General features: G+C 38.3%; 1 long non-coding RNA gene across 2 annotated transcripts; it reads right to left on the bottom strand.

Moving 5' to 3' along the window:
• Window positions 1-16,688: 16,688 nt before the first annotated feature.
• Window positions 16,689-62,013, bottom strand: LOC130579775 (uncharacterized). 2 transcript variants are annotated; one of them, XR_008966052.1, is made up of 5 exons: window positions 61,922-62,013; window positions 54,120-54,175; window positions 24,343-24,566; window positions 20,504-20,602; window positions 16,689-19,688 (listed from the first exon to the last, which is right to left on the bottom strand). It is a non-coding gene; the product is annotated as an uncharacterized LOC130579775 (long non-coding RNA). The 2 variants fall into 2 exon arrangements; XR_008966053.1 differs by having other exon boundaries at window positions 20,537-20,602.
• Between the last annotated feature and the right edge of the window lie 10,076 nt (window positions 62,014-72,089).

Here is a 72,089-nt window from a genome sequence, read left to right as displayed (position 1 = left end):
GAAGTTAGAAAATGGCCCTGWTAATAAATTCTGTCAGCAGTATGGTTTTCGTCCTGTATTCTTGTCACAAAAATCCAACTTTATTCTGTGAGATGAAAAGGCSCTTTTACTTTCTTGTTCTTACTAAGTAATAATCATAAAAATCATTGTCAGCAGGTCTCAAAAGCTGAGAATTTTTATTCTTTGTGTTTRGCTTGATGGTAAAAGCCCAGCTCCCACTGCTGCTGCAGTGATACAGGGAGCAGTCGGAGTGAGAGGAGGAGCTGTGCCAGAATGGCTGCACAATGAATCGATTCTGAAGGTTCTGGGGCACAGCAGTCTTTTCTATGGCAGCGTGCAGGTGGCCTTCAAACAGAGCACTTTAATGGGGCACTGGGAAAAGCTCAATCCTGCAGTCATCCTAGCAGTGCTGTGGATACTCTTCAGTGATTCTAGCAGGAGTGCTAAGCTCCAGCTGGGTGACATTCAGTCCGTGGGCAATGCACAGCGTTCAGGGTTGAATACAGTATAACCAACAGTAAGTCTCAGAAGTGAATTTCAGCCACTGATGGAAGGTAAATACTGGGGAGTGTTCACAAAAGCAAGTGTGATCTTTTTAAGGCTAACCTCTGCAGGCTGCTTCTGAAGTTAAAGTCCTCCGAAGAGATTCAGAGTAGCTAAGTGGATCTTCAGTTCTGAATGGCTCTCTGAGAAGCCTTTATCTCTTTACCTAGAGAAAGCAATTGAGGCATTAACCTACAGGGGATGATGTTAACCCTTGTGAATGCCTTGCCCAACTTCCCCATCCCTTCAATATTGTATGTTATATTCCTGTCCACTCAAGTCTTGTTTGATCTTGATTTACACATGATAGAGTTCCCAGGGACTTGTTCAAAATTATAAGAACCTTTTTGAATGAAATAAAAACTGCTTTTTTATGTAATATAATTAGTTGAATCTTTTTTCCTTTTGCAGCAGGTTCAGGACCCTTGGTGGTAGTGTGAGGAAGGCTTGTAGTTTATTACAAAATGTATTGCCAGGTTATAATTAGTTCTGTTTACAAATTTTTTAAAAAGGGTATGTACCGAAGAAGAAAAAATAAGATTCTACTACTGCATCTTTTCAGAATATGAATTTGGTTTCCTTTATCTCTTGAAATGTTTGTGGCAAGAAGATTTTGAAGTGTTTGGAATGCATACAAATAGRCACTAATAAAAGGGCCAGGTGCAGGTGCTTCTGTTTGCTACTACGAAGAAAATCCTGAGGTAATGAGTGGGAACTGTCTATCCCTCACTGCTGAGAAATACACAGATGTGGTGTGTAAGAACTCTACCAACCTTGGAGGCTTTTAATCATTTTAATGGAGAGAATTGCTCTTTGATTTTGAACAATAGATAAATTTGTTTACAGACCTTGAAAGTAGGTCTCACTCTTCATCTGGTGAGAGTGAGATCACTGTCCACAGTCTTTTGACTGCTCATAATATTTGGCAAGAAATCTGGAATYGTCTGGCCATTAAATGACTGGACTTGTCCCTGTGGAATTCTGTCTCAAAGGTAAAGTGTGAACTGAGAAGTGCAGGATGGTTATCTTCAGACTTGGCCGTGATAAAAATCCATTGCTCTCTGATTARAAAGTTGGAAAGGGAGTGGGGAATATTCTTTGTCTTATCTATTGAGTCATAAGGTCATTTTGCAATTCCAGGCTCATAGGAAAAGCCACAAGATTTAAGTAAATGTCTGCTATCAAACAACTTAAAAATTCATCTAAAGGGCTCTGGGCTATTTGTAAGACAGTAAATGTGAAAATAGATGAAGCATATCTACATCTAGGGAAAACTTGCTAGGGATGATCATAAATAGCTTGGTGTTAATATTGATGCATGCTTCTTATGCTTTAAAAGCATCAGGCATGACTTTGAACTGCTTTTCACATCTGCATTTTGCATAGTAGTTTGTAATACTTTTGATTGCATGCTGGCTTTGCCAAAGTGCTGTTAATTTTTATTATGGACCAAACTTAGTGCTATGATTTTTCTAGAGTTTAGAAATAGAAATGCTGCTTCTGCCCCAAGCTGGGCTTGTGCAGTTCTTAAATAAATATCCATGTGTATGTGACTGACCCATGCAGTGCTCATAACTCCTCCCTTGAGGAAGGGATTTTAAAGASCATCTGGTTTCAACCCCCCTGCCATGGGCAGAGATACTTTCCTCAAGGCCAAACTGCTCTCAGCCATTTTTTAAATTAAATTTTTTATGTTAAAATTGCAAACAAAAAGGCAATGCTGGATGTAGGTAATAGATGATGTTTATGGCAGTAGCTTTTTAAACCGTGGGCGGGAGAAGAAATAAACAACGCTGTAATAAAATGCTGTCAGGCAATTCACGTTGCTTGAAAAATTAACATCTTTAAATTCATTTTTGCRTTGACATTTCCAGGTAGTACAGACCCATTAATTTGTGACAGGGTTCTGTTCTATTGCTATTGAATAGTACACAAATAATACTGGCTAAGAATGAGAGCAGCCAGGGATCCTTACCAGCAGCACAAATGGTGAAGGTTTGTACAAGCACTCAATGTCAGTGAAGCACCACCCRTGCAGAGCTTATTAGTACATGAACAAGGGCATGATATGTCTTGCCAGCTGTTCTGTAGCTGGTGAGATCCATTATAGGTGACAGTAATAATCAAATGGTCCTATTATTTATGTCAGGTTCATTTAATTCCCTCTTCCTGACTAAATGCTGTTCCAGATGTGTGTAGCACAAAGTGAGTGTGTTCTCAGGTCAGGTACTCATCATTCTTATTTCATGACTGTTTTGGACAGCTCCAACTCCCTCCAAGAGAGATCTGTTCCAAAGTCAGGAACAGATCAGTTGCAGGACAGTCAGTTCCATGGGGCCTCACATCCACAAATCTCTTAYTTAAAAGCTGGTCTGAAGTTTATGCATTTCATTTGTATTTGTCATCCTGTGGCCATGGAAATTTAGGGTGGAGATCTTCCATGGATTTTCAGCCCTTAGGTTCAGGGATTTCTGGAGATTTAAATGCCATATATAAATAACTGCAAATGACAGGAAAGCAATTTTAACCATGTGCTTCTGTGAATTAGACTTAAATTTCTTTTGCCCTACTGACATGCCAGAGGAACTTAATAATACCAGAAAATTCTGCAGACATGAAAAATATTAAGGGGGAGTAAAAAAAAAAAAAGAGGATGTAAAAAGAGAGCACATCAGTACACAGCCTGATGAAACCCAACATTCCGTTTCAGTGTTGCAGTTCTCTCACAATTTTAATTGGTAACCACTGCCCTGTTGTTATTCCATTGCCCTGATTCCAGACATTTCCAGTTACMAACTGAAGAGACAACTTGTCTCTGAGCATCTCTAGAGAAACATCCTGCTTTCAATTCTGGTCATTCAGGGCAGTTATCTGTCAGATATCAATTACATTTCACTCGGACACCTGATGTCTTTTRTCATTGCAGTAGTGTAGACTATTTTATCTCTAAATTATTAAAGTAATGCAGTKTACACTGGGAATGTCCTTGCACCTGAGGAAGCATAGCCAGTACATAAAGTGTACCCTGTTATAAAAATAGTTAAAATTATCAGGTATTTTTAGTTCTCTAAAATGAAATTGAAAGAAAACCTGTCACTTTACCACTTTATCCTGAAAGTGGCAGCTATCAAAGTARAGTGTGCATTCTTCTTCTTCTCATTGGGTCTTCAATGCTAATTTTACTTTTAGTTTGAACAGTGATATCACCTGGAAAATGAAGCCTATTAAATCTCTGCTATGAGATGCTTGCATTGATTGATGCCTTCAAATTAGAATGGCAAGGAAAGGCTATAACAGCCTCCAGTGTTCATCACAAAACTAAGATRTTTGTTTGCCTGGTTAGTGGAAGTTATTTGAATGATACCATTGACAGTTTTTTTCTGAAGATTTGACAATTGGTGATGCTTAATACAAAAAAAAAAATTCCTTCTTATTAGTGCTCAAAATACTAGTTTTAGTAATGCGTCCCTGGCATGCATGAGGGATATCACTTGTCCACAGTATTGCAATTCATGTTCTAGAGTAAAAGCTAAAGTGAGACAAATAATTACTTCCATAAGTTAGTGACGGTGGACTGAAACATCAAATCTGTAAAAGAAAAAAAAAACAAAGAGCCATGAACTGTGAGGCGGCAAATAAGTAGTTATAATATCAATAATATGTATGATCAACTATTTGAGTTCATGTGAACTTTCTAGTATTAAAAAGTGAAAGACTCATGGATGGGGAAAATCTGAAACCAAAATGCACTGACTGCTTCATTGGTTTGCCAGAGGAAGTGTCAGCACCACTGTATTTGATTTCATGCAGAAACCTCTGTACAAAGGATTTAAATTTCTTTAAAAGAGTAATWCTTCAACTATTTTTGTTGTTAACTTGCATTATATACATTCTACATATGTAGAATTTCCACAGGGATCTAAAATTGTTCTGGAAATTTTTTAGGGGTCCAAAGCTGAAAAAGGCTGGTTTCAGCCTTTCAAAAAAATTGATCTGGTTTAACTACTTGTCCTGTGGTATTTAAAGACTAAGGCAAGAATAAGTCTAACTGTGCTAGAAAGTGTTTCTGCAAATGTGGTCCTTTAAAATCTACAGCCAGGCTCTGAAATTTTTGTAGACCAGTGTTTTACTACACTTATATTTAGAAAGTTTTAAACTAACTCCATTTCAATTTGTGACAATTAGGCCTGCTCCTTCTTCYTCTTTTCCCAGCCTATATCTTGGACAACTTATGGGACCAATGCCTGCAGCTGTCTGTTTCTACAGACACAGGAGAAGCCTGCTCGATAAGTTTACCCTAAGTGAACTGCCAGCTCAGCTAAGATGGATTCCAGTCAGGGAGGCTCTTATGGAAAACAAGCATGAACCAGCACAGATGGAGGAGATGATGCTTCCTGTTCCCTACAGATCATTGGTTTCATGAGCTTGCCAGCTACCCACAGTAGTGCTGGTCATAAACTTAGGCAGCTTAAGAAACTGTTTGGAACGAAGCTAAAAAAACTCTGTATATTGTGCTTTAATTAAACTGTCAGAGTTATTCAGGCAATAAATGAATTTAAAATCTTATAAATAACTCTGTCAATTTAATTAATTTCTTGTATCCCACATTTAAAGATGGTAATCATTCTTCCCTTAGGTAATTTTTTTGCTTAGATAGTGCTGCCATTCTCAAACTTTATCACAGTTTGTGCTGACTTGGGAGGGAGCCACAAGGATCATCAAGTCCAATTCTTGGCCCTGCAGAGGGCAGCCCCAAGAGTCACACCATGTGCCTGATAGTTTTGTCTAAACACTTCTTGAACTTTGTCAGGCTTGGTGCTGTCACCACTTCCCTGRTGACCCTGTTTAAGTGCCCAATGCTTTTTTTTCCCCTTAGAATTCTTTTCCTATCTACTTTTTAATATTTTTTTTCTATTAGATGTGCTAGCATATTAATATAGGTAGCTATAAAAWATCTCCTCTACACCAAATACAGGTTCACCAGAAAAAAACAAACAAGTGACATGCAGAACACAGGCTCCAGTATTCCGGAAAGATAATATATCAGTCTGTACAACTCAAACATGAAATTAATTTTGTCTAGTTTTTTATATGGTCCATATGGCTTCAGTAGAACTAAATTTGTGCAAAAGATTGACAGCTGGAGGGATGTTGTTTGAGCTAGGAAACCCAGTGCTGTTGTGCCTTATTTTTCTCTGTAGTTTTCTCTTAGTTTGTAACTTTTTGGTCTGTTTATCTTTTCCTTTCCTTTTCTTTTTTTTTTTTTTTTTTTTTTTTTTTTTTTTTTTTTTTTTTTTTTTTTTTTTTTCTTCTGGAATAGTTCTTAAAGCATGCTTCATTTTTTTTTTTTTTCCTTCTGGAATAGTTCTTAAAGCATGCTTCATTCCCATTATCCTACAAATCCACCATACATTACTTCCTTGCTCAGTACAGCCAGCTCTCATGTGGATTGGTGAGAAAGACAATAAACTGAGCATAAAAAATTATTTTGGGCATTTAAAGTAATCCTAACTGCAGCAAGAGACTATAAAAATTGTGATTTACTCAATTAAGGAGCACAGGATTTTTGTATTGATGAAGGCTGTGGAAAAAAAAAAAAAACAAACAAAAAACCTTCTCAAGCACTGAGGGGCTTCTCTTGGACAGTTGTACAGAACTGTTCTCTTCTGATGAGGGAGGGAACCCCTCATGAATGTTTTTGATTGCAAGCAGGGGATGGGCTGGGTGAAATGACTTGGTCTAGAAAAAAAAAAAAAAAAGACGTGAAGGTACAGCAGGGGACTGATCATCCTGGTGTCTTCGTATCTTGAAATGGGATMCAGGTGTGTGTGTCAGCTCCTGGCATTTATGGTACTGTAGCCCTACCCCCATCCACTGCCTTTTCTCCTGCTAAACAGCATCTCCATCTACTCATTGTTGAGCAAATGTTGGCTTTTCTTGAATAAAGGGAGCAGAATTTGACAGATTGGCACCATCCCACCCCAAACACAATGCAAATCTGCTTTCCCTTCAGAAATGTGGAATCTAATGTAAGGTTTGTGTTGTTGGAGGGTACAGCCCATGCATTTCATCCAGTGTGTGCCTTGCAGGGGTGCACGAATTGCTGGATTCTTACTGTGTCTGATCTTGCCACTTTGCAATGCACTTATGCTATTGTTAAACAAAACACTTGGCAAATCTCTGTGGTTTATTGAATTGCAGTGTTCCTGTTATTAGTGGATTGTGGAGAGTAACCTGTATTAACCTTCAGCTTTGTGGCTGACTCACTCAGAGAGTGGCTGATTTGTTCCAGAAAACTCTCTAGCAATTAAGCTGCCTGCCACTAAGGAATGCTAACTTAACATTTTAATCGAATTTACAGGCAAGTGAATTGATACACAAGTCTTTTCTTTAGTTATGGCTGCTTTCCATCTGCTGCCCTTGGAATACCTGCCCTTGTCCCATGAATAAACCAAAGTGGTTTTCTTTCTTGTCCGTTTCCTTCAAGGGCTGAACTGAGCTGCAGACACTTTTTTTTCCTAGATATGAGAGCTAGATTAGTTTGGAAAAATGTCTATTGCCAGTAGTGGAAGCCCCAGAAAGTTTTTTTCTCAGATAATATAGTTCCAAAAAGGAGCTAATAATATCAAGCAGGAGAGCCAGCAATGCTGGAACTATCGATGTAGGCTGTACACAGGTGAGAAACCAAGCAGAACAGTGTATGTATGAACCCAATACAAATTGCTTTTCTGGTGCAGGATGTACATCAGCCAATGAGACAACAGGAATTTTCAGGAATTTTCAGGGAGCTCTTCCTGTTGGCTCATACATTTTTAGGGTAAGATTTGTGAGCAGTCTTGGTGTTGATCACGGGATTTTTTTCATCAGGAAAAGCAGAAAATTGATGGAATGGAGAGACTTTTTCCTTAAAATCTCAGGTGTGTGGGGGAGGGGATAAAATCACCCCACAGAATGAAAAACTTCAAAAACTGGTGTGTCTGCTCTCTTGTGTATGGAAGGCACAAAGTGTCATTTCAAGGTGGAAAGTAGTTGAGAAAGAACTTCTTTTATTCCTTTGAAAATATTAGGATTTATTTATACAGATCTATGACTCCAGAAGGGGATGAAATTCCATTTGCTATGTTCTTAAGAGAAAGCAAGGCAAAAGAATTTAATAAATCAAATTTTATTGTTTCATTAATGCTCCTTTCTGAATACAGTATTTCATACAGCAGAGGGCAGGTGAGAGTTTAAAGGGAAGCTTCATAATGTAGCTTTCTGTGAAGGAAATTGCCTTTTATGGCTATAAACCCAGCACACATCTGCTTCATTTGTCTCTCAAAAACATAAATTGTACATTTTGGCACTGTGTAAAATAACGATTCTAAGCAAGACAGCCATACCAAGGAGAAAAAAAAGTGTCTATTTAAGGACCAAGAAAGCTTTCTGATGCAGTATTATTAGTTAGAGCTGCCTGGGAAATTTGATTTCTATTTAAAAATCCAGAATAAATTATTGTCTACAGAAATTAGTGCCTGAAGTTGTTAAAAGTGGAGGRTTCATAACTGACTCTTGCTAGCAGAAGCATTAACCACTGAAAAGAATTTTCTTAAAACTGTGGAAAGAGCTCTGACAGCACYCATGCAGACGAGGTGGCATAATTATTTGACCAAGGCCTCATCTTGTGTGGCTGCTTTGTGAGATTTTGGGGAATGTGAAACACATCCTTTTTCCCTACATTTATTTTTWWAAAAAAATATATTTAAAAYACAAAGACACTAAGTAAACTAATGAAAAAGAAAACAGCCTTCTTCTGTTATAGTCTTGATCATCTGCTGCACCTAGTGGAGCAGTTCTTTCTTTCCAGACAACTCAATGGTATTTTGAGTAAGAGAATTCTCTGCTCCAACCTTCTGGTCTCAGGGAAGCTTTTTACCTCTTTCTGGGGTAGGCATCTTCCTCTCCCTCACTGCAGTTTCCCAGCTCCTGCTTCTCCCATCCCAGAGCACCTCCTTTCACCCAAGCAGCTTCCTGGGAAGGCGCAAGCTTCCCCTCCTAGGTTACAGTGTTTAAAGGAACATGGAATCCATCTGGAAAGACATAGTTGTGATGGATATCATCAGCAATACCACTGAAAGAAGTGAAAACAAARTGCCTTTGTAGTTGAGTGTCAGATSACTTATGGTGTGGAAAAGTGAGCATGCTGATGCTGGAGGTCTCTGTCACTGTAGTACAGAATGTGGCAGTAAAAAGGGAAGCTGATCCTTTCCCCCATTCCTGAATGAGTGATCAAACCAACACACAACTGATGAAGATGTAGAAGGTACCTATTGACATCTGTCCTCAGATGACATCTGACCCTTATTTGCAGCTGCTGTAAATGTTTGGCTGATTTATTTAATGCTTTCCTGTAACCCAGTCAGAGTGAGTTTGTTTCTGTCTGAATTTCCATTCAATTTAAAGATGACTAACTTATCCGAATCCCTTCCCTATGCAGCAAATCAAATAGACATATGTGAGGGAAATTATTTCCATCTTCAAGACTATCTCCTGCAAGCAGAAATGGGTTGCAKAAGCAGTTCCAGTTCTGGTATTCCCTACTTTGATTTTGCTATGGTAAACTCAACTACATATACATGTATATATATGTATATATATATAKASWMWMWCYMYRYRSAKRWRAWWTYYYSTGTGWRWRYRSCKYYWMWMTYTYWSAGAKAWRAWRTGTKKKKTTTTTTTGGAGAACAAACTCATGGAGATGAAACCTTAAAATCTGCATCCAGTTCTTAAAGTTTCAGAAGTTTGCTTGAGGCTTAGTTTTCACCAGTACAATTTTGTCTGTCCTGTGTTTTTGTGCAGTTTGATAYACATCTGCTCTTGTCCATCATTAAAGAAGGAGTTGTTCTGTCCCTGTGGTATGCATGGAAGGATGTACCTTATGTATTCTTGGGGAGCTGSTATTTCTGACTATTGCTTTTAATGTCCAGTTCCTACCCCATAAACTTTTATGCTTTACTCAGACAATCAATCCCTTAATGAAGTGGAATTTTATTTGTGATTTAGGGTTGCATGCATCATAAAATTTATTGGGTCCCTGAGGTCCCTGGGGCCATCAGTCCCTGCCCTGTGACGCCACAGCAAGGCTGGTCTCCAGCTCCCTACGGCCCTGCCCAGCCATGGCCATCACTGCTCTCTGACAAAATCCCCTCAGGTCTGAGTCTGCTCCACAGGCTGACACTTTGGTAAAATATTATTGAAAAAATAATAATATTTTAATTAGTTTACACTGGTACAGGGTTCTATTGACTTGACTTAATTCTTAGGCCTGCCTGCAGATTTGTAATATTACTTATTACGGCTAAGGGCTTTAAGTTAATACACCTTTCTAATTTCTAGTGTAGCACTACAGTAATTCTGAATGTTGCACAGTGATTGTTTCATTTTAAATATAGTTCAGTTAATTTCATGATGATTTTTAGTCTGTGGAGAAAGTACCACAATTAATTATGAAGCCACATTCAAGTAAATTTTTCATGCTGGGTCTAGTTTTTTAATTAGCATTTCAATCATTTATAGATCTTTCTTTCAAAACGATCCAGCATTTGACATATATTCTTTTTACTTATTTTTAGTTTTTCAGTGTCTTTAATATTTTTGAAGTGTGTCCAAAACAGTAAAGCAGGGCGAAGAGAACCTGTGTTTAGTTTTAGGGTCTGTGAAGTCCTGATAACCTTCCACAAGGAAGTGACTGGATTGGTAGATGAGGAAAGAACAGTGGATACTGTCTAACCTGATTTTAGCAAGCTTCTTTATATTATTGTGTGTGAGATCCAAATAGAGGAGCTGATGATGTAGGGGCTGGATGAACCCATGGGATAAAAACTGGCTGAATAGCCCAGTCCAGGGGTGGAGACCAATGACTGAGGCTGTGCCCCAGGGATCCATTTTGGATCCAGTCCTGTTTAACATCYTCATTAATGATCTGTATGACAGGATGATCCTCAGCCRTGTTGCAGACAGACCAAACWGGGAGGAGTGGCTGACCGTGCCCAGTGGGTTGTGCTGCCATCCAGAAAGTCCTCAGCAGGCTGGAGAAATGAGTTGATAGGAAACTATTAGAAGTGCAAAGATTTTTTGGAAAGCAAGAGCACAGACAGTCTCACCCACACCCCAGAACACCAGCAGATCTGTCCCAAACCAGCTGCTCTACCTTTACTCATGGCTGACACAAGGGCTGCAATGTCTGGAACACAGAGCTGATCATGAAAAGCACCACGTATTTCCTGTAGCAACCTAATTCTATGATKAGAAGGAATACAAGGAATCATTCTCACATTTTGATTTTTCTGTTCTTCATGTTATGGCCTGGAGCAAGGAAATYATTACCAATTCATGCCTGAGTAGTAGTCACCAAGAGAAAGCAGAGGCTCCCATTTTCTGCAGTCTGGTTTGATGCACTGCTTCTGAGATGGGGGATGTTTCTTGATCACCATAGCTAAATATGATTCATCACACAATTGGGTTTTATGCTGCACACAGTCTGTTTGGTAATAAACTAGAAAAATAACATCACACTGGTTTAATTTTCTTTGGAAAGAAAGTGATTTAATCATAGAACAATTCAGCCACATACCTACTTTTCTTTTTGTGCTGGGATATTTGTAGGAGCAGCACTCTGACCATCTGGTATATTCTACACTCAAGAAAGAAAAAGGAATGCAAATCTGGTTAGAGGGAAATGCAGGTTAGAGGTCAAAMCATATTCAGAGAAATTTTCTCTGCTTTCTTTTAGTAGCTCTGAAGCTTCTAAAATCAACAGCTGAAATTCCCAACCATATGCTCCCCAAGCCATTTCTTGTCCTCTGCTACAGTCCAAGGTCTYGGGAAATGTCACATTTTTATTTCTATGTCACTCATACTAACTTTTATTCTTTTGGGCTACATAAGTGTCTCCACACACTGTTTTTATCCTTTGCTGCACCTGAACTGGACAATCTTCAATGTAACAACCAAGACATGTGTTATATTAAAATATTTACCTGAAATTTTGCTATCTTATTAGGTTTTAGTCCCTCAAATGACTCATGTCAGTGGTGTCCATTTTCTTTTCTCTTTTTGTTTGTTGTGAATTTGTTCCTAGAATTAATTAAGTGGTTTTGAACAGGAATATCATCACATCCTCCTGTCTATGGTTACTATTTCTTCCCTCCTTGCAAAAGGGAGGAATCAAATTTCTGATTTTCTATCCTGTATACCAAACACCGGTGCTGATTCTATGGAGCTGTGATATCTGGTTTTCTATGTTTGGAATTTTTCCGTCTTCATAATGACATTCCTGCAGGTAAGAACTCATTTATGTCATGTTTCCAACCGTGTCTCTTTCCACACCACTCCTCCTCATACAGCCCCTCCATCTCTGTGCCTCCCAGAGCCCAATGCCTTTTTTTTCATCACATGTGACAGGTGCACCATGTGCTTCTCCAATAGCTGCAGTTTTAGGTCAGGACAGGTTTCTCACAGCAGTTTTGGAGCTGCCTATGAGGGGCCGTGACCAGCCCAAGGCTCTCCTTGGTCATTTCCTACAAAGACCCTGCTGCAGCCTCCTGCTGCCAAAACCTTCCCAGCTATGTCCACGCACCATCCTGTCAGATATTAATCATTTTAATTAAAAATCTACACTACTTCAGTTATTGGCTGGGATAGAACTCCCATGGTCTTCAGCATCATTTCATGTTTTAAGTGGCACCATGGAAAGGGAAGATGCCTGGCAAATGGGAAAGCAGAATCTGTGGCACTGACCTCCAGTGTACACAGGATCTGTGTATTCCCATCCACTATCTGAGGGCCCAAACAAAATAGGAAGGTTTTTTTTTGATCCAAGGTCCTGTGTTAGGTTTTATAGGTATTTATAGATGTTTTATTTTATGCTCATGGGCTTTGGCTGAGTGTTTCCTGTGCTTGTGTCTTGGCTTGACATGTCTTGTCAAGGACAGGTTGGAGAGCACTGAAGATGTTTCTAGGTACTCTACAGATAACCCTGGAACACTCCAGCTTGCTAATACCTATTCCGTTTTACCAGATTTTTAGTAAAACACTTGGAAAGTGCAAACCAGCTATCTGAATGAGTTTCTGAAAAGTGCTTGTGTATAGGTCCCAAAAGCTATCCAAAATATTATGACCTTCTTGGATTCTGCTTTTTTGAGGAGTTCYATTTATATATGGGGGTGCTTTAATTTTTTAAGTATATTGAGAGAGAAGTGAGCAGTGAATGAATGAAAGAGAAAATTTTTTGCACTATTTTTGAAAGAAYATGATCTAAAGAATATAAATTTTGTGTCATTGAAAAAGAGTTGTAGGGAGGATTGACACACAGACAGTTTATATTCACATATAATATTAGAAAATCAYTAAAATTATAAAAATGTCACTGCTRGGCTTTACCACAGAAATTAAACAYRAGATAGATCAGCTGAATMTCCCAGAAGGATGACACAAGAAAAYRAAAATRTTCCTTGAARAGAGCAATTCATATTAYAGTTATTGAAGAACAGATGAAGAGGAGAGTTAGTTACTCGATTGGCTGACCCTGAAAAATCATTCATAGCTTCTCATTCCTCCGTCATCAGCTCTTCTTCCTCCTATTTTCTCTGTTGGTCCTGCTCCTGCATCCCATKCCCTCACTGACCTACCCTGGCCATCCTGCCACCCTTGCTGTCCGTTCCCTCCGTCCATCATTTCTTCTTCCTTTTCTTTCCTGAGGTACCAGGCAGAGGAGTGGAACAACTCAGAGAGCTGCTGTAGGAGGAGTCTGAGGCTGAGGTATTTTTCCGGGTCTGCAGGGAATGTGGAGTAGCTCTGGATCATATCCTCTCTTGAATTGAACAATATAAGAAAATCTGTGAGGTGTTGCTAGCTGAGTAGGTTCYGTGATGTAACTGTGCTGAGGACAGGAAAAGTGATGTTTTAGAGATGTCTGGAGAAATTGTGACATCCTCTGCAACGGCCTCCTTGGAACACCTTTGCAGTGATGTATGTTAATATAAATATTTCCAAAAATATCTGAAAGGTGAAAAATATCTGTGCCTATTAAAAAATATGTTCATTAACTATGAATCAGAGGWCATCTGGAGGTCAGAAATGGAAAAATATTTGCTTAAAGAAGAAAAAGCAGATTAAATGCAAGAGACAAAGTRAGTGGGTACTTTAAAACACAATAGGAAAAGTGCTTTGAGATCAATAGGCAGTAATGGGGTACATAATCGCCATCTTATATTTAGCCATAAAACACACCTTTTCGAACAAGCTGTCAGAGCTGTCATGTTACCAATGATTGTTCTTGCATTACTTACTTCTATGAGGATAAAATAGTCAGAGTTTAGTTCCTCTTAATATTAATTGACATAAATCTTAAAATAAGAAGTCAGAGTCTGTTTATGACACCACTTACTATTCAGCATGAAGACTGAAGTTCAAGCAGTTACAAATGAGAACTGCAAAATGCTTAAGATATGGAGGAAAAAAAGTGAATGGTGATTTACACAGTCTGGCTTCAAAACAATCAGTCATAAGTAAAACAAAATTAACATATAAGTGAACGGAATAAAATCCAGCTACTAAAAGATCACTCAGCATTGAAGTGTCAGACCTAGGATCCCATTTGCTTGTTCAGGGGAGTTGTCTTCTATAGATTCMACAAATTACCAGTTTCAATCTTCTGCAAGTGTTGGAGAAATTTTACAGACTTTGTGTTTTTACCTAGCCTCATATTAGATACCCTGAGAGAGATGACTTAAATAATCTATTTCAGGAGATTTCCATGGACATATAAATGTTTATAAACAATTATTTTAATTTCTTTTCTGCAGTCATTTCTAGTGATTCAGAATTATTGTTGTCACTATTTCTTCTTCAATTCTTTCTGGGTTTTTTTTTTGTATTGTGACACTGATCCATGAGGTTCAGATTCAGATCTCAGACTTGGACAGCTAGATCTCTCTTAACTAGAGAATGATTTTATTGTACAATACAAGAATTCCTACCGCACTAATTTCATTATTTATCATTTTGCCTCATTCTCCAAAGCATTTCCACACCCACATCCTACCACCTACCTTTTGTTAGCTGCCAATACATGAAGAATGGAATTTTAAAACTAATTTTCTTTATTTATATTATGCAAAAAAAAAGTAGAAAAAAAAAAAAAAAAAAAAAAAAAAAAAAAAAAAAGAAATCTTCATAGCTATTGGTCCAAAAATGCACAGAAGTTAGTAAAGCTTTTCTTTTCATACATTCATCTTAATACATCAAATGTAGTTATCTTACAAGACATTTTTCTTTGTAGCTAATAGAATATTTCTGTCAATACTTAGCCTGCTTCATTTTATCATTTATTTTATCATTTTACTGACTGTGGGTTTTTCTGAGGGATCTGAGAGCTGATAACCTTTCCACAGTTCAAAGATCCTGGTTCTGCCAGCAGGAATGGTACGGAGTGCCAGTGTCTGGCTGCCAAAGGCAGCAGGTGCTTTGACTCACTCATCTGTCCTGACTCAAACCACAAGATATTACGCTGCACATTACACACTGGGAGCTCAACTCAGACCTAAGAGTATCCTGTGCCGAGTTCACTTAGATACCAATGAAAAATTGCTAATATGAGAGCCCGGAATTCAGCTTTGCAAAGCCTGGAAGGAGGCTTTACAGCTAAGTGCCTACAGCAGTAAGTCATACCAGTGAAGGATGGTGTACTTTACCCACCTCTTTCCAGTTACCCAGATTTACCACAGCTTCCTGACATGCTTTGAGCTTGCAGAAGCCTGTGGATTGTGTCTACTGACACTACTTAGGTCACTTTTAAGAAGAATTTAACCACTTTCTGAGCTCTATGGACTATATGAATTCTGTATCTAGGAGTATGGGAGACCTTTTGCATCTTGAAACCTGATGAAATACCTGATAACACCCCAAATGATGCCAGATACCTATGCTTTAGCAACTAAATTCTGCCCCAGATCTCTACTGCTGATAGTATACGCTCACAYGTAGACACTACCCTGACTCTGTGGRTATCCACCTTTAGTTACTCCAATGTACCAGAAAAAGGTATTAAGGAAGGTGGAACATGAAAACCCCTTGTATCTATTGCCAGAGCTCAGGGCTATATGAACRTAGATCTTATTTTTAGAAAAATTCTGTCAATATTCAGTACATTCAAACCCAAACCATCAAAAATCAGAGATATTTTCAGAAAAGAAGACAGATGTCACTGATTTCAAGACTGTATTTGTGTCAAAATACTGTCCAGGTTGATGCCATTTGCAAGATTATGTAACTGTAGGAGGAATCAGCATAGTGAATTGCTATTATCTCTTTAATTTATAATAAAGCAAGTAAAATTACTGTTTATTCTCTAAAAGCACATTTCAAGCACAAGTTCATGATTGAAATGCTCATTAAATTCCACYATTTTATTCTCTGTACATATGTGTAGGAAAATAACAGAAAGGTGTACACTTGTGAAATGCACACCTGTCTTTTAGTGTTTTTTCTCATCTGGGATAACCTTACTAATTGAGTAAATTATTTCCTATATGTTCCAGGTAATTGGAGTAAAAATATTTTGTCAGATATGAATGAATAATTCACAGTGTCTCATCACTGAGGGTAAGATTCCCTCTTCCCTGACTTTAGTCATCTACAACACATAATATCTGAATTATTTTCCCTAGATCACCTCTGTCAGTGGAGAAAAGATCAACACTYATGGCAGTGCATTTTCATTTTCCTTAATTATAGAAGGATTTTGTAGTGGTTAGTTCAGACAGGGTCTTCTGCATGATAATCACCTAAGATTTTTGTTGCCAGCCAGGCATGTTCCCACCAGGACTAGGATGAGAAGTGTTTAAGGAAATCTTGTCAATTTGGAAGAAARTGTGATCTGTCAATAACTCAGTCAACACACACACGATTTCCTGATATAAATAAAATAAATTAGTTTTAAAATTCCATTCTTCATGTATTGGCAWCTAACAAAAGGTAGGTGKTAGGATGTGGGYGCRGAAATGCTTTGGAGAATGAGGCAAAATGATAAATAATGAAATTAGTGCSGTAGRAATTCTTGTTGTTTCAGGACTGAGRYRCTTTTMTGTCAAGCCAAAAGGTCATTTCTTTTAGCTGTGATACACAGCAGGTGCTCCTGAATTACCATCAGTCTGTAGATGTAAATTGTACACTTGGTGGTTCTGAATTGCTGGCTGGTGATGCAGCTTTGAGAGCATGTCAGGGAAGAGACTGAGCTTTACTACATTTATTGACATGRAGGTCAATCAGATTTTCTTTTGCCTCCAGTACAGTTTTCCATAGTGATGGCTAACCCAAATTATCTATTTCAAAAGCAGAGTGTGTTTYTCTCTACCAATGACACGCATTAAATATAAGGTAACAGCTATTATGTACTCAGGCAAGTTTTATGCATTAATAATGTGCTTACCATTACCAGACAGCACATGCACTCTCTCAGGCCTGCATCAGTGATCTGACTACACTAATAGCTGCTTTGTGGTGACAAAAAAAACCTCATGATTTTTAAATTATTGAATATTTTTCAATAAAATTACTTTTATGGTTAATGTGCTTCTGATGTTGGCATCCATTATTTTCTGTAAACACAGAATGAAACCATGGAGGAGGATCCTAGTCCTCCTTTTACTTTCATATATGTYAACATAAAATAGCTGCAACAGTGTAAAATAGGAGCAACATAAAGAGGCCAGAGATGTCTAGCTCAATACAAACTTGATTTCTGTATCTCTTATGTGTTCTCTGCCATGAAGAAATTAGTAAATGCAACATAGTCATTCCATACTTGGAAAAAACTCACCTGTTTTCTATGGTGTAGCAAAACAGTATTACTTTCAAGGTTATTTTCAATATCAGGAATTTAATGGGAAAAGAGTCACRTTTCTTTTAAGAAAATAATGATAAGACAATCTTTCTGTTGGATGCAGATTTCTCTCTGTATAAGTAGAAGAAATTCACACACTATGCCTAAGAAATGRAAATGTTACCAGAAAACTTTAATATATATCATTCTATCATTCATAATTTTTTTTCCTGGCTCATTGTTTGACTCAAGYTGACTATGTATTTAAAACAAAACCTTTCACTAATGTTGAGGGACAAAKCTGAAGGATGCCCAATAGTAACAATATACTAAAAACTTCTCCAGCCACCACAAGCTCTGCAGCAATGGCAGATGATTCTGGGGGATTTTTATGGAAAGGACATGCTTTAGGTTGTATTATGAAAATCACAGTTCACTCATGACCAAGAGAAACTGATTTTAATAGTTAAGTCTCCAAGGTATTGATCCTCTAGCCTCATCACCTGCAGCCTGACYCAGGCCTTCCTGCTGTCACCCTTGAAATGTGATACCGTCTTTGGCTTTCCCATAATGTGCACTAGGAGTTCTGGGAAAGTCATTTCACCTAAAATTTTTATGGAAAACTAAAAATTGTGTGTTTCTCATTTTCTCTGTATTGTAATGTGAGACACTAAGCTCTGATTCTCAGATAGACTAAGCCAATGACAATTGCAAATGAAGTCATGTCACATGGATAATATGTTGCACAAGCTTGTGAACTCTGAAAAATGAGCTTCTATTTCCAAATCATCATTCAAAATTACTGAAAACACTGCATCTCATCTTAGTTCCAGAGCCATAAAACTGAGGTTAATATCCCCTCCTACTGCTCTGAAGTTTCAAAATGTATTGTATCAGGGCATGGAGCTATCTATACAACAATACAAAGAAAATAAGCATAACTACTCATCAGTTTGAAAATAGTAACTATTCACTGCTATGCGAGAAATAAAGCATGGTGACCTTTCAATAACATGCAGTTATTGAAAGTTATACTTACAGACAGAATTGTTAAAAAGACAATTCTGGCTGTCTTCATTCTGCCACTTCCCTGCTTTTGAATACTCAGCTTTGTGATTCTAATCTTGTTCTTTTGAAGTGGGGGTTGGGTTTTTTTTTTTKTTGTTCTGCAGTTTCAGCTGCTAAGACAATAGGATCTACTTAGCATGAAGCCTCTGTTTTCCTATAACGACATGCTGGAATTTTATGTCCTCTAAGGACACAGTTTTAATAAGAGACAAAGGAGAAAGGGCTCTTTAGCACCCATGCAGACTGGATGACCTCCTCTTTATTGTCTAAATAAGTGGGCAGCTCTTTGGGGGAAGGTAATTCTTACCTCACAGGCCTAACGCCATGGAGGTTCAAGGAAGTTCAAGGTGGTTGTATTGGGTTCGCTTGATTGGTCTCTATTTTCTTTCTGCTCTTAGTTCAAGCACCTGTACAAACTTGTGAGAAAGGAAATTATCACTCATTCTCTATTTTATGAATAATGTGATTATTAAAACAAAATTCAGTGCTTTTGTCTCCCAGGTGAATGCTCAAACCATTAGGATGCAACTCAAGCTACCTTTCATTTATTTTGAAGTTCAAAAGGACAATTTTGAATTTATTAACCAAATTATGATTTCAACTCATGTCTCCCAGTGTTTGGGTCAGAGCTGTTGTATAAATGATGAGGTCTGTATCTTCCATCAGTCTTAGTATAAATGAGAATCCATTGTCATTTTCTCTGMAGACCTTGGTTCTGCCCATTCATGCAAAAAAATCTTTAGAAAGCATCTGGATTAGCCATTATAAAAMCAGAGAGGATTTTCTTTGAAAGTGAACTAGGGCTGAATTGCTAAGATAAGACAGCTCAGAACAGACCTGCAGCCTCACAGGCACAGTGAAACAGAGSGCAGATACCTCTAGCCTTCAGCTGTGACACATAATTAAGATGTRCATAAGGTATTAGTTGAACATGAGTAAATTCATTCCAAGTATTCTCTGTCCATCTATTTTTTTTGTTTATTGTCCTCTATTCTTTGTCAAGAATTTGGCAAAGTATTGCAGGTGAGTAAAATTTCCCAGACTTGCCAGATRTAGATCAGGTGGGCTGAAGACAAAGCAGAGATCTTCAAGCAACTCTGCTGACTCTATTGAGTCCACTGACTTAGGCAAGTTGGAGAATGCTCTGTGAATCTTGGAGCCAGGAGTGTTTGCAGAGTGGACATGGAATCCAGGAGCCAGGGGTGCTTGTCACAACCTGTAAGCAAAGCATGCTATCTTTGTGTCAACATAATTCGTGTTGATTGGTCCCATCTAGCTTAAATCACTACAGTTTACAGAGGAAGGCACAGCTGTCTAAACCCAGCAGTGTAATAATTTAGGCTACCTACTCTTTAAAGTATTTTTCTTCACTGCTTTAGAGTGATCTTTAGCAAACAGCACATTGGCAAGATAGGTTCATCTTTAAATCTTACTGGGTCTGTCTGGACTGCCCGCAGCTCTGACACATTGTTTCACATGGGAAAGTGATGGTTTTGGCCCATCCTTCACATATGCCATGTAAAATTCTACACTTGCAGGATGGATTTAGAAGGGTCCATTGTAGCTACCTGGAATGAATGTGTATACCCACACAAATTATTAACTGAATTTTGTTCAGGAAAGTGAGTACTTTCAATCAGAAATAGTCAGGACGTACCGGTATCCTAGATACAAAAGGGGCTTAATGATGCCAATCACAGTTTGTATTCAGTCCTTCCATATAAAACCCACACAAACAGGAAACAAAAATCCTATATTTTCCAGGCCAATTTCTGACAGCAAATAGTGATATAATSGCACTCTGATAACATGTTCTAGAAAAAAAACTGCCAAAGACATAATTTCTTCAAATTAGTGGCATTCAACTTTGTTCCTTGTGGGGAACTTTAGATTTTACTCTTAGATAAGTCATTGTACTAAAATTTGAGGTCATGGAAAAACCGTTGCTTTTATATGTGTTAGCTTCAGTCCCACACATGAACCCCATCAGCCTCAGTTGTTTGTTAGGTATAATTAATTTTGAAAATGTACCGTGCTGAATAAATCGTATGATGCTTTACGCACTTTGCAGTTATTTGTATCCATGTTCCATTTACTCCTTTTTTTTGAATAGCAACACGTTAATCCATCCTGAGCAAAGAAGAAAAGGTAAAAAAAAAATCCCACGAGTGACTGCAAAATGAAATTACTTTGTTAAAATATAAGGGAGCCACAAGCTTCTGGCAGTAATCTGAGATATTTTATGGCAAAGCCTGAAAGGCAGAGGTCCAGGCATTTGAGAAYAGGCCAATGAGTGAAAAAAGGGAGCCTTGAAGGAAGCTATTACTGAATGTATGCTGAGAGAAGTTGCCCCTAAGAAGTCAGTATCCTGCTTATATGAAAGGATGGGCTTGCACAACGGTCCCTGTTAATTTTAAAAACACAATTTTTAAACTTTTAAGCTTAATCCCTTTAACGCCTTTGCCAAATTTGTCTCATAACCCAAAGGGCATCAAATCCAGATCCTCCCAAAAATTGATAGGTGCACACAGTTAATATTCTAACTCACATTCAGACCAAATTTGCCCTCAACCGATAAAAATAGCTTCTGGGTATTTCTCTCAAATGAGCACCATATGAAAAGCTGCACTTCCATATGATTCTGGGTCAAGAAACAAATTATTTGCAATCACGAACGCTGGTTTGCCAGGTCAGCAAGCTATGAAAAGYGTGTGACAGATCTATAACCATCCAGCTGCTCTGCCATTACATGACCAGACCCTGCAGCAAGTGGTGTCAGCAGGGATAAGGGAACTAAAACCCCTGTATATCCCAAAGATAATGGAACCTGACTCTACAAGCATATTGGGAGTAACACTTCTACCTGTCCTTTACAGCTCCCCCCTCCACAAAACTATCCCTYATTCTTAAAAGAGCTTTCAAAAATTTGTGACTCATAGAAATTAACTGGTTTTAATTAATAAACAGTCTTTTCACAAAGCTGAAATTTAAAGAGACTCAAGAATGCAGATTTTTGTGTATCTTTATACCACTGTGCATTCCACTGAAACTGAGATTAAATGCTGTGTGAATAGTTAATCACATGTATAATGYCTTTGTTATGTCAAAATCTTGTTTATTTTTTCACAATATTCTCTTTTAAAGAAGTAAGATGTGCAGATTTAAACAAGGATTTTAAATGGATTTGAAAGAGTCATAGGTGACGCCAAGTTTTACTTTGAAATTTTGAAGATTGTAGGATTCCTGTATACGTATCCATACAGCTGGAAATATGATGATGTTTTCTTCTAGATCTATCCTGTACACAGAAACTCCAGAGCTTTGTGGATCTTGGATGAGGTCTTTATTCCTTGTTTTAAGTAGGCTAAAGTTGATCTTTTCTCTATTTTTGTATAAAAGGATTAAAGAAGTGGTATCAATTTGCAGTATCTATTTAGCTGGGGACAAGGACTGACAGACGGTATAGGAAACACCTCTAAGAGAACCCTTCAAACCTCTTATTTGTGGYTTACAGTGTCCTGGAGACACAGACTGGATGGACAAGAGAGGCATTTTGGAGAGAAAATGCCAGGCCATGCATGAAGGAAGCTGCTRTCATTTCTAAATTACATAAATACARGTTGTCTGACCTTCTGTTAGACTTCACATTTTTCCTTAAAATGTCATATCCGCACAGGCAAAGATCTCTAGCTGGAGCTGGCTTACAGATCAACTGCAAGGTTTGATTTCCAACCTCTAGGCAGCAATCACTGCAGCAGTGGCATTAACTCATGCAGCGCTGGCCACAGTCTGGCTGTTCACCAGTGGACCAGTCAGAACTGGAGCAGGTTTTCCCAACTCCCTTTTATCCCAGGTTTCTCGGTGCAGAGGTTCAGACATAGCTAAGCAGCCAGTGCCTACCAGTTGCACTCCTCTCCTCAGGTCCTCCTGAGCTTCCTGCCATTCTCCTTGTGCTTGCACTCAGTGAGAATTCCTGCAAATAGCACAGCTAAAGAGTGGTGAATCACAGCTCTGCCAGAACATTGCAGGCTCTTTATTGTCTGGGTTTTTTCCCCTTCTGTGAATTTKTTTTCTTACAGCATCTGATATGTATTTGCACAAAGTTAACCCCTCTGTTTCCTGACAATCTTTATTGTTCATATATCAACCCTCTGCTTCTGCAGAGGAGATCTGCTGGCAGATAGAAGAGGGCAGAGAACTGTCACTACCAAAAAACCTTCCTGCACTTGGAAAGGTTCTCATTCACAGTCAAAATGTGTGGATGCTAGTAGAAAAATGTGAAGCTTAATAGATTAATGTAGAGTTGGTGTGGATAAATCCATACAGGACATTACTCCCAGCTAAACAGAATCATTAAGAAGTGGGATTGAGGGTCAAAGACTGCTCTGGGGCATTTAGAGCTGAGGTTTAATAGGATGTGACTCAGAAGCTACATCGACCCCCCCTCCACGGTGGCACTTCACTACAAGTTGTAATGTGGCTCATATTCCAAGACCTCTACTCTGACATATTCTGATATCCATGTGTTTGTCCGCTTCCTTCCTTCTTTTAAAGGTCAAAGTTATTTGGTTTCACTCCAAGGGGAAGACGTGAATGGCTAAAAAAAMCAGGCAGAAATATCAAACTGAAATTACTTTCCTCTATGATAATATTAAAAAACATCCAAAAAGATCTGCTCTAGGAAAGGAACAGCTTTCCTCACATAAATGTTTGAATCATTTAATACATTTTCAGGATCATGGTGCACTTTGTTAATGTCCCTATTGAACAAAAGAATTATCTGCAAAGCAAGCTGTACATAAGCAATGACCATAAGGTGCCTAAAATGCATTGGAAAATAATAAAACTATTTAAGTTGCTGCTACTAGAGTTACAGCTACTAGTTTGGGCAGTAGTTTTGGGGGGTGATTCTATTCTCAGGATAAGAAATTTAAACCATCTGAGGAAGGTTTTTTCTTCCCACATAAGGATGTGGCATTAAAGGCAGAGAGAAACAAATGGTCAGCACCTTCAGTGTATATTCTGAATGCAGAAGTAACAGAGAGGACTGGTTTGGGATGATTTTTGTTGTCAGTAAAATGCTGCACAGGTAATAAAAATCAAAAATTTGACAGCTGTGTTGAGGTAATATCTCTGCTTGCATAGTTTCCCAAGGAAAAAAAAAGAAAGTTCTGCTCGTCTTATTAATCTGAATTCAATTCTTGTTTTCMGAGGGAAATGTGCAGTCTTTTCAGCCACTGCTGATGTGAGTCAGTCACTGGTCTCTAGAGATTCCTTCTGCCTCATAATCCCACTGCAGYCCTGCTCAGGAACAGAGATCTTTCTATAAGAGTTGCAGCACAGCTTTTCTTCCATATATATTGATGACTTCTGGAAAAGCAATGAAATAAGGTCTTTACAGTTCCTATATGATCCACCCTATTTTACCTCAATGCAAAATCATATCTGGTTTCCTTACATTTAAGGGGACTTTTTCTCAGGAGTAGGTATGGGTACCTGATCTGAGATGGGATTCCGGACTCATCTGTTATTGTACTTCTGGTGTTCCTAACATGAAGCCAGRTGCATGTATATGAAATAAGTGAACAGATTTTAATAATAAATAATAATTTTCTCATGCATGGAAAAGCATCCTGTTCCTGACATTGCATAGAAAAATCAAAGAAGTTACACAACATTCTGTGTTCAGCTGTCACCTGTGACAATTGACTGGCCTGTCCCTGTCATATCACTCACCCACCAGGAAATCAAGTTTGCATAAGTGCTACCAGCACTAATTTTTGGACACTACACAAAGCCCTCTAGTAGCTCTCCTATCCTTTTCCCCCAAAGTACAATCCATTCAACTGATTGCATCGTTTGTCCCTCACCTTTGAAGATGGTCATTTGTCTTTCTTCTTTCATCACAAGTGTTTGGGGCTCAGACTTCCCCAGAGTCAGACCAGCCTTCATCATTCAGACACCGAATTCTGAGGTGTGGTGGCCGTCGTGCAGAACAAGAGCCAATTCAGTGTTGCTGAGGGCGTTTACAATCTTCAATCACGTTTGTTGCTTTATTGGTCTCAGTAAAAGCACACAGGAGCCAAATGCAGTGCTGAATCAGAGCCACAGGTAGTAAGTCAACTAAATGAAAAATTAAATGCTTTACAAAAAGTATTTAATTACATATTGCCCGAGAGATGTACATCTTTGCCAGTCCACTCTTTCTTCTCACCATTTGCTGGCTGTCCTATTTAAAGTTCACTATTCTAGCAGCTGGAGCTAGGCAAAGTGTCAGGAAAACCTAACTCAGAACAGCAGCCATAATTTGCCCTCTTTCTCAATAGCTGTTTTTAATATTCTATATGAAAGTGGAACCCTAATTCTGGTCTTGATTTCTGAGCTCATTCTAGTTTCTCTTGCTYTTTTCCTGCAAAGAAGAATGGTATGGAGAGAGACATGACCTTGAAAGATTAAGATTATGAGTACTTCTGGGTTTTGAAAAAAGAAATTATTCTGAACATTTGATTTTTTTCCCCCTGGAAAATCAGTGTTTCAAAATTTTGATTTGTCAAAAATATTTTTCACCTAGAACAGAAAATTCATGAATCCACTCCATATGAATAAATTATAACAGTTACATCAGCTAAAGATTTAGAAAGACCATGCATCTTCTCAGCTTTTCTCAGAATTTGAATTTCCTTCAAACAACCATACTCTGCTATTCTGTGGCTGTAATATTTTTCATGATGCTTCTTTCAGTGCACCTTTAGCTCTGACATGTCTGCTTTTCACTTTGCATCTTTGATTTCTTGAGGAGTACTGGAATGGGCATCAGGACCCTGACAGTGCCCARGACTTTAGTTTCCATGGTCCCTGTAAAGAGCAAACAGTGAAGTAGGAGATGAGGRAGGTGTAAATGAGTGGCTCAATGAGAATTAACAGCAGAAGCAGCATCTAGTTTAAGACAAAAAAAATGGAGAACCGATGTATGAAAAAGAAGGGAGAAATGTAGGAATGAATTGGAAAAGGGATAAGACAGAAGGAAGCGTAGGCAGAGGTTGAGCTGGCTGCCGAGCTGCTGCTTGGAGGTCGGAGCCACATAACTTTTTATTCAGCTGCACATCCAAATATTGATCCAAAGTCAAATGTMCACATCCACCGTGTTTATTGATGTGTAAAGGCTTTAGACACTATATCAGCAGGCTTCCAAGAAATCCCTAATAGAGAATGATAGATAGCCTGGCTCAATTCTGCTCTCTCTTTTGCTCAAGACTGGTCAAGTATCCAGAGAGAAAATGTAATACCTGTTTTGATATTATCTCTYCCCATACATAACATAAGTGCATAACATACACTTAAACACCAGGACAAAATACTCTAAAATATAAAAGCTATAGATACATGAATAAAGGTTGGATTGCTTTCTAGTTTAATTTTAGATGACCTTGTTTTTATTGTATATATATATATATATATATATATATATATATATATGGAGTACTCAAAAAGGAAATATCACAAACCAGTGATATATTACTTTATTTCTTAGTTACTATCTTCTCCCCCAGTAATTGAAAAAAAATCATTGGAAAAGAGATATTTGCCTTGAAATGTCAAATTTAAATGTTAAGGATGAATTTATGTCTACAATGCATGAAATATATTTGGGAATTCAGCTGAAATGCTCTTACAGTGCCATCTGCTGAAAAACAGCTGAGGCTACAAAGTATTTGGCAATTAATTCTGGCTGAGATATCTGCAGATTCTTGGTCCTGGGTAACTTCAGTTTTTTATGCCCTACATTATCACAGCACCAAATCTGCAGGGCAGGCATGAGGGAAACGATGAATGCTGCATTTGCCGACATGGGTCAGTGTATAGYACCACTGGAAGGGAAGCAGGTACTCAACTGTCTCAAAAAAGAGGATTAAAGCATGCTTAGGGTTTAAATTGGTTTCTGTACATGCACAGCTCAAAGGCTTGATGTCAGCATCAATTTTTCTACCCTCTGTCAGGCTGCCTCTCATAAAGCAGCCTAAATTTAATAAGCTCTAATAAGTTCAAGAAAGAAAAAAGCTGGTATGCATTGGTTAATAMATTTTTTAACTCACTTCAGCTCTCTTCTAGAAATGCTTGTCAAGTATGTGACTAATTCTTTTCAAATGAAGAAGATAGACTGCAGGGATTAAGGYAAGCTTTTGTCAGAGCCTGAACTTGGTCCATGTGATAACAGCCCACTTGTCTGAASCCAAAGATGATTCTTTATCCTTTTTTAATCAGAGTTTCAAATTGGTTCTTAATTAGAGCTGAATATTTTTGTCCTGCTTGTCGTGTTAAGCATACTCATCCTTAACTATTTTTATATCACAACAGAAATTCTTTGACTTCTCAGTCCACAGTCAAATTTTCAACTCACTTAAGATCTGGTTAATAAGCTGTGTGTATATATCTCCATGGGAAATGCAGAGGTTTTTGGTGCACATACAGATGTAAGGCATCTTTCAGTGAAAATCAGATTCTTTCTTCCCCCCCAACAGACTAAAGCAACGTTTGAAAATGCAGCTTGAAATGCAGGTTATTCGGTATTACCTTACTGCTTGAAAAGWTTTCAATGGTCATTTCAAGAAGAACAAAAGATATTCCAGCAATTAATCACAAGCTGCACCCTGTCAGAGTGGACGTTTCATAAATAACTAGGAGGCTGGAGTTCTTTTTCACATGTTCTGTCATGAATAATTTAGACTTGTAAAAGCAAAGTCAATCAGTAACTCGCTGAAAGAGAAGAAGACTGAATTTCAATTAACTCTGCCAACCAGCATGACTAATTCTGCCCACAGTTCAATGGATGTAGGACAGGCACAAGTTTGCTCCTAAATACTGAGCAGAGTATCAGTGTCTGTTAAGTGACAATGTTCAAAGGAGTTTGTATGATTTATTGCTGCTAAGTGATATTGGTGTGAATTGCCTAAGCTAAGCAAAAATGTGTTTAAGCTTGTGTCTTCCATCTTTGTATTTTGRGGGTTTAAAYTCGTGTGTAACTGATTCAGAGACCTGAGCTAATCTCCCTAAATTCCTCCTATGGTTTCCATAGTAAGATGTTCTTACTCCAGAGGGTAAATCTTAACAATTGAATTTTAACTCCATTKTTGACCTGTGCTCTGGCTCTTTCCCTTTTCTCTCTTTGCTATTTTTTTAGTTTTGAAGAAATGTAGGCAGATTAGCTTCTGGAGTCTCTGTGAATGTTCATTCAAACTTTTCCTTTTTTTACCTTTGCCTTTCTTTGTCAAAAGCTCTGCTGAACACCATAATGATAAACCAGTATTTTAAAAAGTACAAAGAAGGTCTGGAGTATATGATTCTTATTTATCTCATTACAGATTTAGCTTCTGTAGCTAAAAATTTTCATGTTAAAAAAAAAATCACAACCCTCCCATATTCTTGGGGCAAGCTATTCAAAATATGGGCATAAGTATCTGAAAGGTTTTGTAAAATTTGACATGTGTCTGWGGGTGCCTTACTAGTCTGAAATTATAATTCAATTTTCACAAAATTGTATTTCAGTCAAGAAAGAACACTGTGCAATTTGCTAAACACGGCACTGTCTTGGGTGAAATTCATCTGTTTCCTGACGATGGTGGCTATAGAAAGAGTTTTAGTAATTAATTTAAAGTTTTTAATCAGTCCACCCTGTTTATGAACCATACCCTAAAATAAGACTGACTTCTATGAAAGAATCAGTAGATAACTGCTGCATATTCTTGGAGTATTCTGAATTGTCTTCATGGTTGCAGCCAGCCTGCTCCTCTTATCTTTTTCTGCTTGCACAAATGGATTATTTCCAGCAGACTTTGTTTTGAAAAATGCCCTAATTTTTGTATTGTTGCTACAATAATAGTAACAAGAGTAAGCTTAGCTGCTTATTTTGGCTCACAGAAACAACAGACTCAAAAATGTAACTGATGGAAGAAATTGTGATATCTCCCAGAATGCTGCAGTATTTAAAGAACAAAATAAATAAAAAATGCAGATACTTCCCAAGTGTWACCATTGCTTAGCATGGTGGCAGAGCCTCACCATTTGTTTCCCTTTAGATTCAGTAACTTTTATACAATTATAGGGCAAGATCCAAAGATCACTATAATTCATGGACCAGCTCATCAATACTCTACAATGATTAAAGAGATCAGTACTTGGCTGCAGCCTACAWCTACAGAACAATTGGAAATTTTTATTTTGGTCTCCTCAGGTACTGGAAGGCTTCAATAAGGTCTACTTGGACTCTTCTTTTCTGAAGGGTGAACAACCCCACTCTCTTAGCCTGTTTTCACAGGTGCTCCAGGCCTCTGATCACCTTTGKGCTCCTCCTCTGAACTTGCTTTASTAGGTCTGTGTCTTTTTTMTGTTGAGKGTCCCAGAGCTGGATGCAATGTTCCAGGTGGGGTCTCAGAGKGGAGYAGAGRGGCAGAATCCCCTCCCTCACCCTGYTGKCCACACAGCTTTGGATGTAGACCAGGATATGKTGGCTTTCTGGGCTGKGAGCACAAACTGCCTGGTCATGTTGAGCTTTTCATCCCTCAGCAACCCCAAGTCCTTCTTGGCAGGGCTGGTCTTTTCTCCATTATTCTCCATTCCGTACTGATATGCCCCATACAAGTGGGAACCTCACAAGGATCCCATTGGGTCCCTTTAGGGCATCATTTGGCATCACTGGGATCCCCCGGCATCCCTGGTCTCAAATGTTCTTTAACAGACAACAGCCACACAACTGCACTTCTACGTATTGACACAACCTAATCTACAAGTAGGGAGCAAAAATGCCTTTCATTTTAAATTACACTAGAATTTACTGCTTTATAAATAAATCATTCTAGAGGCATTCTTTCAAAATGTGCCACAGAAATACTCTCCCTGCATTTTACAGGCCCCGACAGGTTTGCTTCTGTAGGGTACAAGTTTYCTGAATAAACAAACGATTGCTTCATTATTTTTGGAAGTCTACACAGTGCTGCTCTGCACTGCACCAGAGCCGAAACATTGTTTATGTGCACTCTGCCAGCTATCTTCAAGATGCTTAATGTTCTTATGCTCTTCTGCCAGCTCCTGTCCTAAATTACATATTTGTGACACAAACGGCTCCAGGGAAATGAAAACTATGAGCTGAAACCTCCCCTACCACTTTTCAAAGAGGCTGCTTTAATCCCCACCTTGGAATTTCAGACCTTTGCACCCCATCCAGCAGTTTTACAAAAAACACTCAGGACATGTTGAACAAAATATCATCCTCGAAGTGTTTTGGAGGGAAGGGAAACAAAGTGCTTAAAAAGAAAAAATCACTTGATCATTCCCCAGATTACACTCCTCATTAAATACTGAAGAAATTAGAACTCCATTACTCTTCTAAATATCACTGTCACTGAGATTTCCTAGGGCTGTGTAGAAGAATTTGAGTTAAAAGAAAGTGGAAGATAGTCCTGCCTGTCAGGGTGTGTCAGGGCATTGCCTGCTGTGCCACAGGCTATGCAGCAGTCCAGACAGAGAGAAAAAGCAGAGAAAAAATGTACTCTTAATTTCTGCATGAAGGTATGGCATACACTCTTTTGAATAAAAAAAAAAAAATCCTGTTTTGAGTAAAACGTATTCAGAAAAATACTAGCTAAAGCAAGGACATTGAGTACATGTGTAATGTCTATAATCATCCCCTCAAAGCATCTTTGCCCCATCCTTCACAATTCTTGCTCCTACATGTCTTGCTAGACAGCCTTTACCAATATTTGCCCTGGGTAAGGTGCAGCAGGAGCTGAAATCTCTTTCTAAAGCTTAACACAAAAAGAAGAAAAGTCAAGTTCTCAGTCATGTAGGCCCTTCCTTGACTATGTGCCCAAAAGTCTGTGTTTCCTTCTGCTATCTGGAGGGGTTTGTTTAAAGATCTGTATCTCAAGCTTGTAAGAGGATGGATGTGAATGCAGAAGCAGATGAAATGGAAGTTTTTGCAACCTGGTTTAAGAATAATTTGCATTCTTTTTTGTTAATATGGATCATATTTGTTAAATTTCTTAGTCAATAGGGATTTATATCAAGCAGCTAAACAGGAGGCAGAACTTTGGGCCTCAGAACCTTGGGCCTTCACTCTGACATTTTTTCTGGGGATRTCACTGGCCTGTAATTCAGCTGGGCTTTGGGAAACTCATGGCTCCTCATCACACAAAGCCTGACAATACTACAGACCTATGACTGGAAAGGCTAAGAGGAGCATTCAGTCTGTGTTTTTGCTGTGAATTTTTATAAACCTAAATCACCCCGAAGTCCCAAGTCCTCTCATTCCAGTACAATTTAATGGTATTCCATTGCTGACCAAACACTTAAGTATTACGCAAAAGCAAGATATAAATTTCTGTTGCCAAATCTGTATTTAGTGACAACAAAGGTACAATCCATCCTAAGGATATGTAGGCTCAATTTAGCTATGCAGTTTTAGCTGTAAAAAAGAAAGGGGGTTGGTRAGTGGAGGGGAATGTGTTTGTTAAAACAGCACAGATACTGTCTAGTTCCAGTCCCTAAACAGGGAATCTGTGTTTGCATGACAAATTTCAAGGTAAAACATATTAGTAAAATCAGTGCTTTCCAGTCTTCATGGGCATATAAGGCAAATTCTGCATTTTGCACTGTGCTTTACTCTGTATTCACCTTAAGAGATTAAAATTGACAGAGAGCAAAAGGTCATTATTAGCCCAGGAGATTAAATTAGAATGGTGGGTGTATACAGGAAGCTTTAACCACTTGTTGCCAAACATCTGTTTTAATGAAGGYAATAGAAAAGAACCCTAATGCATGTTTCTAAAGCTTTTGGAAATGGTATTTTCCAGGGTTTTGGTGGGTTTTTTCTTTTGGATTATTTTTGTTGTTTTTTGTTTTTTTGGGGGTTTTTTTGGGTGGGGTTTTTTTTTGGTTTTTTTGTTTGTTTGGTTTGTTTTTGGGTTTTTTTGTGGTTTTTTTGTTTGTTTTTTTTTTTTTTTCCCAGAACTCTATTTCAGTGTATTCTCCAGATCCTCATACATTTTCAAAATAGCAATACTTAGCACTGCCATAGCAGCTTGTATGTTCCTGGCTGCATGCAAACAATTAGTGATGTACATTCAYATTGGCACAAATTAAGCCCACGTGTAGCTTTGTCACACACAAACAATTTCTCTGTCATTTAATCATGTAAATGACAACTTTGGAATTCTCTGCCTCTGTAGATCTTCATTTCTCATTGAAGCTAAATGGATCTCCAATGTATAAATAACTACAYCAGCCCTGAATACTGCTTTCAATTAGAGTTTGCTACTGCTCACATGACATTCAWGCTGGTCTTTCATGCTGCTTGCATTAGAAAGCCTCTTCTTTCTAAAACAACCTCCTGCATTCACAATTAACAACTCAATCYAAGGTTGAATTTTTTAAGCTTCTTCTCTGTCTTTTTTTAAATGTACAGCTGGTGGCTACAGCTCACCCATTGCTCTTTTAAACTAGACTTCATTTGGAGTCACAAAGGTTAGAACTTGTTTTGAACAAAAGTAGTGGGTCTGTTTCAATGAATGCAAACTGAATTTCAGTTCAGAATTAGAGTGACAATAATAACATCTTATCACAAACAGACCATGCATTTCATAGGTGCCCACTGAGAAAGGGTCAGGCTGTGAAAGGATTGTTTCAGRCAGCTGCTGCTCCCCATGGGTAGCAAAACTGGATTTACTGATTTTTGCCTAAAATGCTGTTGCAGAGTGGTCCTGCCCAGGGATCTTGGATGAATTTTATGTTTTCTTTCTGGCAGTAGCAGCAGCCTTAGKGTTGTCTCCAGGCAAACTGCAAGGAAATCGGTGATGATCGTGGCATAGTACACAAGGAAAAGGGATCTCACCACCATGGGCTGCATGTTAGACCCCGCTGCTGGGCAAGGAGACTCTGTCTACCCCCTCTGGGCTAACAAAGTGTTCTGGGCAGTTAACACCCGTGATTATGGGGGGAAAGTGGTGCCTAACAGCCCCYCACTGTTAACTGATGCCACAACACATGAGGTTCAGACTTGCAATAAGTTCAGCTTGCTCACGGGGCAGCATAAATGTGCAGAYCCTACTCTTCCCTGTGGCCTGCATTTCAGGCCATTAGCAACAGCCTGAACATCCTTCTTGGGTAAAAAAAAATGAAGTGCTCTTTAATATGAATATTAAATTCGCAATTCAGATCTTAATAGGGAGCAAAGGAAGATAAGATCAAGATTGGACACACTCAGAGGCTTTTGTCAGCTCACATGAGCATAGGCAGTTCTACTGAGGAACACAGACATGCTGCAAACGACTATGAGGACCTGTCTGGATGMCCAGATATATGTTTAGTATCTGATAAAGGCCTGCAAAGTTCATTAAGAACTGACCARCTCTAGAGAATAAAAGCCTCCGGGCAATACAGGAATCAATAGTAAGTGAACTGCCCAGATACTCAACATATTGCAAGGGCTACCTGCAAAGAAAATGGGTATTTTACTTCAAAAGCAGGGAATTATTCCGAAACCATATTGAAATTAAGAAAGAACGCACTCACTGGAAGGCATTATAGGAAGCAAAGGTGCAACTGGAGTGAAACACAGAGACTTTAAAGATTTAAGTCCTTTAAAGGTTGTAAACATTTAAAGGTATGTTTTTTAAACACAGGTTTTCCAAGGTTTCTTTCCTCTATTCYTTTATTCCCTCATGCCTCATTTGTGCACAGATTTCTTTCTTGTTAGAGGTCCATGGTGATCCATGGTGGCCCAGGCAAACAAAGACACTTGGACTTTAGAGTAGAAAAATAATAATTAAGACCCTATTGTGGCTGAAAGACACTGCAAAAGAGACCTTTGAGCTCTGTTCACTTTTCAGTTCTRGTTTTTCTGGGCAAGGATTTCAGAGTTGCTGTTAAAAGGCATGCCTTGACTTATCAATGGGGAGAGATATGCACAGACCCATGTACTACCCATGTCTCACTTCATGTATTTTCCAGCAACATCAGTGGGTCCCAGACCTGCCACTGGCCTTTCTGCATCTCAGTGAAATTCTGGGCAAAGATGGGGAGGCATGACCCAACCAAAAAAAAAAAAAAAATTCTTTTTACTCTAAACTGAAAACAAAAACAAGTAAATCTGTTATGAGAAGAATGCTTCTCAAGGCGCCGTTCYCATAATAATCTATAAACAACCATCCAATTTCAGCCAAGTGTGCTATGTGTCTACTAAAAATATTTAAAAGACACCCTTGCTGTTATGGTAATTAGACAACCATGAGATGGAAAGTAACAACAAACACACAAAAATAGCCATGGTTGCCGAGATGAGTTATAAGCACAATAATAGAAGAGTTAAATTTAATAAATAAAACAGAAGAGTGTGGCAAGAACATAAAATCCACAGAAAATAATGTGCTGCACTAAAGAGTAACAAAAAACACTTGTCTGAAGGGCAGAAAATAATGATGAATGATATACTGAGGGAGAAAATAAAATATTGGTGAGCAGGAGACTTCAAATGCTCAAGGCTGCATGAACAGAGTGATTATTCACAGTGATTACTGCATGTCCCTATGAGTCTTCTCAATGCCAGGAGCATTTAATTTCATCCTAAGAACAGCAGAGCATTGGGTAGGAAGTGAAATCAGCCAGCTTTTTAGCAAGACTAAAGGGAAGCAAGGTTCTGTRCCACTTTCAGACACTTTCACTGGAGGAATTGCATCATACACATAATTAAACTGAACAGGATTTGTCTCCAGTACTGCCTTTAAGAAATAATGGGAAGTAATCCTAAAAGACTCTCAAAAATGTCTTCCTCTCAATATCAGATGTTCTATGTTTGAAAAGTATAGCTTATTAATAGGCTCTTTCATGAAGTTCAATATATTTTCCTGCTAAATATGATTTTTTTTTTTTTTTTACTAGAGAAAGCAAGACCACTCCTTATTCCTGAATACAACATGATTCTCTCTTTCCTCTTGGCAAGTGGTAGGAAATTTTTAAAATTCAGATTAGTTTGGTCTCATCAGTGGATTAGCAGGCCAAATTTTAATAACTAATATACTCTCAGATACTGAGTAAAAGCAAACTTGATAAGGTCTCATAGAGTTTTCCATTTATGCTATGTTGTAATAAATATTATTACATATTCTTTTTGTACTGATAGCAGAGTTCTGACTTGCCCAATCAAAATCTTTAAAATTACCCAGGCAAGAGACATTTGCACTTCACAATATTTTCCAGGTTCTTTAGGTTTTTTGGTAGCTTTCCCTTTAACAAGTGTATATGAGAACTTTTCGTTCAGAGAATTAGCATCAGAGGAGAGACAAACAAGTGATTCTCATATTGTCTCATTTTTCCACCTTGAACTTTGTGAGAGTTGCTATTGACACTCTATTTAATTGCTATTGTTGTGGGGAAAGATCTACCTAGATTAAATGTAAACTGTTGTAACATTCTGGATATGACTAGACAATGCCCTTTTACATCATGTAAGAGTTTTCCCATATTTAAAGYCTTCAGTTCCTTAATTTCACCCATTCTTGTCTGAATAGATGAATTAGGACCAGGATCCATTCATCTTTCAAGTTGGAAGCATGAAAGAAATTCTGAATTTTCTTGGCTTCCAGACTCATAATAACATTTTTGCCTTTGTGTGTGTGTGATTAACAGTAGCACTGTRTTTTGGCTTAGCAAAAGTGAATACCTGTCCAGACTCCCTTTTAAATATTGCACAGCAGAAAGTTTATGAAAAAGGCAGTTGAAGATGTGGAGGCTTTGGTTCTGCAGAGATTGATGCCACTGATTGTCTGGAATTAGATGTGTCAGATCCTTATTTCACTGTCAGTCAAAATGAACCCAGAATTAAATGGAGTTCAGTCCTCTCATCTTCCTCCTGACATCACCTCAAACAGCTTTGGAATTTGCTTGAACTTCCAATAGAGAGAAAAAAGACTTTTTCTGCTGGTTACAGCACTGTTTTGTAATACGTGGGCCACACTCTGCTAAGGAGGTACACTGGATTAAGTTTGTAACTGATGCTTCAAAGAATAAAAACAAGAATCAAGGGAAAATATCACTCTATTTTCCAAAATATGAAAGAGAAGTACTAAGCTGTAAAAGAAAATTAATCCCTTCATAAACCTGGCGGGAAAGGAGGACCACATTAGAGGTCACTGCATTTCAACACTCACAAAATACCTCTGGTCTGCAATACACAGGTTATAGTGTAGACCCTCTTATCCTTGAGAAAATAGTAATAGATGCAAGTATTATTTTTGAAAAGTCTTGCATTTTCTGTGATGCCAGTAAAGATCTGACATTCGGAACTTTGCAGGCTTTTTTTTCAAAGCTGAGAGAAATAATGTCACTTTGGTTCAAGACTTCCATATTGACATCTATTTATGCTGGGGCATTTTAGGTCCAATCCTATATCTGGTATTTACTTACAGCTCAGGCTGTGAGCTCATCTGAGTAATTCACTTTTTCCACCCATATAATTACTGCTAGTGATTTAGACAGAACTAGTAGATCATGAGAATAACTTCTACAATACATAGAATAGTTCCAATATCTACTTGTCTGAAGATTTGAACTCCCTGTTGAAGGTTGATTCTGAAAAGTGTCTTTTCTCATTTCTTGGATAATATAAAACCTCATTTTTTTCTTTCTCTCTTTGCTTGGATTTTGCAGATATAGGTGMCTTTTAGGTTAGGCATGAAATGAATTGTAAAATATTTCAGAAGTCTCACTGAGAAACAAACAGAAAACTGTTAACTTCCATAAAGTGTTTTTTAATGTTTTTAAATTTAAAAACTCTACAGAGAAAACATTACAAAAAGAAGGAAAAATGGTTCATTTGTATCAAGTGCAGTACTTCTGACTAACTACAGATGTCAATCAGCTGTAGTAAAAAAATTGGCTCTGACAGAGGAGTTCTTCAAAGCAACTCTCACTGAGGAAAAAGCAAGTCTCAAATGTGCATATGAAGTATTTGGAGCCTCACACAACAAGCTTCAATAAATTATTTTGTTCTCCTATTGTAATTCACCCCTGATTTATAAGCAAGTTACATTCTTATTCTTGTTTTATCAGTCAGCTGGCTTCAGCCCAGCTTGATATTTTGCTGCCCTTATCATCTTTTGTCTGCAACTTCTGACTGACTGTAATTCTTTTCTTCTCCCTCTGTCTTGCTTGCACCATCCTTTTCTGTTCCACTATAGGGCATTTATTATTGCCCTTTCTCTTTGGAGCAATCACTGCTGAATGCATATTAGATGCTTTTTGATCCTTGTGCTGTTTTTTTTCTTTTACTGAGAGATGGCTGTCTCTCCTGTCACTTCCCATTGTCAGACAGATCCCTAGCARCATAAATCTGCAGAATTCCACTGCCTTCACTGGAGTAACTCTGCTTTGTATCAGCAGAGGGTCTGGCTTAAAACCCAAAGGTGCTGTAACACCTCAAGAGCAGCRTAATTTCTCTCTCTCTTCTCTTGTATTTAAAGAGAAGGACACATTACTCTCTTGTAGTACTGTAGTATCTTTTAATAAGGTTTATACRCCTTTAAAATGAAAAACAGATTTTTCAAAAGCTTTTTGGTTCTGCTCCTTTAGGTGGTCACATTTATTTTGGGGAAGATTGGTAGAGACTTTTGAGATCGGAGATAATACGATAYTGTTACTGAAATAGTCCCTATGGCCGTGAAATCAACAGATTGAAAGTTCTGGCAGATCACTGGAACACAGCTCAGGAGACAGACAGATTTCTGCTGCTCTGTACTTTGTTATTCTTTAAATTACTGTGGGAATATAAAACTCAGCCTAGAACCCGCAGCAAAGGCTAATCACAAGTGGGGTGGAATGYACTTTTGAATCTTGTTGAAAGGGTGACATTTGAGACTATTCCTGTAATACAGACCACAGTTTCAATTACTGCAACTAGCACTTCCTAACTTATCTTTGGGGTGGAAAAGCAATTATCAAACAGCATTCACTGTTGTTTCGAACACAAATGTTCCTTTAGTGAACATCATAACTCTCTCCAAAGCACAGAGAGATCTGTGCAACTCTGTACCATGGCATTAWTGGACTTGAGGCTCTCATTTATCTCAGGGGACAATAAACATTAATTGTAAAAAAGAAAAATCGGTGAAAGCCTGCCTAACCTTTCCCAATTAAAAGAGAGAAGGCAGAAAATGYTACATCACCTCTGAACTAGAATGCCAGAGAAGGGAGAGGGAAAAGATGTAGTTTTCTGCTGATTAAGTAGGAGGATGGTGCACTGTGACAGCATCCTCTCCTACATGTCATTCCTGTTGAGGAAGGCACCTGCACCTGGCCTTCTCCAAGGTGATGTGAAGCTTGCCATCTCTCATTTCAAGGTCCCAGGAGGGAACCGGCGCTGTGTTCGTTTTTGGGCCTTGACCCAGTAATAATCCCACAGATCAGATTAGCTGTGGGTAAGCCCTTAGCCACTACTGCTGGAAGTGATCCCAGCCCAAGGTGCCCCTCTGTGTACCWCTGCTCCAGAGGACTGGACAATGGAATGTCAGTTGCCTTGGAGAATCTGGTAACATCCTTATGGAAACCACAGAGGATTCCCTCCCTCCTCATTATGTCATCAAGTTTTAAATAGTTCATATTTATAAATTTCTTCTGATGAGGGAATATTACRTAATTCCAAATTAGTACTTTTTCTGCAAATCTGGTTTTTGTCCCTTCTAATCTGAAGCCAAGAAAATACCACTAAATGACACAGGACCCCTGCTATTTCCCACAAGCCGGAGACACGGGGTATTATTGCTCCTCTTCTGCCTATTTTGAGTGTCTTGATCTGTCACCTGTGCAAAACTGTGTTTGCCTGTGTCCTTTCATCAGCACCGAGTAACTGCAAAGGCCAGAACCTCCAAAGTTCTGTGATACCATAATTTAGGTGTTATTTGCACACAAGGTCCTTATTTTTAGGTTTTGCCTGCRCTGCTAAGAAGGCTGCTCTTCAGCCCTTCAGGGGAGCAGAATGACACRCTTATGACCATAAGAAGAGACTTTATTTTCTGAAAAGTATGTTAGTTGTTACATTTGTACARAATAGCATTTTTACATTGTAGCACCTAAGATCCTAGTAACAAAATTYAATGCTCTTGTAAGTTAGGTGAACTGCTAGCAATCAGATGTTTTCTGTTGCTCTCATTAAATTATGCTGGGAGAGATTTCATAATACGAGGTTGAAACTGTCTTCATCTTAACAACCTCAATTTTTTTTAAACATATATTAGTAGTACTTCTATTAGTAATGGGTTGATATCTTGTACTGGTGGCAGAGCTGTGCTCTTGGAAAGTGTTTGAAGTGCTCTTCTTTACGCCACAGAGCAGAAAATGGATGAGACACTCAGGTCAGCAGTATCACCTCAGATAACAGTAAAAAAGTAGCTGAATGCTGCAGAAYGGATAGAATTTATCCTGAATGAGCTGTGGACAAAGATGGACTTTCAGTTCCATCTGTTTGGCATTCTCTGTGGCTTCCATAAGGGTTTAAAAACCCTTTTATTGCTTAAGCTAAACAACCATAGGCTTTTGCCCAAACTGAAATACATCATGACTGCTCTGTGGACATATGTTTGGGCATATATTATGCATTACATAATCTTACACCAACAAAACTTCTTTCATGCTGAAGTGCTTTAAAAACCACTAGCCAAAATTGGTTTTGGCCTATCTGGGTGGTATTTGCTGTGAATGAGCTCTTCCCAGATTTTGCAGCTGTACTCCTCTGGTGCCAGATTGGACACTGGCTGGRTACTAATCAGAGAAGTGCTTTGTCAGCTAAAGGATCATGGCCAGATTAACTCAAGAAAGGCAAAGCCTTTCCTGCCATCACCTCATGTTACCTAGGTACTGTCAGGTTTGATGTTTGCTTTTTCATCTTGGAAGCAAAATTATTGCACTATCTCTCAGTCCTGTGTAGGTAAGTTTGTCTGTATCTTGGCCCTTCCTTCCTTCCTTCCTTCCTTCCTTCCTTCCTTCCTTCCTTCCTTCCTTCCTTCCTTCCTTCCTTCCTTCCTTCCTTCCGTCTTTCCTCCCTCCCTCCCCCCCTTCTTCCCTCTGTGAATATCAGGGAATATCTTATTCCCTCTGTGAATATCAGGATAAATCAAACAAAAGAATACAAAAGTGTGGGCTTCACAGATTCCTGGTCTCCAGGAGCAACACAAATATTCAGTTTATTCTCTGCTGTTCTGTGTAGCTGAGATGATCACAGCAAAATAACCCGCCCTAATGTAAGCTTCAAGGAAAATCAGCAAAATTTACCGTGTCATACAGTCCATGAGAGAAGWGGCTAAAATTTGGGACTTTATCCTYTTGGGGAGAAGATGAGAGCTCATATACTCCAGGATAATCCTGGGAAAAGATGCCTATTCTTGGAAACTTCCCTAACATGCAGAAAGGTAAGAGGTGGGTGTCTCTCCCTCTCCTGTCACCCACACCTTAGGGATGGCACACTGACCTTTCTCCCACTGTTTAACAGTGCTGGGGTGGTTCCATCCCAACACAACCCCTATCCAATCACCAGGTGACTGCCTGACAAGAAGACAGCTGACACAAAAGCAAAATACTCTGGGATTCAAGGAACTGTCTGGGCTTTATCATGCACAATCTAATGCCAGTACTATCCATAAAAAAAGTGATCTTTTTGCATTTTTGCCTCCAAATTAGTGGAGAACCACAGCAACCTATATTGACTGTAAATCTATATGCATTTGATAAAACCAATCCCATTTAGCTGAAATCTGTTTTAAGAAAATAGTCTTCAATATTGGCCCATGTAGGCTGAATCACCTATAAATACATCTGCTGATGTAGATGAGGCTTTTGAAATTAATGAAGCTTTTGAAAAAATAAGGTTCTATAAGCAAGTGTATATGTTTACATGTAGAAGGACATGAAAATGAAACATGAGGTTTCAGTCAGGACAGTCAGTTTTCACAAATTTGAATTTATGGGATTTAGATATTTGTCTATATCATGTTAAAAGGTTTCAGAAGCAGGTTTTTTTTTTCCTAACAACAGCTCTGCAGATGAGTGTTTTAAACCCTAGGAATATGAGGTGCATTCTTGTCCRCAGTAGGTGGTTTGCTCTTGACTTCAAAGGAGATATCCTTCATAGACTTGGAAAGGACAGAGAACCTCAAAAGTAAAAAAAATGTGCCTTATAGCCCCAATATTTTCTTAAAAGTACACTTTTTAATATCACTATTTATCAATTTATATTTATAACCAMAAGGTGAAAAGATAGATATTGGCTGTTTTCCATATGCTTGGAGATCTGAAAGGTAATTTTCCCTACTMTTTTAAATAAACTGTGTTTTCTGAATTTTTCATTTTGTTCTTCATTTCAGCACTGTGTGAAGAGGTTACTTCCTTTCCTATTCCTGACTGCACTTCAAATATTTATTCTGTAGTTACTGCTTATCCTAGCTACCTRTACCTAGTACTTTATTTTCCCCTTMACTGTCTCAAATCCCAGCACCTTGTCAATGCTAAGAATGAAAAAGCTGTGCAGAACATCAGCTGACTTTGATTAACCTTGATTACAAGAAAACAGCTTTTTTTATTCTGGTGAATCATAAGCCCTTATTTTTCACCAGTGATCAAAATTACATCCTACAGGAATATAATAAATTAGGGAAAAAAATCTTGCAATTTTCACTTACAATTACATAGAGAAATAGGGAATTCTTAAAAAAAAAAAAAAAAAAAAAAAAAAAAATCCTTATACAGAAATTCAAAATGTTAGCTGACAAAATATTTGGAAATATTCATCAGTTTTTATTGTATTACATGTAAGTCATGCCTGATCTGCTGGGCCTCCTGATCCTTTTTCTAATTACAGATACTTACATTATGTTTTGGGTTTTTTGTTTTAATAAAATGATGTCTTGTTTAATTTAAAGAAGCAAGTACAGGAGAATTGTACTATTTTATTTACAAAATACTGCACATTTAGAAAATCAGCTACCCAGTCTCTCTGTTGGCAAATATTTAGTATTTTTGGTTGAAATTAGATATTGCACATGATTCCAGTGAAAATCACWATGGGAATGTTTCATTATTTAAGCCTGTGAGAGGCTGGAGGGGAAGGGGTTTAGCCATCAAARCTTACCAACGTATTACTAAATTGAAGCACTGTAAAATTCTCTTTTATTATGTTAGAGTATAAAGGTCAAATCTGACTTTAAAATAAGTGTTAAATTTAATCTCTGTTATAACGCTATGGACCTGCATGAGAACAAGAAGAAATGCRGTGTGGCAAAGACAAGAGGAAGAAAATTGTACCAAATTGAAGCAAACCAAAGTACTGCTAGTGTATAAAAACTACTYGAGCACATTTTATAAAAGTTCTACATGTGGATTAAATTTTTATTATACTCTTTAACTTGCTAGACTCCTTTTCTGGCAACATGATGAAAATCTCTAGCRTCTAAAGATATGAAATACAATCTAATATTTATACATTCAGTATACATAGTCTGTTAAATTATTGTATACAACAAGGGATAATATTGCAAGCTGTTATGATAATACCAAAAGTAAATACATTATTACTGCCAGATATCTTCTGACACATGTACCATCTATCACACATATGTAGACAATTTCTACTTTAAAAGGTGAAAAAAATAAAACCCACAGCTACAGTGAAGTTACAGTAATGTAAAAGTCGACCTGACACATTAGATACTTTATTTATAAAACAGAATTTGGGTCGGTTTCTTTTTTACCTTGCAGCTAGAATTCTCATTTTYATGTGTTTGAAGTGGATGTAAAATATTAAATTTGAGATCATTATTTCCACTTGTTCACATTGGACAGAATAGTTTACATGTAGATAAGAGACAGGCTGTGTTACCAGGCAGTGATGAAGCTGGCACACTTACGAACAGCTGCCTTCTGGCAGGCATTGTTTCCCACTGCTATCAAGAATCTTTAAATAGACTGGTTCAGCGCTACATTTCCTGGGTCTCTGAAAATGCTCTTTCTTTACTGCATATTTGCTATACCCATGGTTGGAAGAATTTAGAAAAATGTCCTTACAGTATTTTTATTCTGAATGGATGGTAACATATTACATCTGAAAAGCAGCTGTTGACTACAGTTCACACTTGCATCACTCAGAGTGATCTGTCCTTGCATCTGTCTAACTACTACGAATTTATTCATAGCAAAGTTCATTACATCAACAATTTATATATTCTTGCCACAGACATTACAATGAGAACTCTAAGGTCTCCAAAACATGTCAGAAATTTCATTCTGAATCATTTGCCTGTCTGGTAACACCCCAGTGCAACCCATTCTGGCCCTTCATTACAGTTACTGTGAGTTAAACAGAATGCTGTTAGGGATTTTCATCTGCAGAGAGTGCAGTCTGAGCAGATTGGTGTGCAACCACAGAATCCCTGAGCCACAGAAGAGTTTGAGCTGGAAGGGTCATCTACCACAACCACCCCTGCAAGAATCAGGGACATCTTCAAMTAGATCAGGTTGCTCAGAACCCCATCCAGCCTGACCTGGAAGGTTTCCAGCAATGGGGCATCTGCTACCTCCCTCTCTGGTYAATCTGTGCCAGTGTTTCACCACCCTCATGGTGAAAAATGTCTTCATTAAACCTAGTCTAAATCAAACCTSTGTTAGTTTGTAACAGACCCTACTAAATGTTTTTTGTCTCTTTCCTAAAAGTCCCCATTGAGTATTGGAAGGCCACAGTAACCTGTCGCTGGACCSAGCAAGCACAGGCTGAGCACAGCCTCAACTCTCTTGAGTTTTCCATCACAGGAGAAGTGTTYCAYYYCTYTGATCATTTTCATGGCCCTSCTCCAGCCCCACTTCAGTAGGTCCATGTTTTTCCTATATTGAGAACTTCCACGTGAGGTCCCACAAGACCAGAATCACCTCCCTGGACATGCTGGCCAAACTTTTGATGCAGCCCAGGGCATGATTGGCTTCCTGGCCTGTGGGAGAACACTGCTGGCTCACACTGAGCTTTTTATCCAKAAGTATGCATCCCTAAATCCTTCTTGACARGACTGCTCTCAGTCCATTCACCCCCCAGTCTGTGTGGATGCTGGAGGTTGCCCCAACCCAGGTGCAGCACCTTGCACTTGGCTTTGTTGGACCTCATGGGGTTCCCATGGGGTCACTTGTTGAGCTTGTCCAAGTCCTTCTGGATGGCATCCTGTCCTTCAGTGTGAAGCTGCACTGCACAGCTTGGTGTCACCTGCAAAYSTRSTGAGGGTGACAGMSMKGGATTCYACTATGTCATTGTCTAAGTGGTTAAAGAGTCCTGGTCCCAGCAGACCCAGTACAGATCCCAGAGGGAYTGGGGTATTCTAATTCCTAAAAAAACACTGCATTTATGCTCCCAAATTATGCATCCTTCTGTAGGATGGCAAAGAGTCTGATTCTGAGTGGGAATTTTGGATGTCAGAATAACACAAAGACAGTGCTGCATAAAGGTCAGTTTTACTTTTTTTTAAATGTCATTGGTTGGTTGTGTAGTTAGTTTCTTACTGAATTTTTCATGCAATTACTTCCCCCCCCACTTCTCTCTATGAAATAACTGCTTTTAAATTAGACTTATATTACCCCATTTATTTTGATATTCATCACCAAAATACTCAACTCTTATACCATGCACGTAGGAAMATGTTCCTCCCATAAGTTAATTGGTTTCTCTGGTTTTGTATTATGTTCTTCTAAGTGCTTTACAATATAAACCAGCCTTGGTCTTGACCACCTATATTTCTTCTGTCCCCGGTGTCAGTAATCATTCACAGTTTCAGGAAACAGGATTCTGCCTATATAAAGGAGAAAAAAGGCTCTCTTTTTTTTTCTCATGAAAGAATAGCATTAGTGTACAATGTATATTCTGTAAAGAGATAAGGTTTGAGCACAGGAAAGGCTGTTTTATGGATKGAAAGAAAAACAGTGGGCTCTATTATCTGATAGTGTTAAATGATAGGAATGCTCATCTGCTGCCAGTTAGACCCATCAGTTTTCCAGAGTGTCCAGCTGTGCATATAAATGATTTTTAATGTTGTTATTGATGAGGCTGTGCACTGAGCAGCGCTGCTAAACAAAAGGAAAGCCTTGAATGCTGGTGTTCACAGAGYTTCTTTGCAGACAGCAACAGGATTTAATGTGAATAGAGAGTTGTGGCTGGCATTGAGCCTGAACAGAAAACCAGAGGCATTTGCTCTGCCCCAGCAAACACTGGTGCAGAGGTCAGAAACCATTAGCACCTGGGAGGGTGGAAAATAGATACAGGACCTGGGCTGCAGAATCAGATAAAGGCAGAGCAAAGCAACAGAGCTGTTTTGGACCACTGGTTATGCACTGCTCAGGCAGAGCTCATTAGTGACCAGCTGAAGAATTGTGCCTGTCTACCAAAGGCAGAGATGAGTCCCTAAGAAATGTTTAAATCTGAATTGTGCTATTTTTCTTTGTCTGACACAGTACAGCTTGGGCCATTTATCTCCATCTCATGTGTTCCCTTCTGCTGCCAGGAGAGAGGTCCTTGAAGGCCCTGAGAGGAAGGAGCAGCTGCAATTTTACTTCCTCCTGTCAAATACTCAGTGGCCAGGGACAAGCATCTCATAGTGTGTGACTGGCTTATCCACAGGTGTTTAGTAGGCAAAGAGCCTCACTCTCCCCTTGCTCTGGACCAAACCAGCTGCCATAGCCAAGGGAACCATGGAACTTTTATCACACTGGGGCAGTCAGGATCCAGGGGTTCTACAGGCTGTGCTATCTCACAGGACACCTTGATTATTCTCCTGTTCCTTCTAGTTCCTGACTGGGATTTGTTCCATATATTTTTATGAACTTCTGCTAAAATATGTTTATGCTGTTGAAATTGTAGCTGTGCTGTTGGCCAGACTGGTTTTGCTCACAGTCTTGAGACCTGCTGGCTGTACTGACAGGGAGCTGYCTCCTTCAGGGAGCCGTGTTCATGGGTCTCAGAGGGGTTTTGTGAGCATTCAGAGACACTTGCCAGCCAAGAGTGAGAGACAAGGTCCAACCCAAGGCATGGCAGTACTATGTGACTGTGACTGTGACTGGGAGGGAAAGGTGGCAGCTAGGCAAGACCCTAATGCTGATTTTTTTTCAAGGACTGGCCATGAAGAAACAATCCATATCTGGTGTGGACAATTTTTCAGTATGCTGTGAAACCAGTGTATACGCTTCTGCATTTATCATCACAAATAAATACATGTCTCAGTAACCCTGCTGGATCTCCCAACACTGAGAGAAAATTTGGTCCACGATTCTGGCAACACTGGTTACTAGCTACCTCCTCAAATACTTAACTTTGCAGACAGAGATATTAATGAGGACAACAGCAGTAGCTTGTGGTATTTATGAATTCTGAGCCCTAGATGTTGAAAAAGGTTGAAATAAGAGGTTATTTTTCCACTTCTATTTATATGGACCCACATGTGCAAAGTCCAGTCACAGGGAACATAAGAGTAGCTTCACTGGGAAAGGCTCTCATGCTTCTGCCTCTTCTAACATGTTTACCCATTCTGAACACACGTGATCTTCTGTACCTTGCAGAACTAACCTTTTTTTCCCCCTACAGAAATAGGAACAATTTAAAACTGGATGGGGAAACAGCTGGCACGAAGATCCTTTCCAGAAAAAATGGAAGAGCATGGAACAAATTGCCCACCAATGACTGAGCAATARCAAGAATAGCTTTTTGGCAACCAGCCTTTGTAAAAGCAAATTGAAATTAAAAAGCTTTTCCATTTATGTCATCTTAAGTAGAAATGTTCTGTGCAATTGTGTTGATAAGTACTTCTGCAGTGGTCACAGAATTAGATCTAATATTTTTTAGTATAATCAGATAAAAGAAGCTACTGTACATTTTATGCTTTCCAAAGTTTTACTCAGTCTGAGTAAGACTGAGATTCTTAATCAATAATTACAACCAATTCAGACTATACATCTCTCTCAGGGAGTTACTACTGTCCTTTGATATATTTTGCATTATATTGCAAACTTCCTCACTGGTTGCCAGTCTCTCCGCAGACCTCCTTTTTTAGTTCTTTTCAGTTTTATTTGACCTTCAGTGAGAAAAGATGTCCCTCTTGCATCTTTCTATATCCTTTGTCTTTGAAAGACCCTTTCCTTTCAGTTCCAATGTCTTGTAAAATGTTTCAGTTTAATGTCATATATTTCTCTAAATTTGCCTGAAAATTAGTTCCAAACTTCTTTTTGGCAGTGAGAATTTTGGAACCTTTCAATGAAACTGGTTTTTCTCACCATTTAAATGAAGTATATCAGAAATACTGCCAGTATTGAATTAAATATTGAAGAACTAGCTGATTTTAGACAAACAAATGCTATTTTGAGTCTCTTAMTTTTGGAAACAATTGCCCCAGATATCTAAATATGAGCTGTCATTTGTGAGACCAATGAAAGCAAATTATGTCTCCTTTCCTCTTTTCATTGTCATTTCTGATGAGTAGCTGGAGAGTTTCATAAGTCATTGTGGGTCTAAGRGGCATAATCTAATTTTTTTTCACAGTATGACCAGACTAATGTGTCTGACAGACTGCTCCTGAAGATAGCAGCTGCCTCATAAATCAGACAGGTTTGCAGTCTGCATTACAAAGTATCCTGAAGACATAACCTGTTGCAGCAGAAACTGTTCCAGCTATGTTTTTGTACCGGTGACAATAATGCTAACGCACCAACTTGCTCCCTGTCTGGTTGTAGAAGTGAAGATGCTTCCATGTACAAAGAGCCTGTGACTCACTGARTGTCACTGTTACACAGTCTTTTTCCTGTTTGTCCAATCTGCACAAGCTTAAATATGGAAGTCGTAAAGGAAAGGGACAACTGGGGAAATAAAACATCAGACTGCATGAACGTGACATTTGCTGAACTCCCGTTTTTAGGGAAGCCATACAGCAATATAAAATTAATATGTGAACTTCAGAAATTTGTGCTTCATATGATTCGCTACTTTTTGTTTCATCCCTAAATGTCTGCRTGAGTACTCATATCATCTCCCATACAATTTTGAAACCTTCGTTTCAATTTTGAAACCTTGGTTTCAAAATGTGAAGAATTTCCTTATCTCAGAGAATGAGACTCAAATGAAATTCAACAGTGAAAACACTACATCCTCACAGGCTGTGGGCCTCTTGCAATATATTTTCATTTTCTGAACTGTTTTTCCCAAGGGAGACAATAGGCAGTTTCTAAGTATTCTGCTTTTTGAAAACRTCTTAAACCAGGCAAAAACCAAGACATAAAATCACTGCTCATTTTAAGAATGTAAGCTGAAYTGGAAACTATGCTGAASAAGAATTGAAGACTAATAAACTTARGAATCTATCTTATCCACTACATTCTTATAATCACACTAATGGAAATGATGGGAAATTTTCAAATAAAGGTTGGTGAAATTTTTCCAGTGTTCACAGACTTCAGGGTTGTTTTTTTGCAAATATGTTGGTACTGTACCAGACAAGTCTTCTCTGATTTACAGCAAGGAATATCTAAAAGTATATGATTATAATTGCTGTGTAGTGGCAACATTTTTAACAGTAATATGTTAATGGTTATGGACTCAAAAATTAACCATATCAGGTAGCAAGATCTTACGAAGTTTTYAGTTCTTGCACTCGAAGACTTTTCTAGACTCTGGAGTATCATATTCAGCTGTTATAAGTTCTCAGTTTTACCGAATTGAAATGCGGCAGTGGCCTAAAGCCTAAAGCAYGGAAGAAAGACTGTGACTGTGGGAAGTAAGAGAAAAGCAAAGCTAATCCTCAGAGCTGAGTCTTACACGGTGTGTGGATGAAAGAGGTCCCAGAATGCTGCAAGCATTTTTCCAAAGAGAAAGGCCTCACCTGTAGGGAGGTGTCACAGTGCAAATATATTGCAAGGGAGCATCAGTGGGGGCTTGGCACACAGATTGCCTTTGTGCTTTTGTGTGTTATTGCAGGAACACATAGGTCTTTGGGCATTCTTCAAGTGAAACAGGGTGTGCCTGTCTACATTTTAGGTGGAACCTTGCAGCCTCAGCTGTGGAGATTTTGGGACTACCATTACCGATCAAAGTATTCACTTCCTCTCAAATGTGATTTTATTAAAGACCAGGGCTATAGTACTATGAAGGAGACAGCAATAATCTACATAACTAGTTATCATTGCAATATTAATGATGGCAATGACATGACTGCTAATTTGAATCAGTAATGATCTTTTTTCTGTTGACAACCTTCAGAGCAACAGMAATATTCTTATTTGAGTTTGAGTTTTGAGGCACAGAATAAATTGCTTCCCTGAAGGAGTAACTGTGCAGCAGCCCTTCACAAAACCAGCTCTCTCAGCTGTTTCATGCACTCGAGATTTCTCTAAGCCTCTTGAATTTGCTGAGGGCTAAGGCATCAGACTATGAAAATGTACATTAACTTGCCATCTGGTGGTAACCTGTTTGTTGGTCTGAGCTATAATTTCACAGCTGAGAATTGACAACTGAGGTAGCAAACAAAGTCCAAATTTTGTGACTTTAACAGTACAGCATCCCTCTTCCCTGCTGTGCAGCACTGACTTTTAAATATCCATCTGCCTTTTTCAAAATATTCAGCCCTTGTGGATCTGGGTGAATGCTGGGCTGCATCAAACATGCTCCATTCCTGCCCATATTGAGCAGATTTTTATTTTATTGTTTTTATCCAGAGAATTGATTTCAGTATCAAGGGTTTGAAGTGTTTCTATGAACAGAATGGGAAATGACTCCAACTTTGTCAAAAGATGCATTACAAGGAGGGCTGTGCATTTGCATCTAGTTCTGGTGCTGTCTCCAATGCTGACTATTTGCTGTGGTCTTTGGGTTGAATGAGATAATATTTGTGTCATCCCACACAAATATCGGGGTTTTTTTGGCAAAATATGATCTGGGTTACAAAAACTCCTGCATCTCTTACCATCACAACATTTAGCCTGGCAGAACCTTTTGCAAGCATGCCTCAGCAGAAGAATCCATTTTGGCTCTGCCATGCCCCAAGACTCCAGTCTCAGTCTCGATTCCTCACAATWGATCTCTTCTCTGAAAGCATAGTGCCATGCACAAGCTGGCCATGGGATTAATCACCAGGGCACAGCGCAATACTTTCAGTAACACAAAAAGCTTGCTGAATCTYTGTGCTATTTGCTGTTAAACACTGACTTTCTGAAAAGAAATTTTACTCCYACTGTTCTCATCTAGAATTCCCTCTCTTCCTCTGTTTAATTATGTAAGATGATGCTTGTTTCTTCTGGAGACRTTATATGTCATTGAAAAACCTGACAGGGAAAGCAGCTTTTGCAGTTAATTATTTTTAAAGAGGAAGAACAAGAGATAAGAAAAACATCTTCAAACTATAAGCAGCTTCAGCTCTCACAGTACATGAGCACACTCTGTTGAAACGTTTTGATAATGACTGTGCAGGGGAAATTGTCGTTTTGTTTTTGAAAGACTTGGAACTCCTRTTCACAAAAAGAATAGAGCAGTCTTATTCATACCAGTCTAATACTCAAATTAAATATATTCCAAACTAGAAGTTTCTGAATACAAAGCCCAAAAAAAATGAAATGCAGAGATTCTATGTTGGTTACTTGCAGTAAATACATAGAAAGGGAACATTTGCAGCTCTAGACAAAAGTCATACTGTCATAAATTAAAAAAAAAAAAGAGCAAGGCACATGGATGAGTTTCATTTCATATTCTCTGTTAGTTTCTATATAATGACAAAAGTTTTCACATGGATGCTCTAAATTAAAGGAAAAGATGGTTTGCTGTAACAAGCATTTCCTTTCTCTGCACCTGTGGAAATATGTACATTAGAGAGAGAGATCACTGATCTAATTCATCCTATTACCTTCTGTACTTGCCCCTGCTAGAGGCATTTGGTATATTCAGATACAAAAAGCCAGACTGTGAAATTGTACTCCTGAATTTTTAAGTGGGCCCACCAAGATCATGCCCAGCTATCTGGTTTTACWCAATTCATAGAATCATGRMAAGGTTTGGGTTGGATGGGGCCTKAAAGATCAGCTGGCTCCAAACCCCATGACATGGGCAGGGTTGTCACTCACTAGTCCAGGCGGGTGCATTCCTTTCAAGACTAATTCTGGGGAACCATTCAGGCATCAGAGAATTGCCCATCTTAATTAGAGAATACTGCACACGCAAATGTTTTGCTGAATAATGATAAGGTCAACATTCATCATGAGCTTACACACTTAGATGCCTTAAGATGGTGGAATGACAGAATTGTACTCAATTAGACATTGTGATTGCAATACATGTAGTTTGAATGTCCTGCGCACACTCTCTAATTGCAGTGTCTTCAATGATCTCTGTGATTGCTTGGATCAAGTGTAATCCAGTTTGAGAAAGATAACATGCGTTTTTCTTAAGCACTTTCACCTCAGTAWTGAAGTTAGAAAAAAGTAATGAGTAGAGAACCATATTTTTTTTTTTCTCATCAAATATTTAAATTAGGACTACTTAATTAATTTAAAGTCAAATCCCATTTCTCTCCTCAAAACTGAATGCTGCATGGCATATGATGAATTATTGTCACAGCCAGGACTGTATCAGTATAACCCAGCGTAGCCTTACTGCAATACAGCTGTGCTCATTTGGATGTGATAATTCATAAATATTTTCTGTATTAGTGTCTAGCTTATATATTTTTGTGGACTTGGAGTGAAAGAATCACATCTTGTCTGTGTGGGAGATGAGTATTTACCTAGCTACTTCCCGGTCTAATTACATCTTGTAAGAATAAATATTTACTKGCAGTTCATTTTAAACTTTGCTTAAGCATTCTCTCCTGTTCTATTTGAACTCTTAAACAATRTTTTATTTCACAAACTTGGCTGGTCTACTCCCTCTCAAAAAGGAAGGGTTTCAGCAGCTTCAAGGGCTGTGCCCTTGTCCAGCCTTCAGAGGATAAACAGTTAATGGAGCATAGAAAGACAAAGTGTGCTGTGAGATTTGACCCGTAATGAGGGATGGCGTGAGACCCACCATCCCAGACGAGCTCAGGTCAGGGCGCTAGGGAGGAACCAGGCCCCCTTCAGGCATCCAGACCTCTTTGTTTGCCAGGAAAGGCAAAAACCTCCACACAGAYTCCTGAGGGGAAGTACAGAAATGAAACTCTAAAGGCCATTTTTATCTTTTAATGCTATGGATACTGAGGTCAACATGCTTCTCAGCAGAGACRGCACATAGCAGGGGAACTCTCCCTTTTCTCCCCAAGGTTTAGGAATGACTGCCTTTGCAGAAGACAGCTTGTAGCTTCAAAACTGCTTAAAACAAGAGACATCAAAAGATGGAGCAGAATATAGGGTGAGATGTAATGACTGGTTTTATGCATTTCTAGGCTGGAAAAAAATTGAAGATAGACCAAAAGAACCAATGCTCAGTAACATTTATTTTAGTTTGGTCTACAGGTTCTTATTCCTTTTCTGTCAGATGTTTAATGGAATCATTACTATGGTCACCACTGCACATTTAAGAGAATAAGGCTTCTTATATGCTTGACACTGCACTAAATGTAATTTAAAACTTGTCCTCTGTCACATATGGAGCCCCAACTCTGTCACATATGGAGCCCCAACTCTTCTACAATCCTCTCCCTCAGGCAGACAGACTAAAGCTGAATCCATGAACCATAATTGTGCCTTGACAAAGACTAACTATCCCATTTCTACAAACAAGGATTTTTACAAGTGGGAAATTAATCTTGTGTTCGGTTCTCGCTGCTTTTTCTGAGGTTGAGACTTGTTACATGGAGGGGCTGGTCAAGTTTTGTTGTAGGCTCCCTCCATTTTAAAATGTTTACAGGGTCTGACTCCCTGTGATTTTGAGTCAGAATCAAAAAGATGGCATATGCTATTCCCAATCCTATATTACTTAGTCTACAAATCCAGTAGTCTTTCCCAAAAAAATCAACAGTTCTAGGGACACAATACAGCCTGCTCTGCAGACATCTGGTGACTGATGTTCTCTAATCTCCATAGGAAATTTGCATAGTACTTCATTGTGGTGTTCTTTTTGATGACATAACCATCACCTGAAGGTCATGGCTCTGTTTTATCCACCACAGGTGAAAGAAACCTTATTTTCATCTATTTCAAAGCACGTCTGATCACTCAATACAAAACTGGTAAATGTTCCCCTTCCTCAATTCATAAGCCATGGAAGATAACAATCCTATCTCAAAAAGCTATAGATTGATCGAAACCAGTCATATTTGGGCACTTTGAAGCTAAGAGGTGAAATTTGCACCGTATAACTACCTCTCATTTTAAAAATGAGAGATAATTTTTWGTTTTCTGTTTTCATCCATTCAGTCTTTCAAGATTAAAAATGGTGKTTTTATTGAAACAAAACAAGAAAAAGCCTATTAAACTTACATTTTTCAGAAATTGTACATCTTCACATATACCTAGTGATTTCTTACTTGCATATTGGTTTATACTGTTCCATATCTCCATGAAAAGACACTCAATTGGTAAAACAATTAGAGAGACTTACAGAGTTAAAAAAGCTTCCATTTCTCTTCAGTGGCAAGATTCTCATTGTAAAATCATTTAAGCTATGTAAAAATTACTGAGTTAAAATAAAATTTATCTAAGGCATCAGCTTGTTCTTATGATCTGGAGCAAGATGATAAAAGACCATCAAACAAATAAGATGTGGTACAGAAAATGGTGGTTGAAAGCTGACATAACTTACAGCAGAGTGATAAAAGAAGATCTAATATTCAACTGTAGCAAAATCCAGAGCTTCAGTATTTTGTGGATGAGAGATTTAAGCCTTGTAGGACGTGGGGCCATATGCCATAGGGATATGTGCAGCGAATAAATAATAATATAGGTTTTGAGTAGAAGAATAAACAGGATAATTCTGGGAGGGATTTTAAAAGTCAGAGTAAAACTGTGTTGCAGAGGAGGTTGAGTATTAATGATACTGATAGAAATAGAAACACAGCTGAGATCTACAAAAGATAATGTAAGAAAACATGTGCAGCAATCCATAATGCTGAAAATCCTGAATTGTGTGRGACTAGTGTTTGTGGTTAATGTGGAAGGTACACAGATTTGTTGATGGTCCCTTTTATGCTGTTATCTTTCAGGATTTCTCAAACTATATTTAAATGGAAGTTATTATTTTTATTATTATTTGAGGAAAACGGCTTTTAAATGTGCTGTCAACAATATACATGTAATAGTAAACAGATGATTCTGTTAATATTTAGAGTAATTTTATATGGTTTTGGTTCAAATGTAATATGCCAGGAGAAGCAGTTGTAAGGAAGACTGAAGGCATTGACTGCTGATAGATTTCTCTATGATGTTTTAACATCTTCCCTTTTGCTCCTTGTRTTTACAAGTTTGTCTTCAAAGACTTCTTTCAAGAAGACTTAGTCTTCCTTATTTCCCTTTGAAAACCAAGGTCCTTCTTGATTTTCTAAAACCTTCTAAAAAGCATCTGAAAAGTAGACGGTAAAATTATGGTTCATGCAGAAAAATCTTGGCCCTTACAATTATTTTCCTAATGAAACTGTTYCCTCACCTTATTATGGCAAAATGTCATCACTCAGCCTGTATCCACAGATTAGGATTCTGCATCTGCAAACACAAAATCGAACACAAGCACAAATTTTAGTATAAGAAAAGATGCTACTGGAATGAAAACAAGGCTGCTATCATTGCCCAAAGTATTATTGCACATTTACAGGCCATGAAAGCATGTGTACTCAATCAGTAAAACTGTGAAGTGCCACTGCATGGGGAGCAACTATCCCCAGATACAATTTGCAGAATCTGCAAATGTCTGAGAATAAAGCCTCAGAAGATCAAACATTTCAATCCTGAAAGATACTTCCYATAGATAATAAAGGTTTAGGGATTCATGCTTGCCTTTATTAATGTTCAAAAAACCATGTTGGTACTCAACATGAAGATATTTTCTGAAATCAAACAATGTTAAATCAGTGGAAGATAGAGGTTATCATCCAAACACCATTACCATTTATTGCTAATTCTCTGTGAACTAATACACTGGGAGATGAATGCATAAAGGTAATTTTGACCCAGCTTTAAAATACCTAGTTCTGTTAGAGCAGGTATAGATGAATGCAGAAACCTCTCCCCCAGCCTTTGATGCTGAATGTCTYCTTGCATGCATTGATGCCAAGTCATACAACTCAACCACCACAGGCCRATTTACTGCTCTTGTAGTCCATATTTTACTCTTTTCTCAGGAGAGTTGATCACAGGAGTCAAAAAAAATGTTCTTCAAGGAGATACTTTAACTGGCCAATTAAAACACGGAAAGGGATCCCTAAGCCCTGGAAGAGGAAGACACAGATTTTCTCTTGCGAATCTCAGCCCCTCTTAGCAACGTACCCTCACCCAGATAGATGCCAGGTTCGGCCAGACCAGTCTCTTCCAAAACAACCAAGATAGGCATGCCCAGTGCCATCTCCAGRTTTGTGACAAGAACTTACAACTTTAATGCACCATGAGAAAATGCTGTTAATAGAGCTCTCTTTAGCTGAGAATATTTCTTCATCACTGCTGTGGAAGTTGTATTAGAACTCTATCAGCCTGGATTCAGAGTCACTTGTATTCCTTCTGTTTTGAAAAGTATGAACTAGGAATGTTCTGCTGAAATGGGTCTGTGAAAGGGGTTTGGATCCCTTYTCTAAAGAGTTCAAATGTTACCTGTCACACCTGGATAGGTGAGTAGGGCTGAGTAACACAGGAGATCCCATCTGTTCCTTTTTAACAGACATTCAGAAATTTTAYGCAAACTCTCAAGCCTTAGTGCAGCTGAGGAGAGCTCTGCAAGGCCCCTGAGAGCATCAACAGATTCTGCAGCCTCTTCCCACTTCCAACACRCTGCCTGTGGGTGCTCAGRACTATCTCTGGTGCAGTGTGACTGCAACCTCAGGTGCAGCTSCTGGGAAAGAGCTKTGTGAGAAGGATCTGGGAGAARCCTCTTTSGGGCCTTTCCTGGGCTCCTSAGCTGTGTTTRGGCTCCCTCCTGGACTGTGGTACTTGTCTGAGCTGTGTTGMAGGGATTCCTGTGCCCAGCCTTGTGCCACRCTGACCTGGGACTTTACCTTCCTGGTTYGGCCTTGGATCTCTTTCATCACCTTGGGCTTATCTGGCAATCAAGASCACTGGATGTTCCTGGACACAATCCCCTGTCCTGTCTATTTCCTTGCTCCTCGGCTCCAGGCTCACCTTCCCTTGCAGAGCATTATCTCARCCAAAGCTCTCTGGCAAGCTCCATGGAGCATTTAAGATTCCTTCTTCTCTACAGAGAAATAAAATTGTTTAAAAGCTGTCATCATTCACCCACAGACATTACTCAGAAGTATTTTATAAGTATTAAATTCCAAGTTAATAACAATATAGACATGTTTTAATAATTTGAATATACAATATCGATTTAGCTACTGTCAACACTTAAAACACAAGAAAGACAAATAAAATTTGGTTTTCATTTGGACGAGTTAAAAGGCACTTTGACCTCGATGATATTATCATAGCTCGAATGTTTCTGTTACAAAAGAGAATCCATGTGGAAATGTGCAGATGCTAATAAGTTCTAACATGAAGAAGTGATAATTAAATCTGATTTCCACTTTCTTTTTATATTCTTTCCAAGACATAAAAAGAACACAGGCAGAGAGTGGTCTTGATATGCTTTAGTGAAGTGTCATAGAATGTGYTAATTACCTTGCAAATTCAGTTTCCTGAGTTATTCTTGTCATGTACAATCTTTATCTGAATACTGCCTTGACTTCTTCTGTGCTGCCTTTTTGCTTTCATTAAAAAAGATCCCGAAACTTAAATTTTAGTATATTTTTTTTTAAATGGGCATACAAATTTCATATTGTGTGTTTTAAAGAAAGACAAGTAAAGCTACATTCTAACAAATTTGAGACTTGCACCTTTATCTAAAAGATTACCACTAACATGYAAAACAAAAACCCAAGCCTCAAAGATAAACTTCTGTATCTGTATGTTCTATTCTGTATGTTAGGAATTGACAAAATCTTTAATAACAGGTAGTGAATTATTTCCATATGCATTCTGCTGACAAACATTACTACTGAGATCAAATTTACCTTCTCAGGCTGAATCAAGTGTTATTTTAATTATTCAGTGTGTAAAACAAAAGCAATCAATAGCTATCTGTCTGCTGGAGTATTATATTTGTTTTCAGACCAAAAAAAAGATATTTTTCTTTTCCCGTATCAGAGTTGGAGGTTTCTTCAGCACAAGAAAATATCTCAGAATGATTGACTCAGTAGTAACAGCAAAGAATCAAGATAATTTAGCCACAAGCTTGCTGAATCTGGCAACTACATTGGTAAATGTCCAAATATCCACAGTTAATACTGACAGAGCTGCATTAATTTCCATCATGACAAACCACAGGACTTCTTTTAGGTTTATGTTCTCGGTGTTCTACATCAGTCAGTAAGATTAGTCTGTATCACACAACTTCCTAAATCTCGGCCTTTTGACAGAGCTCTAAAATATCTTGAGACTTAAAAGTATCTCCAGTATCTCTTTGTCTACAACAAAGTAGACAGCTTTGTACTAAAGTGATGTTAACACCTAACTGTCCATCTTTAGCACCTCTTGCATGAAGAGGATTATATCTCTGTGTGGATGCATTTGTAATTTGTAGGGGATCTGAAGTCTCCCCAAAATCCTGCACATTGCTGTCGACAGTAAGAGGAGGCTGGACAGGAAGGTGTGGAAAGTTCTTCAGCTGTCATGTCTGCAAAATGGTCTAATCTTTTCAAGGTGTGCTAGGCAGGGTTTGGCTGCATACGGTGGGTTAGGTCAGGTCTTTGGTGCTATCCTCAGCCTATGTAGACTTGRTCAACAATCCTCAAGTTCAGAGCTAACTCATTATGCCAGGAAAGAAAATTTTATTAGGTATGGATATGTTTAAATCAAAAATCTTTCCTTTTTTTCCCATTTAGGACTTCATTACCTAAAAATCTCTCATTTATACCTTTATTTGTATTAAAAAGAACTTTCCCTTTCTTGAATAGTGACAYGGTTGTAGAAATACTCTAATGCTGTTATTCATTAGACAGTAAACATTAGTCTGTCTGAGAGGAGCTAATGTTGTTGAACAAGCAATAAATCTGAATAAGCCTGTCTATCTGCATTGCAACCATGCAATTTTTAGCATATACATGCCTCACTTTAAAGATATTACTTCAAGTACCATTTCAGGGCCTTTCTGGCTATTTAATTCAGATGGAGTTTATGATGTGATTTTTTTTTAACTGTCTGTTTCTTGTTTAACATGTTCACCACTGTGAAACTGGTTGGTACCTTTGGAAAGGACAAGAGTGTGCACTGTATGTTGACATGAGATCTACAAAAGAGCTGTGTGAAGGAACAGAAATCTGTTTAATGCAGCTCTCCATGTTGCAAGGTGGGGTGCTGGCATCTGAATTCTAATCTAATCTTGTGTAATTATGTTACTCAAGGAATGCAACCAAAACTTTGCTTKCCTAGGACAGATCTGCCAAACTCAGAAGACGTTAATCAGGAAATAAAACACAGGAATTTTATCATGCTACCAATAAATTAATTTTGAAAACTTCGCAGATATGAACCTTCTRCAAGTCTTGCAGTTTCTTTATAAAGTTCTAAAGCATTGATTTAATTCATTATTTATATGAAATGTTTTGAACTTATCTTTTTTCTATTAAGGTTGTGAAATATCTTTTATAGAATGACATAGAATATACCTGAACTCCCAGGACTAATTCAGGTCATTCTCTTCACTGCATTGTATTTATTCCTGGGTACTTAAGTTGCGCTTTACCTAAGTAATTATGGTTTTGAATAGTTTAGAAATTGAAGGTAAGGAGTGTAACTACTCTGATTTTCTAAACTTGTCAAAGCAAGAAGAGATTATTGGTTTGGCAAGAGAGAGAATCTGCCTCTTTTGCAATGTATGATGTAAGCAATTTCTGATCTGTATTTACTGCAGTTCAGAACTGCTGCTGAAATGAAAAGTATGATACTTTGGGGTATTTTTCAGTAAAATTCCATGTTTTGTCTTTTTATCTTTTACAGATTGCTCAGTCTCAATACAGCACACTAAAAGAGAATATCTTTTAAAAGTTTATGATGAGATTCTATTAATTTCAAGGATATTGGGAAGAAGAGGAGYATTTAAAAGAGGATGTTTTCCAGAATGCAAGAGTCTGTTCAGAATTAAATGCCCCYCAGTGTGACCCACTTGAAAGCAGTGAGAGCTAAGAAGTAGAAGACTGCAACTGAGTGAAATTAACTTAAAAACATAAGGCAAACTGTTTTATAAATAATGCAAAATCCAATGTTTCTTGCTAATTAAAGTCAAAGGATGTGTTAGAATATTGAAAATAACGTCAAGCATTAGCAGTTGGATTTTATTTTATTCTGGTGTTCAGTTGCATATAGTGCTGTATTCTTACAGCCAGGTAGTCTTTTACAAAGWTGACAGGAATAAAATACTTAGCTGGAGGAGTGGGGATTCCTAAGAGATTGGTTGGTTACAAAGTGAAAGAGAATCAATAGCAACTTGTTCCTACAATTCTTTATCTGCCAGCAGTTTTTCTTCTAAAGCCAAAAAATACCCCACAAGTTTCTCTCACTTGTTGTGAAGACACTTTGTGAGAACCAGTCTCCTGTTCTACACAACCRTGTGCTCAGGGGACACTTTTCTCTAATAGTTAAGGTGTCACATATCCTAACTCTTCTGATATTCACAGTGAATGTGTCAAGACCATGCAAGAGCTATGGCCAAACCAACCTGACTGTGTACAGAATTACCTCGTTTAAGTGACATTTCTAGCCATCTTGATATCTGGTGCTATGAATAAATGAAAATTACCAATTGTCTATAAATTGAGATAAATCTGTAAATTTATCTCTATTTGACTGTGATTGTAAAAAGCAAAAAAAAAAAAAAAAAAAGGGAAACTCTACCATTCTCAATAAACAGACATAAAGGGACCAGATCCATGCATTAGTGTCTGATTTTTAATGGCATTATGTTAAATAATTGTGGTTCAGGCACTGAAGCAATTTATGGGGAAGGAAACCAACAACAATCCAGCAGAACTGCTGTTCAATATTTTTAGGAAAGTGAGAACTTGTGGGTGATACTAAAAYGACAAATTGCTTCCTAAAAACAGAGGGGATGATGTTTTTTCTGGGTGTAGCATAATGAAACAAAGCCTGAACTGCTGATGTAACACAATAAGAAAGAAAAACATTTTTCCTTGACAGATGATATTGSAATAAAGGCAAAATGAATAGAGGTGATAAAAGTCTATGCTATTTTAGGATAGTGCTTTAATTTGTGAAGCAATGATCATAAAATAATCAACCTGGATTGCAGAACATCATTGGGACATAGGACTTGCTGAATAACCAACATAAAACCAAGAGTCTGATTCCTTTCTATTGTCTGCATATTTCTTCCATCTGTGGACTATAATATAAATTGCTGAAGCGTACTCAACTTCTCTACAAAACATTCAGCAATAAAAGTTCTTGAGCACTCATAAAAATGTAAATCCTTATACTATATCAAAATCTCCAGCCAGTTTAGAAAATATGACCTTTATGAAATAAACTGACAACATAAAAAAGAAAAAATTCATTGAGCTTGGAGAAACACAGTGAATCCCAGCTGCTAAACTGCTGTGTTATCTGAACTCGTCTTACATGAACAGTAATGTAAATTATTCCACTGAAAAAATATGCCAAAATTATACAGTGGTYTGAAAATCCTTTCCATGTTTAGCCAGTTGCTTGCTTACAAACAYTTTTTGACTCACTTAACTGTTTTTCTTCTGCACAAGAATGACTGCCATTCAAGAAAATACACGTGTCCAACATGTGACTAAATTACTGAACTACCCCATGGTACATATGAATAAATTGCTTATTAAAGAAACTGGAGGTCCAGAAAGAACAATTTACTGTAATTTCCGAGCAGTGACTTGCAAGTAGTCCAAAATCCAACCTTGTAACACTTCTTCCTCATAGCCTCTGATACGTCCTACAAATCAGGGTCCAGTTTCCCAATATTCTGCTCCATACAGTAATCTTGAAAACAGAGCTTGATGTTTCTGAGACAAACTCAGTGTCCACCCTACATCTGCAAATAATCATAAGAACTATTAAATTTTTTCAATGATATTTATATGGGCTTGGGATTTCTGATGATGCTTACATTCAGTTAAAGTATTTGGGAGCAGTAGGATGGTGTTTGCCCTACCTACACGAGGCACCCAACTCCAATAGATAATGTTAGTGAKCTTGCTTCCTTATCCAGCCAGTGGAGAAAGGCAGGTGCCTCCAGASGCACGTGGGAACATCCACATTTAGATGCACAAAATTAAATGTTGTTATTATTTATCTGGACCTTGCAGGGTCAAACAGAGAAGGAGACCACTTGTTTATTTTTTAACATTTATTTTGCACTGGTTTATAAACATGCCCAGCAGAGGGAAGTATCTCTCTGTGTTTAGAGCTCCCGGCCTCTGACTGAGTAGAGACAGCCTGAGCTGAAAGCCCTGAGCTGACATCTAGAGCAGGAGCAGCCCTTGAGCTGATGAAAACAGTACTGCACCACYGAAGTGAAATTGTTTTAAGGAAACAAGCTGAAAAAGCTTCTGTGGTGTTTCCCCATGCTTTGCATGTCCCCATGTGCCATCCACAAAATAGCACAATGAAAGTACTTTCTAGAGGGAAAAAAAGGATGATAATGAAGTTGGATAATAAATCTGATGGCTACATCATGTGTTAAGCAGCTAATCCAAAGAGCTGTGTCAGAGGAYGAGAAACAAAACTAAAATGCATCTCATTTGTTATCAAAGGCAGCTTTCTGCCTTGGGTGTGAGAGGGAGACAGATCCCTGATAGGCAGGTGGGGGGTTACAAAACTGTGCTGATGACAGGAGGTTAGGGAGGCAATCCCTCAGCCTGCTCTCAACAGGTCCRGGAGGATCAGAGCAATGACAAATTTCAGCAACTGCGATAAAGGAGGGCACTGAAGGAGTACTGCAGATACAAGGAGCACATCACACTGCAAGATTGTCATGCCAGCATTTGGAGGGCCCTAAGAAAGAGGCGTATGTTTATTTCGATTGAAGCTTTACTCCACCTCTTCCCCTAGCTTAGTCCCCCACCCCACCCCCCTGCTCCCCCCTCCCAAAAAAAGCCCACCCAAAATTAAAAAAAAACAACATCCCACGAAACATACCAAAAAACCCACCAGAAAACCCTCCTAGTTTGGGTTTAATAATAACATGGAAAGGAAGGGAATACTTACTGGACAGTCAGATTTTGTTCCTGCTGCAGCTTTTCAGGAAACCTGTTGTGAAGGTTGAACTGTGCTTTCAGTGGCTTAGTTCCAGTGTTGCATGTGATTTTAGACTACAAAAAAAAAAAAAAAAAAAAAAAAAATGTTTACAGATAAATACTCCTTGCTTCCATGCATCCAGCAATATCCTGTGATTGGAAGTCAGCTGCCCAAAGCAGATGCTAATCACTGAGAGGGAATGGCAGAGAATTACAGATTGTTCCTGCACTTTGACTGATCTTAAATTAATTTTTTTTATGATCTTGGGGACAAAACAAAAGGCAGYATTATAGTGTCACATTTACTACCCATAGTCAATCTTTTCTTCAAGATAAAAATGTTTATTTCTGGTAAAAATTCCTACACATAATATGGAATCTGCACTGGTGACCTTTCCTTATCGCCATGTAACAGCAACATTATCTTTCCGTGTTAGTCACACACTTCCTTGCATCAAAGGAATGGAAACATTTTTTTTTTCACTTAACTTGAAGGAGGCTGGTATTTTAAAATCCYATGCCTATATGAACAATTAATTAACAGTTTTTAGGATGCAGTCAAGTTATGAACTACGTTTTTGGAGCCTCAGTTCTTCAAAAGAGACCAGCAGCAAACTGAGGCTTAAGTTGTCACTCATCAAATAGATAATGACACTTTTTCAAGACCCTGTCATTTGATCACTAGTCCCTGTATTAGTTCTGTTAAGTACTTCTTTGGCCAAGTGTCAGGTTTAGCAAACACTGTGTAATTTGAATCTTCCAAGTAGATTGCACAGGAATGCACACCAACTTATCAGTGCTGGGGAAAAACAAGGAGGAAAAAACCTTGACAGTGTTGGATTTCAGGMACGTATTGCTATCACTAGCACTGTCTTTGTTCTGTGGATGAAGGATATTTACACAGACTGTATCTGAAAACCAGGTTTTGATGGTTTATCACAGCTAGACCTCACTGTTCCTTTTCTTCTGAATGAATGTGTGCTTTTCCATCTGAAGAGCTGTACTCCAGAAATTTCAAATGCTTAGCTGCATCTCTGATTTGTGGAGACTTTTACTAGGTCTCAGAGGGGGTCATGTTTCGGGGAAAAGGACCATCAAAGAAGATGAGATCTAAAGATAGGAGATCAACAGAAAAGAGCTTCTAAAATGGTCTTATCTGTGTTTCAGAGAGAAATCAGAATATCTACCTTGGAGTAATTCACCTCTTCTGTTTGTGATTTAAACAAAGCCTTTTCACAAAGCWACACCTAAGGGGACATAAACAGACCGGACCTACAGAATCCGGTGAAGTTAGTGTGTGTATCTGCACAGAGGAATGCCATRATTCAGGAACTACAGGAAAACAGAGACAATCTAAATAGTTAGGAATAACTGGCAGCAAAAGCTGCTGATACTTGTTTGCCTCTGTACAAAATTTTACTGCCTGTACAAACCAGAGCATTACACAAAATGACCTCTCCCTGCTGTGCTCCTGCACAGCATTGCCTTTGTCRCAGACAATGGTTTCAATCTTCTTACCAAAAACTTGGAACAGCCTGCAGGTGTTCTTGCCCTTAAGAAGTCTCCCTCCTAGGAAGAGACAACTATCACCTCTGGGTAGTTTGCTCTTTTTTCCCTACCAAATTCATATAGCAATATAGAGAAGATTTCTCCAATGTTGAGAACAAAAAAAAATATTTTGCAATTGAAAAATTTTATTTTTAAACTTGCTTAAAGCTCCAATGGCAGATGCAGATCTTCCATTCGTATTTGAGATTCTRCACCACATATTCTCTCTTTTCTGGGATATTTTCAGTAAAGCAAAATACAGAGTGTGGACAATAGCTTTTTTTCAGTCCATGCCAAACACAAAGGCATTTGTCTGCAAGCTGGCTGCTGCAGAGATGAAATGTCAGAAATTTTCTTCATGACAAGCCCTGTGACAGTGTGCAGCTGGTGTGTGTGATCACCAGGAAGCCTAATTTCACACAAGTGGACTTATCAGAACATAAGAGAAAAAGCAAACCTGAAGCAGATCTTATGCTTGGAAAAAGAATATTGATTCTGAAGACAGTATCAAACACAGTGTTACTTTCTCTTTACTTCTTAAAAAATTTCCTTGCTCACTCACTCTCTGATTAAATATGTCCCTGAAAGATTGTTAATTTCTATTTTAAGCACTATTATTGTTCCTAAGACTCATAGCTTGTCTTTCAGTGAGCTAGTTTGGAGAAGCATATTGTCACAAAGTTGAATTTCAATTTGAATTGGAAGCAGTGAAGCTGCTCTTCTGGGGGAGAAGTGGATCATTTGTGTGCAGGAAGAAAGAGGAGGCTTAGTTGGTCTGCAGCCCTAGGCACTGTGCTACTCAGGACTCAGAGATTTCCACAGCAAAGGAAGAGAGCAGCCTAATCAGGTCCTGGAAGCTGCATCTGACACCAATATCACCAGGGAAAAAGCACTGTGACACATTGCCTACTTCAGCAGTTAGCGATTGGTGCAAGGTGGGATAACTTGGTGTTTTCTGCAACTTACACATTCTGGGCAGAAAAAGTTTAACAGAAGAGTGCAGAAAGCTGTATTTCAGAGCTCTTCCAGGGTCTGGGATTCAGTCCAGTTACATAATCCTTCAAATCAGCCCTGTCATATTATATAAAGACGTGAGATTTTTTTTCATGTTAGACTTTCATTCAGTAATCTAGAAGTTTTCAGCTATGTGTATCTGTGCTATAAATAACTGCTCATCTATGAAACAAATGATAAAAACGGCTTTGCTTTTGTTATAAGGTCTCTCCATGCAACTTCCTTTCATCTAATTGTATCAGAAGGGGGCAGAGGGTTTTGCAGACCTGTATTTAGTTCTACCTTTGCAAACAGTGTCCTGGAGATGAGACTGTAGAGTTTGGCTAGGCCTTTGGAAGTAGATACAGTATTTTTCTGTCTCAGCTACCCTGGAATACTTGTGTCAGTGACAGGCATTGACAGCCAGCAGTGTGGAGGAAGTTCATCCTGAGTTGGAGTTCATGCCATTTCTCTGGCATGTAGCACTCCTCTCTTTTGTATATGCATATTCATTGCTACCTGATTCTTCAGTGCTTTTCTAAKCTTGAACCTTAAGAAAAAGCCCTGGTAAGTTTGGAAATGTTAGACTGCATTAGCTACTTTTTCATCTCTGAAGATGGAAACCAGGTTGCTGCTGCAAGAACGTGTCCTGCCCCACCACCTCCTTTATGTTAAAACGAATGATGATGTTGCCATGCAGGGAACTGGACCAGATCACTGATCTGGTTAAAAAAGACCCAGARAGGAAAGCAGACACAAAGGCATGAAGTGACTAAGCCCAAATGTGATGTGGGGTGAGAAGTTGGGGACACAGTTTTGTCCCCAATATTATCACGTTACTGCTGAATATCTGGGTACCACACTGTCCCTTAGTCATGTGTGGGCTCCCTATACTCATTTGCCATCAGGACTTGCTACAAAGCATGGCCTTTATCAAAAGCACCTTATTTAATTAAATATGGCAGTAACAGCTTCCTGAAAGTGTTGAGGTGAGACTCGTTTGCAGCACTGCAAGGCGGAGTTAGCTTTGAATCAGTTCAGCATAAAAATTTATTGAATTGCTACTAAAAGCCACTTACAGGACTTAATGCTTTTCCTTTCATCTAAAGTCACTTTTTTTTTGAAGAACTTTATAGTAGAAGTAGMATTTTATAAATATGGGCACAGCAAAGATTTCATTGTAAAATTAACTCAACGGTAAAGTAAATGCTTTACAGAACTTACATTACTGCCTTGCCAAGGTGCCGAGTTTGTATTTTGGTTTCAGCCTACATTTATTTCAAGATATATGTTGTATTATACTAGCTATGTGCCTTTGTTGTAATTATTCATACTTTATATACACAGTAGTGTCCATGCTATTTATTRTTCTAGAGGTATTGTCAAAATGAGTTACTCTTTGATTATTGATGTTTCCAGTGGAATTATTCAGTCACCACATTAAATTGACAAGAATGTTCATTATTTGACAGAAAATAGGTGACGTCCTATATCACTGCTGTAGCTGTCAAGCACTGCCATAACCTTTCATGTAACCCATTCTATTTTTGGGCAACCCTTTGTGTAATCCATTCTATCTTTGGCCAAAAACTGCTAGAAGAGAAGGACACTAGTTGCAAGCTTTCCCATTTTTTTTATAATCAATTTTCCATATGTTTAAATTCCTATCTCTGTCAAAGCATATACCATTTTTAAAAAAGTTATTGCTGCCTTCAAAAGAAGACTGTAATTTCTGAGACATCATCCTGCATTCCTCAGATTTATTGGATGCAGAGGAATAGGGAAAGGCTTATTTCCTTTATGACCATGGGATTTGTAGACTGAAACAAGCCTTGGCATGATTCATAGTTACTCTCTGAATGCCATATTCAAGTGCAATGTAAAGCCTGTTTGATCCCTGGTTAAACTCAGTTTTGAAAGGTTTGTTCCTCTGTAATCAAGACTTGTTTCATTTGTTTTTACTTTCCACTTGATGCTTTATATTTTGGAAATGTGAGAGCACTTTAGATTGGTATCTGAGGCTGGGTTTAGGCTTTTGTGATGGAAGTAACCTGTTCCATCTGACTTGTATAACTCACAATTGCTCTTGAGATGCTGCCCTACCCTGTGCTGCCAATATCTACCCTTAGGGTGTTATTTCCTCACTAGTCTATAAGTATAAACAATATTTTTTCATGGGTTTCAAGGCAAGTTCTCACCCATTTACAAAGCCAGAATGTCTAGACGTATGCCAAATCAGACTGTAAATTTTGGATTTGCAAAATAGCACATAAAGTACATAAGATCAGATGCAGAGATATTTAGGTACCTAAATTTACATTGACTTATTGGGAATTCAGTTGTATAAAGCCTAAATATATTAGATAATTAGATTAAAAGAATTCTAATTGATTGTGGTACTAATGAATTTGCATATCAAAACTCCTTCATCTGTCATGGAGGATGGGTGGTAGAGTTCATGTCTGCCCCCAGCATTCAAACTCAACAGCTAAACCTGAGAGCAGTCAGATCTGAGAGTTGTAACATAGCAGCAGAAACAGTAAAGTGTTTGAGTTTCATCTTACAAAGATACATTTAAAATGCAAATTATGTGCTGCAGTGATAGCAAAGCAATCAGACCATGCTCAAGCTGTGTTGTGCCATAATCTGGCACAAGCCCTGTGCTGACACATGATTCTGCAGCAGAGCAGCAGCTATAGCAGATAATTAAATCAATGCTGGCAGCATCATGTTCCCTCTATTGGCATTGCTGCTCCTCTAATAAAYGTAAAATATTGCCCTACCTGACTAGGGAAAAGGTACCTAGTTATTGCATGTAAGTTGGCCCAACTCCGCTGGCCTTCTGACCCTTCCACAACAGAATTCAGAAAATTCAGGCAATTAAGAAATTGAGTCATGAAACTCATGTTCGAATTTTGGCTCACAGATTTTTGTCACAGTATCATTGTTCTCACTAAATCCTAAAGGAAGTTGGTATACGTAGTGCAGGTGTTTTTAAAGTAAAGAGGTATGAAATAAACAAATTTAAAGACAGGCACCTTTTGCAGCAGTTTCTTTGAAGGAAGGTATACATTTCATGGTAGTCCTGATTCAAAAAAATCAATAGAAAAATTTAAACAGTAAATTTCAGCTGATGACATTGCTGTGAGATAAAATATAACAACATTTTTTACGTGAGTTAATGTTTCTTTGAAGTAATGTGTTAACTCCCTCTGTTAACTGTTAGATTTTTTGATCCCCATTTCATTGGGCTGAACAAAAGTATACTATCTTTTGTCTCCTTTAAAGCCCCAAAACTTTGTTGGTGAAAAGCAATGAAAAATTTATACTAACAAATTACATTTCTGTTATACCAGTCTGATCTCTCTTCAGCCACATTCAGCCAACAATTCATCCTGGAAGCACTCCCACAGCATACCTGGGGAAATCAAAGGGACTGAGAGCCAGTAAGTGGAACATTTGGCAATTTGATGTGTAACTGGTGACTCCCATAACACCACAATTTCTTTCATATTTTGTTATTAAAAAGGTGTTTCTGAAGAAGGACTTCGGACCAGCAGTTAATTTTTTGTTCATCCTGCTTCTGTGTCAGATGCTCAGGAATGCCAGAAGATATATTCTAAGGCATGCACCTTCGGGAATGTCACAGGATTCAAAAGCAAATAAAGCCTCCCAGGAAAAGCCATTTCATATTGGTCTGCACACTTCTGTATTATGTATAACACCAAATGCTTTGCACATTTCATTATGTAGAYGTCAGCAGTACATCTCTGCATGGCTGCTTTTTAGGAAAACTTTTCCAGAAGCCACTTCTCTGGTCACCTGATTCTTCTATTTGTTTTCTAAAAGACTATTTGCATTTGAGTAGCCTTTTATACTCACTCTGCAGGGATGGCTTCACAAGGTGAAAAACCCACTAGAATTATACCCTTAAGAATATATATTTTCCAAAAAGCATGTGGCATGGCTTTGTTCCTTTTRAACAAGTTAGAAACTGATGCAGTTGGGGATATCACGAAGGGATGGATAAGCAATTAGTTTAAATTGGGGTAATTACTTAATTGTAAAGCAGGAGCCAAAACTTATAGTTAAAGGTTTACTTTTCAAATAGAAAAATATTTTTACAGCTTTGACTTCAACTTTATAATCCTGAAATAATRGATATATACTCATGCCTTGCAAAGAAAAATATTAATATTAGTAAATAAGTTCATTTMTTTTAGACCACATTTCCCTCCTGGTGTGGCAAGATTGCCAAAGCTCTGTACACCCTTCCTTCCCTTCAGCCATAAGCTTGTTCAATTACCTCCCTCTACCCAAAAGATGACATGGAAGATTATCTGGCTCCCAAAGCAGAAGTTTAAAAACCTGTAGAAGAGACACTGTTCTGCAACCAAACCAGATTTTCAGCCTCTGTCTGTATTAATAAAACTGCTCCAGCTGTGGAAATTCTCCAGCTGGAACCTACTTTTGCTGGGTTTCACTTCTGCCCTAAGAGTTTGATTGAATGTTGGGCATGGCTGGTGAAATAATGAGCCATCTATCTCCTACCTACCAAGCCTTTTTCTGACCTGCTTTTTTTTTCCTTATTCGTGTCTTGACCCCAGAACCGTAGGTTTTTTTATACACTCTCCCTGTAGGTAGAGAGGCTCATATGGGCATTCATGGCCACTCACAACGAATTCCTTCCAGCTCAGTGTGTTCAGACATTAAGTTCCCAGACAAGAATTTCCTGAGACGCTGCTGTCTGGATTTTCATCTCTCATTTCTCATGAGGGYATCGCCATCATCATTTGCAACCTCYGCCATCTAACAATAGCACAAATAAAATGTATTATACTGCAAGAGGGCTCTGTGGGGTTGTTTTTGGACCCATGTTTTTAGGGGAAAAAAAGCAGGCTGTAATAGAGAAAGGTCAGCATAAGCCCTAGACAGCTCTCAAAGCCCTCTCATCTCAAGGGTTAGGCTGTGGTGTACAAAAAAAAAGGAAACTCAGTTTGACAGTTCTGGAAGAAGTATGCAGAAACAAACACAAGGAAGCCTATGTTACTCAAAGCTTCTTTTGTACCCTAAGAGATACTTTTAACGTGACATGCTCAACATAAGAACAGGCAATTGAAAAACATTTGCTTTACATATTTCCCTGATAGTTTTGGAAAGTTACAAAGTGTTATCTTTTTTCCTGAAACAGAAATATCTCCTTAGCTTCAGAGAGTGAACCAAATGAACTACAGTTTACCAACGTTTGAGTTTTAGCAAGCTATAGGATAAAAGGAACTTCCACGTCAGTTGCAGATATAGTATTTTATAACATTGCAGGTACAGCTTGTACAGGACACAGGAGAGCACGCTGACATTTTGGAGGTGGGGGATGTTGGATAGAAATATGGGAATATCAGTAATGAAGGAAGGGCAAAAAAAAAAAAACTCTTAGAGGCCTGGAGTATAAAAGCAGAAGTCCTCATGGTACCTTCCAGTAATATTCCTGGCAGTGAAGCAGTGGACATGTTCTTACTTTTTCTGTGATAGACTCTCTCCATACTTGTGACTGATGTGCTGTATCTGGGCACAGCTTCCAAAATGAAACGAAGAGAGGAAATGAACATAATTAATTTTCATTTTTCAGTCATGAAGGCAAAATTCTGTATGGGAACAGAACAGTGTAACATGTCTGGTCTAACCCTCCTGSAATTAGGAAGGGAGCTGCCTACCTTTGCATGGAGGTTTCTACAGAAAGAAATTCAGGCACAGGTCTGTGAAAGCACCTAGGTCAAAGTAGAGGAAGACAAACATCTGATGAGCCTAGGGCTATGGCTTTATTCTGAATCTACACACACATATTCTCTTACCACATACAAGGAAACCTAAAGTGCAGAATATTCTTGTTAACTTGTAGCAACAATATTATGTATAATCCCGGTATAGAATGTGACATGCATTATCCATTAAAAATAAGCCTTGTATATTTTAAGGCCCCCAAGCAAAACAATCTTCATTCATAAAGTAACATCAGTCCTTAAACAAAAAATGCAGTAATTTTCATCATAAGTCCCATAGCCTCTTCTTCTGTCCATATGAAATCTAGGCGCCCACTGAGGATTTGTTATGCAGGCATTTGCACTATATTGTTGACAAAAACATATGTTCTCTGAACATATATTTTAGGATGAAGTAAACGGTCCTCTGGAGATCTTTATCTCAGTCACAATGAACTAAAGAAGAGGTATTCAACTTTGACTGGATACCTAACTTTAAGATGTTTGGGGTTAGATGAGATAAACTCCATTCCAAGCATACACGAATTCTAACAAAGTACAAGAATTTTAAAACTTTTATCTACCTTTGTTTATAGTTCTGTACTATGTTCCTTGAACCCCACACTCTTATCGCTAAGAAATCATTCTTTTCATTCATACTTACTGAGACATGGAGAATTCGTTTGCTGTGGTCAAGAGGTAATCTTCTAAAATCTGAAAAAAAAAAAACCACCCCATTTTTAACATGATCTACTGTAGCATTATAAGGCTGAAGACTCCACATCACTTCTAAGAATTGCAAAATATTGACTGTATTACTTGGAGAAGACCAAGATGGACAAGAGGAGCAACTTTATTGCCTGTCTGGTGAATTTTATAGTAACTCTTCTCTGGACAAGTGAGTAGCTGGCAGAACMGTAATAAGTTAGTGAGTCAAGCCTGGGCTGTCTGGGGAGCTCAATTACAACTGTACCAAGTTTTCTCTTCAGTAGAAAAACAGGTTAACAACTGATAGATTTGACTTAACTCCGCTTCCCCACAGAGAAGGGCAGGAAATAGAGYTCTGCTTGCAGTCCTCCAGATGCACAGCATAAGGTAAAGAATCAGGATCAGGAGTCCAGGCTCCAAGTGCTCTGGGTAAGTGCTGCTGCTCAGATCAGAGCACTATACCATCACACCTTCATACAACAGGTAGAGGTGATCGCCTCTGGCAGTTAAATTTGATTAAGTACAGCATTTTTTGCTTATCTGCTGAAATACTATCTTCAAAATAAACTCCATATTGAGAAAAATTTGTTTACCTACAGACATKGAAAAATAGCATAATTATTTGCTTCTAAAACATGTAAATGCTTGTCTGCAAGAGTAACCACAGATTTTTGTCATGCAGATGCATTTCAGAGCTCAGTAATGTTTAAACCCTTCCCATATTCTGTTTTGAGTCGACTGCAAAGACTTGAAGTCATGGATTTTTTCTCTCTGTCTATCTGTACTTGCAGTTTGAAAAGCACACTTTCTATCCTGGGGACAAGGGATGACTAAAACAAAACCTTCCTCTGCATTCTGTGCACAACAAACGTGGAGATTTGGTAAGATTTGTATACATGTCGACTTGACAGTACAGAATGTGGCTCAGCTGTTGTGCAGCTAYACATATTTACTTAAACCAGAAGGTGGCATCAAAGACTGTCTGACATTTGCAGTAGAAAGGCCTGAAAACACACAGTTGAAAAACCTTTATTTTTACTWGCAGTTATTAAAATAATGGAAGTATGGGAAGTCATTTCCCCTTTATTAGTCTTAGAATTTGGGGAAGGCTGATTTCTGGCAATGTCCAGAGAT

The sequence above is a fragment of the Malurus melanocephalus genome, unplaced genomic scaffold (assembly GCF_030028575.1).
Source record: "Malurus melanocephalus ecotype Western Australia unplaced genomic scaffold, MMel_1.1 scaffold_292, whole genome shotgun sequence".
NCBI classification, from domain to species: Eukaryota; Metazoa; Chordata; class Aves; order Passeriformes; family Maluridae; genus Malurus; species Malurus melanocephalus.
Note: the sequence above shows the minus strand (reverse complement) of the source record. Positions and strands in the feature narration are given on the sequence as shown.